Genomic DNA, 71,541 nt, shown 5'->3' with positions numbered 1-71,541 from the left:
GTTGACCAGTTTTCCCAGCACCACTTGTTAAAGAGGTTGTCTTTTTTCCCTTGTATATCCTTGCCTCCTTTGTCAAAGATAAGGTGTCCATAGGTTCGTGGATTTATCTCTGGGCTTTCTATTCTGTTCCATTGATCTATACTTCTGTCTTTGTGCCAGTACCATACTGTCTTGATGACTGTGGCTTTGTAGTAGAGTCTGAAGTCAGGCAGGTTGATTCCTCCAGTTCCATTCTTCTTTCTCAAGATTACCTTGGCTATTTGAGGTTTTTTGTATTTCCATACAAATTGTGAAATTATTTGGTCTAGTTCTGTGAAAAATACCGTTGGTAGCTTGATAGGGATTGCATTGAATCTATAGACTGCTTTGGGTAGAATAGCCATTTTGACAATATTGATTCTTCCAATCCATGAACACGGTATGTTTCTCCATCTCTTTGTGTCCTCTTTGATTTCTTTCACCAGTGTTTTATAGTTTTCTATGTATAGGTCTTTTGTTTCTTTAGGTAGATATACTCCTAAGTATTTTATTCTTTTTGTTGCAATGGTGAATGGTATTGTTTCCTTAATTTCTCTTTCTGTTTTTTCATTGTTAGTATATAGGAATGCAACGGATTTCTGTGTGTTAATTTTATATCCTGCAACTTTACTATATTCATTGATTAGCTCTAGTAATTTTCTGGTAGAGCCTTTAGGGTTTTCTATGTAGAGGATCATGTCATCTGCAAACAGTGAGAGTTTCACTTCTTCTTTTCCTATCTGGATTCCTTTTACTTCTTTTTCTGCTCTGATTGCTGTGGCCAGAACTTCCAACACTATGTTGAATAGTAGTGGTGAGAGTGGGCACCCTTGTCTTGTTCCTGATTTCAGGGGAAATGCTTTCAATGTTTCACCATTGAGGGTGATGCTTGCTGTGGGTTTGTCATATATAGCTTTTATTATGTTGAGGTATGTTCCTTCTATTCCTGCTTTTTGGAGAGTTTTAATCATAAATGAGTGTTGAATTTTGTCAAAGGCTTTTTCTGCATCTATTGAGATAATCATATGGTTTTAATCTTTCAATTTGTTAATGTGGTGTATTACATTGATTGATTTGTGGATATTAAAGAATCCTTGCATTCCTGGGATAAAGCCCACTTGGTCATGGTGTATGATTTTTTTAATATCTTGTTGGATTCTGTTTGCTAGAATTTTGTTAAGGATTTTTGCATCTATGTTCATCAGTGACATTGGCCTGTAGTTTTCTTTTTTTGTGGCATCTTTGTCTGGTTTTGGAATTACGGTGATGGTGGCCTCAAAGAATGAGTTTGGAAGCTTACCTTCATCTGCAATTTTCTGGAAGAGTTTGAGTAAGATAGTTGTTAGCTCTTCTCTAAATTTTTGGTAAAATTCAGCGAATTGATGCTTTTAAAAATGTGGTGTTGGAGAAGACTCTTGAGTGTCCCTTGGACTGCAACGATATCCAACCAGTCTATCTTAAAGGAGATCAGTCCCGGGTGTTCATTGGAAGGACTGATGCTGAAGTTGAAGTTCCAATATTTGGCCACCTCATGGGATGAGTTGTCTCATTGGAAAAGACCCTGATCATGGGAAAGATTGGGGGCAGGAGGAGAAGGAAACGACAGAGGATGAGATGGCTGGATGTCATCACTGACTCAATGGACATGAGTTTGAGTAAACTCCGCAGATTGTTGATGGACAGGGAGACCTGGCGTGCAGCGATACATGGGATCGCAAAGAAGTGGACCTGATTGAGAGACTGAACTGAACTATAGACACAGACCATCACTATCACCAAGGAGGAGGGTAGTGTTTCTGTATTGTAGGTTAACACGCATACATTTAGAGTTTGCAACTACAAGGATGCAGTTCTAACACAGAACAGGAATTGAACAGGCTTTTTTCTAAATTCATAAGATTTCCATATCTTTATACAGGATTATTCTTTCTGAATATTTCAAAAGACAAGGGAGTCTGCGTGCTGCAGTTTGTAGAGATGCAAATAGTTGGACACGATTTAGGACTGAAGAACAGCAACTCTAAATATTCTACTGTGCGATTACAATGCAGCTGTATCTTACTTAGGAATTAAATAAGTGGGGGAAATTTGTATGGAGAAAAACTTACTCTTGAACATTCTTGAATTACCCACAAAGAATGGTTCATATCAGTTCAGTCACTCAGTCATGTCCAAATCTTTGCAACCCCATGAATCGCAGCACACCAGGCCTACCTATCCATCACCAACTCCCAGAGTCTACACAAACCCTTGTCCATTGAGTCGGTGATGCCATCTAGCCATCTCATCCTCTATCATCTCCTTGTCCTCCTGCCCCCAATCCTTCCCAGCATAAGGTTCTTTTCCAATGAGTCAATTCTTCGCATGAGGTGGCCAAAGTATTGGAGTTTCAGCTTCAGCATCAGTCTTTCCAATGAACACCCAGGACTGATCATCTTTAGGATGGACAGATTCGATCTCCTTACAGTCCAAAGGACTCTCAAGAGTGTTCTTCAACAACACAGTTCAAAAGCATCAATTCTTTGGCACTCAGCTTTCTTCACCATCATGGTATATGTTGTTTTATACATCCTTTGTGGTCTTGCAATAAGCCTAACATGGTCAGGCTTTCTCAAGCATTTAGACAAATTCCTACCTTGTTAGAGGAGAAACCAGATGAAACACTAGGCCTCCATTTAGTGGTTAGTTTTTAAAAATAAATGTTAGTCTGTTTTCTGTTTTATTTAAAAATATACACAATGTTTAGAGGTTGCTTTCTATTTATAATTACTACAAAACATTGGCTACATTAACCATGTTGTACAAAACATCCTTCAGCCTAACTTATATCCAATAGATAGTACACTCACTGTCACTAAATAACCCCCAACCCACTACTAACCACTAATTTGTTCTACACATCTGTAAGTTTACTTTTCTGATTTTTTTAAAACACATTTAGATGAGTAAGTTAAAGCTATTCAACTCTACTGCAAAGAAAAGCACTTTTCTAAATCTATATTCAAAATCAGTACTCAAAGTCCTATTCTAATTTTTAAAAACAATGTTCAAGAAAAATTTGAATGAATTTATTTTCCTATTTAACTAGTAAATTTCCTAACTCTTTTGACTGTCACGTGAAATAGTAAAACACCATTGGCCTAATAAGTCATGCTTTCAATGAACTGGGGTATTAAATGTGCAGAAAAGACGGGCAGTAATGTAAGATTTCCCTACTCTTTGCTCACTCACAGGTGTACATTAATACAAATGAATCCCAATGTTATGTCATTCTAAACTTTTATTCATCCTCATTTTATTTTAGAACTGAAAGACAAGTCTAAGATTATCTGCCATGCCAGATACCTTCTCTTTGCCCTTCTGGATATACTTTCTTCCTTCTCCACCATGTTTATGGCCTCTGTGGGATGGCCTAGGGACCACATCAACAGGCTGCCTTACTTTCTGTCTTCCTGTAGGAATCAACAAATGGGAAGCCATGGCAGGAGATGGATGGAAGGAAACAAAATGAGATCAGTGAACATATTCCCCTGGCCCCTCCTCTTAAATTGTCCCAGATACAATCACAGTTCTTCAAGGTGTCCTCCCCTGCAAAACTCTGCTTAAGTTCCACAGATGCCCCCTTCTTTGGATCTAGACTGATAAGAACTCATTTAATATCACCCAACTCCCATAACTTGATAACACTCCTGAAATATTTTCATTCTATATACTGTTTGTTTGATTTCTAGATACTACAATTTAATAATTTAATTTTACACATGAAAACACTGAACGTGAGGAAACATGACTGTCAAATTCAAGGTCACACAACCACTAGCCAGCCAGTGAATGGTGGTGGGAAGAAACCAGAACATTCCATTGCCAGGAACAGAAGCTTCCGTGAAGCAAATTAAACAGACAAAAACATGGAGATGTTCTTTGGACCACAGAGCAGGGAAGTTCAGTGGGACTGAGTTGGAGAATGGGAGGAGGCAGAGTCTAACCTTTACTATCAGGAATGTGTCTCTTTTGTCCATCCCTCTCCTTAGCTCCAGGTTGACAGGAGGCTGTCCCCACAGAACAGAAAATGTGACTATTAGAAGCTGTAGCCTTACTCATCCCAAAAGTTCTAGCAAAGTCCCAGAGGCAAGTACCGTTAAGTTAGCAATACTCACAAGCCCGCCATGAACAAATTAGGTGAATCCTGAGTTGTCAGATTAAGACAGCGGGCCATCCCTAGAGTGAGGAAATAGGGTCAGCCTCATTCTCAAATTGCAGACTCAAGTGGAGAATAGATGATTTCTAAGAAAAAGAGACAGAGATAAAGCAGAAGAAAGTAACATTCCCTACAAATAGGGGTAGAAGGGGCCTAGAACCAACAGAAAACTGGTATAACAAAGCAAGAACAGAATCATTGATCTGAACCTAATTCAATTTATGTTTCACTGTGACACATACAGAAACCAAATATATGGCCTAATCTAAATCTTATTTCATTAAACCTAAAGAAAATAATCAAACTGTACATACCAATGATCAACATTAGTCTTGTAGTTACAAGTCACAGAGAATTATCACATACATTATCTCATTTAATTCAGTTTTTCCAGATTTGACATTCCATATACTCTACCTGTGGCTTTTCTCAAAGTCAGACAAATGTTTGTGAACTTTGAGAATCCAAAGATTATTTATAAATGCCTCAATGGTGTTCACATGTGGTTAAGAAACTACAGTGTAAACATTTCCGAAAAACTCATGGTTGTCAGTTTTATTGCGCTAAGAATCACTGTGGAAATTCAGCCAGAGACCCATTAGGATATATTTCTGGGTCAAAGGCCAAAGTTCTTGGAATGGTCATGTCTTCTTTTCTGCAATCTGCATTTTACCCAGGCCCCAGGGTAACTCTAGTACTAAAAATAGAGCTTCCCCACTCCCTGTGAATCCCACTGACCAAGGCTTTCGCTATAATATTGCAGAAAAGCATGGATATGTGTGCGTACATACCCAGAAATGCATCGTTAGTATAAAAATCTCAAACAAATGATCAAGAGGCCAAGGCTGGCAGACTCTCATGAGGTTTTGAGGCAAACTGTGGGTTTGCTCTGGTGAAATTTAGAGGTCAGAAAATACATGAAGATGACCCCTTGACGAAGTATTTAATAAGCTTGGGGAGAAAACAAACTTGGTGTGGATTCCACTCAATTTAGAGTGAAAACTAGAACCTGATTGAGAAGGTTAAGAGGAAAGATAAAACACAATAACATGAAAGCCTGAATTTGTTTTTCCCTTTCTTGATAAAGGTAAAAAGTATTTAATACAAATAATCTTTGCTAGCTATATATATATATATATATATATATATATATATATATATATATATATATATATATAAACACACACACACACACACAAACACATATTTAAGTTGATATATATATATATATAAACTATATCTAATGTAAAACAGGATATAAAATTCCATATATAAAGTTTCAGACATTTTCTAAATTTCTCAGTTATGACAACAGATGGATTGAAGTTTCCCAATATTTGCAACTGAATCACACATCATGTGATATTTTCATATTTACTTTTCTAAATTGTGATGGCAACCATGGATCAATCCCAGTTGGTAGACAGGAAGTCAGTAATCCCCATGTCAGAATTCATTTGGTGCTCATACTTAGAAAAACTGAAGTTGATATGTCTGTCAAAGGTCAAAACTATTTTTAGTGCATTTCACATCAGAGGCAGGTGGAAACGCCCACTCTCTGGAGGAATCATCTGAGAAATCTAGTGGCAGATGAGAAATGAGGAAAGGAAAGGAGAAGTGAGTAAGCAAAAGGTGACTCTTAAGTCTTGAGACTCTAGCTCTGTATTCACTCAAATATCGCCAGGTTGGATGCATGAGACAAGTGCTCGAGGCTGGTGCACTGGGATGAGCCAGAGGGATGGGATGGGGAGGGAGGAGGAAGGGGGTTTCAGGATGGGGAACACATGTAAATCCATGGCTGCTTCATGTCAATGTATGGCAAAAACCACTACAATATTGTAAAGTAATTAGCCTCCAACTAATAAAAAGAAATGGAAAAAAAATATATATGCTTCAGTTCAGTTCAGTTCAGTCACTCAGTCATGTCCAACTCTCTGTGACCCCATGAACCACAGCACGCCAGGCCTCGCTGTCCATCACAAACTCCCGGAGTCTACCCAAAATGATGTGCATTGAGTTGGAGATGCCATCCAATCATCTCATCCACGGTCGCCCCTTCTCCTCCTGCCTTCACCTTTCCCGCATCATGGTCTTTTCAAATGAGTCAGCTCTTCACATGAGATGGTCAAAGTATTGGAATTTCAGTTTCAACATCAGTCCTTCCAAAGAACACCCAGGATTGATCTCCTTTAGGATGGACTGGTTGGATCTCCTTGCAGTCCAAGGGACTCTCAAGAGTCTTCTCCAACACCACAGTTCAAAAGCATCAATCCTTCAGCACTCAGCTTTCTTTATTGTCCAACTCTCACATCTATACATGACCACTGGAAAAACCATAGCCTTGACTAGATGGACCTTTGTTGGCAAACTAATGCTTCAGCTTTTTAATATCCTGTCTAGATTGGTCATAACTTTCCTTCCAAGGAGTAAGTGTCTTTTAATTTCATGGCTGCAATCACCATCTGCAGCAATCTTGGAGCCCAGGAAAATATATTCACCCACTGTTTCTAGTGTTTCCCCATTTTTTGCCATGAGGAAATGGGACCAGATGCCATGATCTTAGTTTTCTGAATGTTGCACTTTAGGCCAACATTTTCACTCTCCTCTTTCATTTTCATCAAGAGGCTCTTTAGTTCTTCTTCACCTTCTGCCATAAGGATGGTGTCATCTCCATATCTGAGGTTATTCATTTTTCTCTTGGCAATCTTGATTCCAGCTTGTGCTTCTTCCAGCCCAGAGTTTCTCATGATATACTCTGCATATAACCTAAATAAGCAGGGTGACAATATACAGCCTTGACATATTGCTTTTCCCATTTGGAACCAGTCTGTTGTTCCATGTCCAGTTCTAACTGTTGCTTCCTGACCTGCATACAGGTTTCTCAAGAGGTAGCTCAGGTGGTCTGGTATTCCCATCTCTTTCAGAATTTTCTGTAGTTTATTGTGATCCATAAGTCAAAGGCTTTGGCATAGCCAATAAAGCAGAAATAGATGTTTTTCTGGAACTCTCTTGCTTTTTCAATGATCCAGCAGATGTCAGCAATTTGATCTCTGGTTCCTCTGCCTTCCCTAAAACCAGCTTTAACATCTGGAAGTTCACTTTTCAAGTACTGCTGAAGCCTGACTTAGAGAATTTTAAGCATTACTTTACTAGAGTGTGAGATGAGTGCAATTGTGTGGTAGTTTGAGCATTCTTTGACATTACCTTTCTTTGGGACTGAAATAAAAACTGACCTTTTATAGTCCTTTGGCCACTGCTGAGTTTTCCAAATTTGCTGGCATATTGAGTGCATCACTTTCACAGAGTCATCTTTTAGGATTTGAAATAGTTCAACTGGAATTCCATCACCTCCACTAGCTTTGTTCATAGTGATGCTTCCTAAGGCTCACTGGCTTCACATTCAGGCCTCCTCAGACAGCCATTTTGCTTTTTTCTGTTACTTTTTCTTGGTGATGGTCTTTATCCCTGTCTCCTGTACAATGTCACGTACCTTCATTCATAGTTCATGAGGCTCTCTGTCTATCAGATCTAGTCCCTTAAATCTATTTCTCACTTCCACTGTATTCTCATAAGGGATTTGATTTAGGTCATACCTGAATGGTCTAGTGCTTTTCCTTACTTTCTTCAATTTAAGAATGAATTTGGCCATAAGGAGTTCATGATCTGAGCCATAGTCAGCTCCGGGCTTGTTTTTGCTGACTGTATAGAGCTTTTCCATCCTTGGCCTCAAAGAACATAATCAATCTGATTTCGGTCTCAACCATCTGGTGATGTCCATGTGTAGAGTCTTCTCTTGTGTTGTTGGAAGAGGGTGTTTGCTATGACCAGTGTGTTCTCTTGGAAGAACTCTATTAGCCTTTGCCCTGCTTCATTCTGTACTCCAAGGCCAAATTTGCCTGTTACTCCAGGTGTCTCTTGACTTCCTATTTTTGCAGTCCAGTCCCCTATAATGAAAAGGACATCTTTTTTAGGTTAGGTGCTCAGTGCCTTTTACTTTTCTACTGACTACAAAACAGTAGGCAAGAAAAGAGCCCAAGTCAGCGTGTTTTCTTGCACCACTCAGTCACTGAGCAATACAAGAGGTAGCCATTTTAGGGGTTGCAATTTCATTCTGCAAAGTGTTGGGAGGTTCCCCTAGGTTTATAAACTGAGTCCAAGGGGATTGCTGCTGCTGTTGCTAACTCCTTTCAATCGTGTCCAACTCTGTGCATCCCTATAGATGGCAGCCCACCAGGCTCCACTGTCCCTTGGATTCTCCAGGCAAGAACACTAGAGTGGGCTGTCATTTCCTTCTCCAATGCGTGAAAGTGAAATGTGAAAGTGAAGTTGCTCAGTCCTGTCCGACTCTTTGCAACCCCATGGACTGCAGCCCACCAGGCTCCTCTCCCTGTGGGATTTTCCAGGCAAGAGTACTGGAGTGAGTTGCCATTGTCTTCTCTGCTAAGGGGATTAACTAAAAGTAAATTCAAAAGAACCTGATCAAAATCTCTGAAGCACTTTCGGAGTTTAAGTAGAAATGAAACTCAGGTCTGGTAACAAAGATTCAGTCACAGATGAGTCAGATCCAGAATCAGTTTAGACAAATATCTGTGTATCATATCTTTTCAATCAGGAGTCTCCCCGTTTTCCAAACAAATGATTCTGTAGTATCATCTAAGATCCAGCATTCAGTTTTCCTCTCAGTCTACATATGAATTTTGACATGTTAGCACTGTGTTGAAAAGAGGATGCAAACAAGTAGATGTATCAGAGGTTGAGAAGCAAAATAAGAGCTACTGTTGTGGAAGGAAAAATATCACCTTGCCTAACTGCTGACATAATGTCTGATGGGCTAAGGCAAAGTTAAGGAACAGATCAGACCTCAAGATTCAATCTCTGAGTCTCATGTTTTGACATTCTGAACCTAGAGTTCCACAACATTATAGTTCACCATCATCATTTCAGGAAAGAATATGGGGAAAGAAAGAGTTGTCAGGAGAATTCATTTTCATCACAATATGGTTAATATTTAGTTTCTGGCAAATCAGATAATGTATGCAAGGTACGTATGTCAAGTAAGTATCAATATAATATTCTAAAACTTTTGGTGGCATAGATGCACACAGAAGACTCTTTCTAATGTCATCATAAAGTATGTTGAACATGCAAAGAAAAAAATAAAGAGCCCTATGCCTAAAATGTTGTGTAATCTAAAGATACAATTACACTCTACTTAGGAGAATGGCAGTCACCCATAAGATGGGTACTCAACAAATACTATAACAACAACAGAAACAGATCCTATGAACACAACTGATTTCCTGGGAAGAAAGGTATCTAAGGGGCTAATCCACATTATCTCTGTTTCTCATTTTAAATTCTTCCCTAAAATGCTATTCTTTCAATAAAGTGCAACTAATCTGCATTCAAAAAGAGTGAGGTAGATAAAAGTTTGTCACCCTTGTAAATTAAGTGTACAAGATTATCACAGGTACAGGCAATTAATAAGCAGATTGCCCTACACCCAGAGTCCTTGGGGACCCGTCACTAGCAGTAAAGGGATAGTCGAGATTTCATCTCAGTTACAAACAGAATTAGGCAGAGAAAACTTATACACCTTGTTCTCATGTTTTCCATTTTCATTTGAAATTGAGAATACACTTGAGATACTTTGAAGTGATATTATTGACTTGCATAACATTTTGTTGTTGTTGTTCTCCAATGTAATGTGCATTTTTCAAATAGCAAGCCTTTGATCTGAGTTGCTCCACCAGAACACTCTATAGAGACTGGAAACCATTTCTATATAAGGGTTTGCTATGCTGAGAGGAAGACTACTCTAGCTTGGAAGAGGTTGGAAATACCCCATCTTGAACCTTCTTTCAGTCCTCCTCAGCCTAAACACGTTACTGAGAGGGGTCAAAATCACCAACTGCTCAAACAAAACCCAAATTATGCAGTGCTTCCATCAGGAAGCTAAGCAAGTGGAAACTCAGAGGTCACCAACTGGACTCCTAAATGCAGCAAGGGACAAACAGTAAAAATGCCCTTAAAAAGCAACAGATACATTCTTCTAAATTCTACTGATTTTTACAAGTTGTCCAGTAAGTTTAAACGACTAGCCTCTTAGGTATCAATGTAGAAACTAAAGTGAACTATTAAAGAACGAGGAGGGAGTGGTAGCAGTAGTGGTGTGGTCAGTCCAAACTGTGAACTCTCAAAGCAACCAGCCTGCCAACTATGAAGTGCCAGATGGTTTTATAAACCAGAATGTCCATAAATCTTCCCTTAAATTTTCCAAAAAAAAAAAAAAAAAGGTTGTTTTGTTTGTGGGATTGGGGAAAATTTTTGCCATTGGGTATCTGAGCCCCCCAAATTCTAATAGCTTTTTAAGTTTTCCTGCTCCACATGCAGATGACAAGGAGGACAGAGGCCAAGAGAACAAGCTCCGAGCACAGCATCATCTGGCAACTGTCTTGCTGGGGAGAGAAGGCTGAGCTTCTATTTCTCAACCTTGACTGTCTCACTGTAGTCATCGCAAATCAATGAAGTTCTAAGATTTTAAGCATTCATGGACTGAGTATACAGATTCCTCCCTCAATTGGAAAAGTAATATATATTTCTGATTTTCAATTACAACTCCAAATCTCCAGCTTTTAAATCTTATTCATCAGTGGCCAGAAAGAGGAAATGATGGGGGAAAGACTTCCCTGATTTTGTTATTTAGTCACTGGTTTGTGCCTGATTCTCTTTGAAACCTCATGGACTGTCACCAACCAGGCTCCTCTGTCCGTGGGATTTTCCTGGCATGAATACTGTAATCGCTGGCATTTCCTTGTCCAGGGGTCTTCACCACTCAGGAAATCGACCCTGGGTCTCCTGCATTGGCAGCTGGGTTCTTTACTGCTGAGCCAGCAGTGTACCTTTAATTTGTAACGGAGTCAACTTTATCCCTACAACTTTTAATGTGTGTGTTTGAGCTACCCATTTCCCACATCCTACCAGGAAGAACATGCAGGAAGAGTAGAGAAAATTGGAGGGAAAGAGGGGCAGACCAAAGAGCGATTGGTGGCCACAATGCAAATCGGCTCATTTCACTTGTCAAGGTCTGTGTACACACCTGTGTGCGGAGCATCTGTGTGCCAACTTTGTCAGGATGGGAATCAATCAGGCAAGAGTCTGCAAAAATGTGAGGCTTTGATTTTGCTTCAAAAATTAGTGAATCAGAAAAGGCCAAATGTTCTTGGCAGACACATCTATCTTACATAGCTTGGCCAATGAAATACATAAGCATCCCATTATTTCATGTTCTTACATCCATTTCCTGCTCTATTCAACCCTTCATTACACATCACCTTATCTTCCTTCCTTTCTTCCCAGATTTCTTTCTTCCCTAAGTGCATGAAACCCTTGTCTCCTTGTTTATCACAATGAGACTAAGACCAGCATGGATATAAAAATTGCTTTGTAAATAATGAAGTTTTGAAACAATCTCAATCATGATTATTTATTCATATGTCCCAATATACAAAAGATAGAGTGCAAAGGAAGACATCAGAAATGCTAAATGCTTAAGATGGCTTACCTTTAGAAAATTATGTTCAAGATCATGTAATAATCACATCAAAGTGTATTAGGAATTGTTAGACTAGAGACGTTTCAATTTCCATAGAAAATGGAAAACAAAACATGGAATGACTTCGAGCTTTAAGGTATATATAACAAGAAATTTCAACAATCTGAGCTGTTGAGTCCTGGGGTGGATGGATCATTAAAGGAGACTGTGGACTGACTTCCCAGGAATTGTATAAGGAGCAGAATGGTCACCATCTGATGTGGGTCCCACTCTGTAACCAAAAGGGCTGAGAGAAATCAGGTCACCCTGATCCTATTTTCTAGTTCCAAAATTTGATGAAAGCACTAAGTTTTAAAGACTGTTATGCAAAGTTCCTATAACTTTAACACAAACACTCAGATTTAAAAATGGAAAACTTCCTACAGAATGGAAAAGTAGTCAAAAATCCAATGTTATGGTAATAAATAATAAAAATTTTATTTTCAAATGCAACACATCGACATTTTAACAGAAGCCATTTCAGATGAGACTTCTGTTTATAAGACACCCCCAGAAGTTAAAAAATCTGAGGTGGTGATAGGAAAACAAGAGCAAGATTCTCAGATTTGCATGTAGCCCCACAAAGGCTGTATCATCTGAAGTGTCCAGAAAAAAATATATATTTCAGCCACATGAAAAATGTCAAACATTTCAGGGACTGGTCATCATAAACACTGTCACAGAACTTCCACACCAAAGTTAATGACATCCTTGTTAGAAGATCTTTCAGCTACCCTTTATGTATATCTATATGAATATATTGATGTCTATGCATTTGTATTTATTTGAATACTTTTATTTTAAGAAAATGAAGGAGGAATGTTAAAATTCTCTTCTGGTTTGAAGGTTTTGTGTGGGATTTTCACTTTTTTCATTCACATATTACTCTGAAGAGAAGAGAATTACGGCAGCAAGATAAGGCTAAATTTTTTATCTTCAGTCACTCGGAAATGGGAACATGACTTTCTTTGCATGCCGGTCATTTATTATGTGGGGAGTGTCTGTGTGTGTGTGTGTGTGTGTGTGTGTGTGTGTGTGATGGGTATATGTATACAAGCATAAGACAGCCAAGGCTGCTCAAGCAGCCTGAAAATTTTCATACACCACCAACCTAATCCTGACAAGAGGAGTCCAGCCTGGAAAACAAAACCTCTCCCACAGCCTACCCTCAGCCTTTTGGATCTACTTTAAAAACACAAATGATACAGGGGGAGGCTTTTATTTCACACAAGAAGCATCAAGTGATAAGGGACTTTGTCACCTCTGGGGACTAAGCACCCAGTTATAACATTTGTATGGAAGCTGACTTGTTAAATTTGGCCTCAAAGATAAGGATCCTACCAAAGCACTAGAAAGAGGAGAAGCAGGGTCGAGTTAAAAGTGAGGCCAGAGGCTGAGGGCTATTCATCCACTGATAACTACTTAATTATTAATCCTTTTCCTTAAGTGATATTTAAGCATCGAAAAAGTCTCCATTTTGCCTTTCTCAGTAGATAGTGAAAGTTCTTTGTTTTTCTTTGTAGACACCAACATGTATAAATCATGTCATGAATAGTGATTAGCAAGCAGAGTATTGTTTGAGACAGATTTGGCAAATAAAACTGTAAGATATTTAAATATATAACATGAGAATTTGATAGATGTATATATTATTTTTTGAATTTACTTTTAACTGGAGTATAATTTCTTTACAATGTGTTGGTTTCTGCTTTACAGCGATGTGAATCAGCCATAAGTGTACATATACCCCCTCCCCCTTGAGTCCCCCACTCGCACCCCGTCCCGCTTCTCCAGTGGTGACACAGACGGGGTGAGCTTCCTGTGTCATACAGACACTGCCCACCAGCTGTCTGTTAACATTTTACAGATGATAATGGACTGCGTTTCAATGTTACTCTCTCAATTCAACTTGCCCTCTCCTTCCCGCATTATATCCACAAACCTGTTCTCTGTCTGTGTCTCTCTTTCTGCCCTGAAAACAGGTTAATCAGTGCCATTTTCTAGATTCCATATATACTCATTAATATACAACATTTGGTTTTCTCTTTCTGACCTACTTCACTCTCCACAATAGGCTGTAGGTTCATCCACCTCAGCTCAAGTGACCCAAATTCACTTCTCTTTATGGTTAACTAAAATTCCCTTGTATAGATGCACCACAACTTCTTTATCCATTCCTCTCTCAGTGCACATCTAGATTGCTTCCATGCCCTGGCTATTGTAAACACTGTTGTAATGAATTTTGGGGTACACGTGTCTGTTTGAATTATGGTTTTCTCAGGGTATATGTCCAATAGTAGAATTTCTAGGACATATGGTAGTTTTCTTAGGACTTCCCTGATGACTCAGCAGCTAAAGAATCTGCCTGCGATGCAGGAGACACAGGCGATGGTTCAATCTCTAAGTCGAGAAGCTTTGCTGAAGGAGGAAATGCAACCCACTCCAATATACTTGCCATTTCCACCTAACCCTCTGCCATAGTGCTGACCCTCATTTACATATGTATTAGAAAAGACTTTCCCTTTCTATTAATTTAAGTAACATACCTATCATTTGACATGATTACCTTTGCTTTTTGAAGAGAACACAGGCAAGTTCCACTCTCTTAGACAGCATCAATTATACAACACAATTTTATCAGTTATTGCCATCATGCTATACATTAGATCCTCAGACCTTATAATTATAATATGTTAAAATGTATAACTTTTTACAAACCCGTCCCTATTTCCCCCACCCTCCAGACCTTGGCAATCACTTTCCTACTCTGTTTCTGAGTTCCATTTTTTTTTTTAATTCCTTACAATTGAGATCATACAGTATCTGTCTTTCACTAACTTTACTTAGCATGCTGCTGCTAAGTCAGTTCAGTCATGTCCGACTCTGTATGGGGTTGTGTCCGACCCCATAGATGGCAGTCCACCAGGCTGTCCCGTCCCTGGGATTCTGCAGGCAAAACACTGGAGTGGGTTGCCATTTCCTTCTCCAATGCAGGAAAGTGAAAAGTGAGCATGAAGTCACTCAGTCGTGTCCGACTCTTCACGACCCCATGGACTGCAGCCTACCAGGCTCCTCTGTCCATGGATTTTCCAGGCAAGAGTTAGCATAAAGCCCTCCAATTTCATGCATGCTGCCAAATATGGAAGAATTTCTTTCTTCCTTAATGGTCAAATAAAATTCACATATATATATATCACATCACATTGTTTTAATCTCTTCACCAGCTGACAGATACTTAGATTGTTCCTGTAATAGTTTGTTTCTAGGCTACTGTGAATATAGATGCAATGAATATGGGAGTACAGATTTCTCTTTGAGATAATTATTTCATTTCCTTTCAATATATATTCAGAAGTGAATATATATCCAGAAGTGGAATTAATGGCCACATAACAGTTCTTTTTGAAATTTCATGAGAAACTTCCAGAAGGTTTTCCATGGAAGTTGCACCAATATACATGCCTACCAATAATGCATTAAGACCCCCATTTTCTACACATCGTCAATCACACTTATTTCTTACTTTTTGGTGAAAACCATTTAAACAGGAATGATCTGGTATATGTTGTACTTTTGATTGGCACTTCCCTGATACTGATGTTGAGCATCTTGTCATATAATTCTTGGGCATTCTGTATGTCTTATTGGGGGGGGGGGGGGCGAATTGTCTGCTCTGTAAAAAATAGCATGCATTTTGTATACTGTATTTGAATATATAAAACTCAGTTACCTATCCATACACAAAAACAAATTACATAAATACATATAATCCCATTTACAATTGATTCAAAAAAATACATAGAAATAAATTTAAGCAAGGTGTTGAAAGATCTATGTATGAAAACCTTTAAGAGATGCATGAAAGAAATATTTATAAGACACAAAAGGAAATATATTTCATATTTATTGACTGGAAGAATTAATATTGTGAATACATCCATACTACCCAAATCTATATACATATTCACTGCAGTCTCTTTCAAAATTCCAAGGCAATTTTCACAAAACAGAAAATAAAATTCTACAACATGCATAAAAATGTTGTTGTTGCTGTTCAATTGCCAGGTCATGTCTGACTCTTTGTGACTCCAGGGACTGCAGTATGCCAGACTTCCCGGTCCCTTACCTTCTCTTAGAATTTGCCCAAGTTGATGCCCATTGAATTGGTGATGCCAGCCAACCATCTCATCCTCTGTCAGCCTCTTTTTCTTCTGCCTTCAAACTTTCCCAGCATCAGGGTCTTTTCCAGTGAGTCAGCTATTCACATCAGGTGGTCAAAATATTGGAGCTTCAGCTTCAGCATCAGTCCTTCCGAAGAGTATTCAGGGCTGATTTCCTTTAAGGTTGACTGGTTTGATCTTGCTATCCAAGGGACTCTCAAGAGTCTTCTACAGAACCACAGTGCATAAACATAAGTTCTTCAGTACTCTTCCTTCTTTATTGTCTGTCCAGCTCTTACATGCATACACGACTACTGGAAAGAGTATAGCCTTGATTGTACAGACTTCTGTCGGCAATGTGCTGTTTTTGCTTTTAACACACTGTCTAGGTTTCTCATAGCTTTCCTGCCAAAAAAGAATCGTCTTCTAATTTCATGGCTGCAGTCATAATCCACGATGATTTTAGAGGCCAAGAAGAGGAAATCTGTCACTGCTTCCATCTTTTCCCCTTCAATTTGCCATGGAAGTGATGGGACCAGATGCCACGATCTTAGCTTTTTTGAGATCAAGCTTTAAGCCGGCTTTTTCACTCTCCGTTTTCACCCCATCAAGAGGCTTTATAGTTCCTCTTCCCTTTCTGCCATTAGAGTGGTATCATTCACATATCTGAGGTTGTTGATATTTCTCCCAGCAATCTTGATTCCAGCCTTTAGGACTCATCTAGTCCAGCATTTCGCATATGCTCTGCGTATAAGCTAAATCAGCAGGGTGACAATATACCGCGTTGACGGACTCCTTCACCAATTTAGAACCAATTTATTATTCCTTGCCTGCTTCTAACTGTTACTTTTTGAACTGCATACAGGTTTCTCAGAAGACAGGTAAGTTTGGTCTGGTATTCCCATCTCCTTAAGAGTTTTCCACTTTGTTGTGATCCACACACTTTGGTGAGGTCAATGAAGCAGATGCTTTTCTGGATCCCTTGCTTACTCTATGTTCCAGCAAATGTTGGCAATTTGATCTCTGGTTCCTCTGCCTTTGCTAAACTGAACTTGAACATCTGGAATTTCTATGTTCACATAATACTGAAGCCTAGCCTGGAGGAATTGAGCATAACCTTACTAGCATGGGAGATGAGTACAACTGTTCAGTGGCTTGAACATTCTTTAGTACTGCCCTTCTTGGGAACTAGGATGAGGATGGACCTCTTCCTGTCCTCTGGTCCCTACTGGCTTTTCCAAATTTTCTGACATATTGAGCAGAGCATTTACTAGCATCATCTTTTAGGATTTTAAGTAGCTTTGCTGGCATTCTATCACCTCCACTAGCTTTATGGGCAGCAGTGCTTCTTAAGACCCACTTGACTTCACATTGCAGAATATCTGGCTCTGAGTGAGAAAATACACCATTGTGATGATCTGGGTCATTAAGTTCTTTTTTTTTTTTTTTTTTTTTGTATAGTTCTTCTGTGTACTTTTTCCATCTCTTCTTGGTCTATTCTGCTATATTAACTCACAAAATACCAAAGAGTCAAAGTGATCTTGGGAAAGAAGAACAACGTTCGAGACTACGGTTGCTGATTTCAAATTGTATTAGAAAGCTATAGTAATCAAAACAGAATGATTTGCTTCTGGTACGAAAGCAGACACATAGATCAACAGAGCAGAACAGAGAAGCAAGAAAGAAACACAGACACATATATTGTTGGTTAGTTTATGAGAAAGGAGCCAAGACTATCAAGTGGGAAAAGGAGAAGCTTTTCAAATATTGCACTGGGAAAAGTGGATAATGTTATGGAAAAATGAAACTGTACCCCTGTCTTTTACCATACACAAATATCAACTAAAGAGGAATTAAAAAGTTGAACATCCGACTTGAAGTGATTAAACCCCTAGAAGAGAACATTGAGGCAATCTTATTGCCTTCTGTCTTTTAAATGAGATTTTGGGTTTCACACCAAAAGCCAAGGCAACAAGGCAACAACTGCAAAAACAAACAAGTGACACCATATCAAACTCCAAACAAAGGAACGTCAACAAAATCAAATGGCAATTTATAGATTGACAGAAGGTATTTCCAAATCATATATTTAAGTTCAGTTCAGTTCAGTCGTTCAGTCGTTTCCGACTCTTTGCGACCCCATGAATCGCAGCATGCCAGGCCTCCCTGTCCATCACCAGCTCTCGGAGTTTACTCAAACTCATGTCCATCAAGTCAGTGATGCCATCCAGCCATCTCATCCTCTGTTGTCCCCTTCTCCTCCTGCCCCCATATATTTGATAAGAGCTTAACATCCAAAAATACATGAGACATACAACTCAAGGGCAACAAAGACCAAATAATCCACATTTTTAAAGGCGCTTAAGAAAATTAAGAGTTTCAATAAACCTGAAGATTAGACTGCAGATGAGAGACACTGCAAGGTTTTCCATCTAGAACAACAAAAGCTTGTGCCTTCTTGGTATTACTTCATTCATCTCCACTCATTTGTTTGACAATTACAGTTCAAAGTGTACATTCTTCAGTGAATAGAATTCACCCCACACTGAGCTATAATATGTACTAAGAACAGCCACACTGGGGAAACAAACAAACTATTATTTGTATATCTCTATGAGACCTATAAAAGGCAAGGTAATCTCCAGAGTTTACCACTCCATTGTTTTCTATATTTCATTTCAAAATTGAGCCACTAAGTAAGGAAAATGAGTTAAGAGACCTCAATGATATATATAGAGAGAATCAGTTTCAAATGGGAGCATTAATGGATTATAATTTGGAGGTAATTTATTACTAGTGTTGTAACTGTAGTCCTATTGATTCTCTAATGCATCAGGGTAATACTTCATTATAAATATTAATACCAACATAGGGACACATACCACTAAAGTGATAGTGAATAGAGAAAGACATAGAATATAGTAGGCAAGAAGTGAAAGTATGGGAAGTCAGCAATGGTAGTAATGTAAAGGGCAGTATTGCCTTGAGAGGAAGGAAGGTTCTCAGAGTTTCTTGAAACACCAAGAATGAGCCAGATGTGAGGAATTAGCTTAATTTGTAAACCAGAAACTCTGCCAGAAGAAATTTCAGTTCATAAAAATATTACAATGTTATAACCCACAATTTAGACAGATAATAGGGTAGGGTAGGGTATATAGACATTTAAATTCTCCATTGCTTAGTGCATCAGGCACTCAAGGACCACCCTCACTGACGTCTGTATCTATTGCTCAACCTACAGGTACCACCATGGAGAAAGCTATAGCTCTACTCCACTGGTAGTTGAACCCTACTTTTATGGCCTCATGGCTTTCCTTAAGAAGCATTCAATGCAGCAGATTTCCTCCATCCCATCGAATCTGGCTGACTCCCCACGGTCAACAGGAGTGCTCGTCCTGGGATCATTCCGCAATCCCCATGGCCTCAGCTCCCAGCTTCCATGGACATCAGTGGACTTACAATCCTGTCCGAGGTATGAAAGGCAGCAGCATGGCTTGTCTATGTTGTTCTCACTCTGTTCAGACGGTCACAGGTTAGTTAGTTCACTCCCCAACACTTCAAATGACTTCCCCATTCCAGTGGATGGCCATGGATGCGGGGATCTCTCCCCTGCCCTTCAGCTCCCTCAGCCCCAGGTGCAGGCTGGTCCCACTTGCTCTCCTCCTTCTTTCCCCTTCATCCTTGTCCCTTCTCTCCTTTGTCCTACCGAGTTCTGTGTGGCTCCTGATATTCCTCCTCTGGAGTCAGGGCAACCCGCCAGTATTCACCTGGTCTTCTGAGAGAACTGCTGCGTCTTTAGACATTCTTGATGCATCAGTGGAGAGAGGTGTACCCCACTCCCAACTACCGCTCCGTCATCTTGTCCACCCCCATTTGTGAATGTATTAGAAATGAGTTTCCCTTTCTTTTAAGTATCATTGCCATCACCACACATGTTTAACTTTTGCTTTTTGAGGAAAACACATGTAAGTTCCACTCTCTTCAGTTGAGTCAGTCATTCAGTTGTGTCCGACTCTTTTGACCCCATGGACTACGGCAACACAGGCTTCCCTGTCCATAACCAACATCCAGAGCTTGATCAATCTCATTATTAGATCTCATGATTAGATCATGACTCTCAAATATTATAATCTCAGATCAGTTCAGTTCAGTAACTCTTTCGGGTCTGAGTCTTTGCGACCCCATGAATCGTAGCATGCCAGGCCTCCCTGTCCATCACAAATTCACGGAGTTTACTCAAACTAATGTTGATCCAGTCAGTGATGCCATCCAGCCATCTCATCCTCTGTCGTCCCCTTCTCCTCCTGCCCCCCATCCCTCCCATCATCAGAGTCTTTTTCAATGAGTCAACTTTTTGTGTGAGGTGGCCAAAGTATTGGAGTTTCAGCTTTAGCATCAGTCCTTCCAATGAGCACACAGGACTGAGCTCCTTTAGGATGGTCTTGTTGGATCTCTTTGCAGTCCAAGGGACTCTAAAGAGTCGTTGCCAACGCCACAGTTCAAAAGCATAAATTTTTTAGGGCTCAGCTTTCTTTACCGTCCAACTCTCACATCCATACACGACCACTGGAAAAACCATAGCCGTTGGCAAAGTAATGTCTCTGCTCTTAAACATGCTATCTAATTTGGTAATAACTTTCCTTCCAAGGAGTAAGCATCTTTTAATTTCATGGCTGCAATCTGCATCTGTAGTGATTTTGGAGCCCCAGGAACAAACTCTGACACTGTTTCCACTGTTTTCCCCATCTATTTCCAATGAAGTGATGGAACCAGATACCGTGATCTTAGTTTTCTGAATGTTGAACTTAAAGCCCACTTTTTCACTCTCCTCTTTCACTTTCATCAAGAGGCTTTTTAGTTCCTCTACACTTTCTGCAACAAGGGTGGTGTCATCTGCATATCAGAGGTTACTTATATTTCTCCTGGCAATCTTGATTCCAGGTTGTGCTTCTCCAGCCCAGCGTTTTTCATGATATACTCTGCATATAAGTTAAATAAGCAGGGTGACAATATACAGCCTTGATGTACTCCTTTTCCCATCTGGAACCAGTCTGTTGGTCCATGTCCAATTCTAACTGTTGCGTCCTGACCTGCATACGGATTTCTCAGGAAGCAAGTCTGGTGGTCTGGTATTCCCATCTCTTTCAGAATTTTCCACAGTTTATTGTGATCCACACAGTCAACAGGTTTGGCATAGTCAATAAAGCAGAAGTAGACGTTTTTCTGGAACTCTCTTGCTTTTTCGATGTTCCAGCAGATGTTGGCAATTTGATCTCTGGTTCCTCTGCCTTTTCTAAAACCAGCTTGAACATCTGGAAGTTCATGGTTCACGTATTGCTGAAGCCTGGATTTCAGAATTTTGAGCATTACTTTCCTAGCGTGTGAGCTGAGTGCAATTATGCCATAGTTTGAGCAGTCTTTGGGATTGCCTTTCCTTGGGAATTGCACTGAAAATTTACTTTTTCAAGTCCTGTGGCCACTGCTGATTTTTCCAAATTTGCTGGCATATTGAGTGCAGTACTTTCACAGTATCATCTTTCAGGATTTGAAATAGCTCAACTGGAATTCCATCACATCCACTAACTTTGTTCCTAGTGATGCTTCCTAAGGCCCACTTGACTTCACATTTCAGGATGTCGGGATCTACGTGAATGACCACACCATTGTGATTATCTGGGTCATGAAGATCTTTTTTGTACAGTTCTTCTGTGTATTCTTGCCACCTCTTCTCTGCATCTTCTGCTTCTTTTAGGTCTATACCATTTCTCTGCTTTATTGAACCCATCTTTGCCTGAAATGTTCCCTTGGTATCTCTCATTTTCTTGAAGTGATCTCTTGTCTTTCCCATTCTGTTTTCCTCTATTTCTTTGCATTGATCGCTACAGAAGGCTTTCTTATCTCTCCTTGCTATTCTTTGGAACTCTGCATTGAAATGGGAATATCTTTCCATTTCTCCTTTGCTTTTCACTTCTCTTCTTTTCACAGCTATTTGTAAGGTCTCCTCAAACAACTATTTTGCCTTTTGCTTTTCTTTTCCATGAGGATGGTCTTGATCCCTGTCTCTTTTACAATGTCATGAACCTCCGTCCATAGTTTATCAGCACTCTATCAGATCTAGTTCCTTAAATCTATTTCTCACTTCTCCTGTATAGTCATAAGGGACTTGATTTAGGTCATACCTGAATGGTCTAGTGATTTTCCCTACTTTCTTCAATTTAAGTCTGAATTTGGCCATAAGGAGTTCATTATTGTTCTGCCCGTATTCCGAGTCCCTGGTCGGGAAAGAAGACTCCTAGAAACAATGCAACTTGCAATAGGGGAATTTATTACTGACTCGAGCCAGGGCCCCCCTACCCTCACCAAGTGTGTGAGGACAAAAAGGCCCCGAGCCCCAGTTCCTTCGGGTATTTATTAGGTCAAAAAAAGCAGCAGGTAGTTGGCGCAAGCGGATTGGTTACACAGTAGGTAGTTGGCGCAAGCGGATTGGTTACACAGTTGCAAGGTAATTTTTGTTGGCCCAACGTGGGACTTTCAGCTTTCCCCTGATAGGTTCCCTTTTTTCTGGCTAGGCATATGTTGATTGGCTGGCTCCAGGAGGCCTGATAATTATGTTACCCCGGGAAACCAGGCCTAGTCCTAATCTAGGCTGCCTGTCATGGCGTTAGCCATGACAGCCTCACATTTCCCCCCTGTCTTTGTACTTTTGTAGAGGAATCTTTCTCTTCACCCTGTGAAATTGACTGATATTGTTGTCTCAATACCATAGTTTGGATGGTATTTAGGCGCTCCCTAATAAATGAGACCAGACGGTTTAAAATGCATGGACCAAAGGTCAGTAACAATATTAATATTATGAGTGGACCCAGGAGGGTGGAAATCAAAGTGGTCAAGCAGGGGGAGCGCTGAAACCAAGATTCAAACCAGCCTTGTTGGGCTTCTCGTTTTCTCTTCTGCTGAGCTACTCCTTCTCTTACTTTCTGGAGAGATTTTTGTACCACACCTGAATGGTTAGTATAGAAACAGCATTCTTCTCCCAGTGCTGCACATAATCCCCCTTGTTGCAGAAACAACAAATCTAAACCTCTCCTATTCTGTAACACTACTTCAGCCAAGGAGCTCAAGGATTCTTGGAGGTGTGAAATGGACTTCTTGAATTGCTCAATATCTTCATCTATTGCAGCCCTTAGTTCATTATACTGTTTATCTTGCAATGTTAAGGCTGCAATCCCACTTCCCATTCCTATAGCACCCAATAGGGCTGCTAAAGTCAGGGCAGTGACTGGTTCTCGTTTTACCCTATATTGACCCGATGGGTCTAACCTTGGTTGCAGCTCTTCCTTTGAGTAATAGTTTAGCTGGGGGATCAGGTGGACTAGGACACAGAAATCTTGGGAGGCATTAAGTGCTGCCTTATGGACACACGGGGTTATTCCGGCAGAGCAAGCCCACCACCCGTTTTCTTGCGGAAGTACCCACTGGTGAGTAGAATTGGGGTGGCTAGTCCTAGGGACTGAATTATTATTACATATTTGTTGATAAGTCTTAGGGATAGTTCCTATACAGGTGCCTATGCCCGTAATGGAGCCTACTGTCAACCGGCCTGACCCAGGTTGTTGCTGCCATCTGCAGGCCGAGACATCAGAGGTCACATTGAATCTTGAAGAAAAGGCAACCGCCTCATAATAGGGAGGCCTAATATTATAGCAAAGCCGTCAACCATTTGTTAAGTCTGTATGAGAGGCATTTAGGGTGAGATAAGCTGAGGAGATCATTTTCATAAGGGGTTCTGTTGGTGGGGACATGTTAACCTTGGGGGGTCCCATGGTGCGTGAAGTCGATCTATTAGCCTGACTTTGGTTCTGGGAGGGAGGCTTTGGGGTTGTTCCCTCGTTTGGTCCTAAGGCTACTTTGGGTGCCAAATAGAGTGGTCCCAGTTTTAATTTAAGCTCGAACCGGAATCCTGTGTCATAGCCAGTCTTGTAAAGACGGAGGCCCCAAGCTCGACCAATATCCCACCTGGTAAGTTTCTTTCCTTTGTCTGTGAATTTGATCTGTAATGGGAAACATTGCCTGGGTTTGGATGATACTCCCTTAGTTGGACATTTCTGGGAATTCGGGGGTGATTTTACCTGAATGAGGTCCTTGTCGGAGTTAGTGAGCCAATGGACTGTTCCCATGGTTTCGCAACCCCAAGCGGCACAATAAAAAGAGTCAACTCCCCCACATTTTTCAATTTGGTTCCAAACCCTTCCTCCCTCCGAGCAGACATAGACAGGCACCTGTTCGTAGTACTATGGGCCTTTTCACTCACAGTTACGGGTGAACAGACCGAAAGAGCCATGGGCAAAGAACTTGGTCAGTTGGTGGGGACCAAACCCATTACCGTCAGCCGCCAGCACGCACAAATCAAAGGTCAGTATTGGCCACCATGTCCCTTTGGGGGCCACGTTGGAGCTCGAATTAAGCACTTTTCCAGTCTCAGGATTGTAGATCACCCAAGTCAGATTAGCTGGCTGATGGAGGTTGTGGCTGGTTGCTCCTGGGCCGATGAAAACTGTTATCAACAGGAGGGTTAAGAGGGCTCTCGTCGTATGAGTTTCAGTTTCAAAGGGTTTGATGGGTGAGGTCTTGTCGATCATTTTGCTTGCGCCTTCTCCTGTTCTTCCGGGGTGGTTTGCCACACGTGACTGCAGTGAACCCAGGGCCCGATCCCGTCGACCTTAACAGCAGTAGGAGTGGTAAGGAGAACAGCATAAGGGCCTTTCTATTTAGGTTCTAATGCTTTAGATTGGTGTCATTTTACCCAAACCGAATCACCTGGGCCAATATTATGTGAGGGGATGGTTCCCTTGCTTGTTCCCTCATGTACCTCTCGAATTAATTTCCAAACATGGCTATGCATCTTACTTAATGCCATCAGTGATTGCTGGAATTGTCCCCAGGTAGGGCTTGGTAGGCATTTTCTCTTGAATATAGGACACACAGGAGGGGGGTCTTCCATACAGAATCTCAAAAGGGGTAAGATTCAGCTTATAAGGGGTGTTACGCGCTCAAAAGAGCATGAAGGGAAGGAGGGTCACCAAGTCCCTGCCAGTCTCTATTGCCAACTTTCTCAAAGTTTCTTTTAGGGTCCAATTCATTCTTTCAACCTGTCCTGAGCTCTGGGGATTATATTCACAATGTAACTTCCATTTTGTCCCCAGAGCTTGGGCCAGCCCTTGTACAATCTGACTCACAAAGGCAGGTCCGTTATCAGAGCCCATAGTCACTGGCAGCCTGTACCTAGCCACTATCGCCTCTAAGATCTTTTTAGCAACCACTGAACCACTGTTGCTGTCTCTCCCTTAGTGGGGAAGGCTTCTACCCATCCCAAGAAGGTATCTACCAGAACCAACAGATAGCGATACCCGTACTTGCCTGGTCTTACCTCAGTGAAATCTATCTCCCAGTGTTGCCCTGGCTCTTTTCCTCGGTACCTCGTTCCAGTGTGCTGCCTTTTTCCTGTCTTCATCAGCTGGCACACTTTGCAAGCCTGGATTATCTCTCGCACAGTTGCATTTTGTCAAGGGAACCTCAGGCAGGCTCTCTGGAGAAGTGTCAAGATCTTTTTCTCCCCCAAGTGTGTAGTTGTGTGCAGGTGTTCACATAGGTGACGACCCAGGATGGCAGGCAATATCAGGTTGTTGTTTTGATCTCGGTACCATCTATTTTTGTCATCCTTCTGGAGGGTGGTATCATCGTTGATCCAAACGAGGTCAGGGAGGGACTAGTCGGGGACTGGCGGCAGAGCCCCATACCAGGGGGTGGAAGTCCCACGGCTAATATGGGGGCGGCGTAGTCCCGGCTGGCCGCTTCTCGAGCAGCCGCATCAGCAGCCCGATTGCCCCGTGCCCTAGGGTCTTCTCCTTTCTGGTGACCGTGGACATGTACAATTGCTACTGCCCGGGGCAGTTGAACAGCTTTCAGGATCCTGCGGATCTCGGGCAAATTCTTGACTTTTTTTCCCTCTGCTGTTCTAAATCCCCTTTCCTGGTATATCGGACCTTGAATATGGACAGTGCTAAAAGCATATCGGCTGTCCATAAAAATGGCGACTCTCTTCCCTTTTGCTTGTTCCAGAGCCTGTATTAGGGCAATCAACTCTGCTTTTTGTGCAGACGTGTTTGGGGGAAGTGTCTCAGCCCATATTGTCTGTCCTGAATCATCAACTATATCGGCTCCCACCTTCCTTTGTCCATCTTTTACATAGCTGCTCCCATCAGTGAACCATACTAGCTCACTGTTGTTTAGCGGCACATCAGTTAAGTCTTTTCGAGCCGCCAGGGCCTCAGCCAGTATCTCACTGCAATCATGGAGAGGGTGGTCCTTCTCTGGGTTAGGTAGAAGCGTGGCTGGATTCAGGAAGCAAGGGGTCTGAAAACGCACCCGTGGGGCATCAAGCAGCAGGGCCTGGTAATGTGTCAAACGGGCATTGGAGATCCACTTACCCGGCGGCTGCTTTAGAACCCCTTCGATGTCGTGGGGGGTGTAAACCCAGAGTTGCTGTCCATACGTCAACTTGTCGGCGTTGCGGACAAGGAGGGCAGTGGCTGCAATAATGTGGAGGCAAGGGGGCCATCCAGAGGCCACCGGGTTTAATTGCTTTGAAAGGTATGCTACCGGCCACCTCCATGGTCCCCATTGTTGCATCAAGACCCCCTTTCCTATTCCTTGCTATTCATCTACAAACAGCTGGAATGGCTTATTTGGGTTAGGCAGGGCAAGGGCTGGGGCTTCTAGTAGGGCCCGTCTGAGTGTCTGGAAAGCCTGTTTCATTGGCTCAGTTCAAGTCCAGTTTGGGGTCTCTTTACTTCCCTCATACAAGGGCCAGGCCTTCTCAGCAAATCCCATGATCCACAGCCTACAATATCCAACAGTCCCCCAAAACTCTCTTACCTGGTGGGGGGTCTTGGGCTCTGGTATCTGCAATATTGTTTCCTTCATGGCCTGAGTTAGCCACCTTTGCCCCTGCCTGATCTTATACCCCAAATAGGTGACCTCTTGCCGGGATATTTGCTCCTTCTTTGCACTAGCATGATACCCCAAGGTGCCTAGAGTCTATAAGAGGTCACCGGTGGCATGGCTGCATGCCTCCTCTGTGGTTCCAGCCAACATAAGGTCATCTACATATTGCAGCAGGATGACCTCTGGGTGGCGAGTCTGATATTCATAGAGGTCTTTACTCAAAGCCTCATTAAACAAGGTACGGGAGTTTTTGAACCCTTGTGGGAGGCGGGTCCAAGTTAGTTGTACTGCTGGTTGGCCTTTCCCCTCAGTCCACTCAAAGGCAAATATTTCCTGGCTCTGGGCCACCAGGGGTAGGCTGAAAAAAGCATCTTTCAAGTCCAACACAGTGTACCAAGTGTACTCAGGCAGCAGACTGCTCAGGAAGGTATACGGGTTGGGGACAGTAGGGTGTATGTCACTCACCCGCTTGTTGACTTCTCGTAGGTCCTGGGCAGGTCTGTAATCCGTACTCCCTGGCTTCTTCACCGGTAGTAACGGGGTGCTCCAAGGGGATTGGCACCGCTTGAGAATTCTGGCATCCATGAGCCGTCGAATGTGGGGAGTGATCCCCCATAGAGCCTCCTGGCTCATAGGGTATTGCCTCACCCTCACAGGAGTCACCTCGGCTTTTAGTTCGATGACGACTGGATGTCTCTGTTTAGCCAGTCCCATTCCTGCTGTTTCTGCCCATGCCAACGGGTATTTATGGACCCACGTTGCATATCTGGTGCTATAACCTCTGAGGGCTTAGGCACAAAAAGTCTGTATTCATCTCTTAAAGCTAGAGACAAGACACGTATCGGCTGTCCAAGTCCATCCGTGACTGACATTCCCCCAGGGTCAAAATGGATCTGAGCATTAACTTTAGTCAACAAGTCCCATCCAAGTAGAGGGGCTGGGCATTCTGGTATCACCAAAAACGAGTGGGACACCTGGTGGGTCTCCAGGTTTACTTTCTGTTCCGTGGTCCAACAATATCTTTTTGTCCCCATGGCTCCCTGCACCAAGCTGGTTTTTTTAGACATTGGTCCCAGTTTTTGATTTAAAACAGAGTGTTGGGCGCCAGTGTCCACCATGAAGCCAACGGGTTTCCCCTCCACATGTATGGTTACCCAGGACTCGGGGAGGGGTGCCGAGTCTTGACTCCCCTAGTCACTGTCTTCCCCCGCATATAGAACTCGAGTTCCAGGGGAAATTCTCTCTCTCTGGGTTGTTCCTCTCTTCGGGTCTCTCTTAGGGCACTCATTTTTACAGTGCCCCCGTTCTTTGCAGTAAGCACACTGATCTTTCTTTAGGGCCTGCCTTTTTGGTCTCTCTGTTTCTCCCATCTGGGTGCCTCGAGGCTCCCTCAATTCTCTTCCGGCCTTCATCCCCGCAAAAAGAATCTTGGCTAGCTCTCTCTGGTTCTTCCGGGTTTCCTTCACCCTATGTTCCCTATCTTCTTTCCTGATCTTCTCAGCTAGTTCCTTTTCCTCCCAACAAAGTCTTTCCTCCCTTTCTTCTGGGGTCTCCCTATTATTAAATACCTTTTCAGCTACTTTCAGTAAGTCTTGTATTGTCTGTTCTCCTAACCCCTCTATATTTTATAATTTCCTCTTAATATCTGGGGCTGCTTGATTCACAAACGCTAGTAGAACTGCAGCGCGTGATTCCTCAGCCTGGGGGTCCATGGGTGTATATTGCCTAAAGGCTGCCATTAGCCTCTCTAGGAAGGCTGACGGGCTCTCAGTGGGCTCTTGCCTTATTAAATTTACCTTCGCCAAATTTGTTGGCTTCCTAGCTGTGGCCCGCAGGCCAGCCATTAGAGTCTGGCGGTACACTGGGAGATGCTCCCTACCTTCCACTCGCTCAAAATCCCAGCTAGGCCGCAACAGAGGAAACCCTTCGTCCACAAGATGAGGCTGGGTGGTTGGTCTCCCGTCGACCCCCAGGACCAGTTTCCGCGCCTCTGCCAGGATTCACTCCCCTTCTTCTGTGGTGAAGAGCACCTGCAACAGCTGCTGACAATCATCCCAGGTGGGGTTATGAGTGAACAAAATGAAACCTAAGAGGTTAATGAGGCCTTGGGGTTTCTCCGAAAAAGGAGGATTTTGGGTTTTCCAATTATACAGATCACTCGTGGAAAAGGGCCAATACTGATAGGTTCGCTCTCCGTCCGGGTTAGCTGGTCCCACCCGGACGGGGAGTGCCTGTATAGTAGGTGAAGGTAACTCTGGGTCCCCATGATCCTGCTCACCCCTATTTCCTCTATTCCTTCTCTGGGTTCGGGATTCCCTTATCCCTTCTGATTCATCGGGGTGGGGGGGGGGCTCTTTCCCCCGGGGAAACCTGCAATGGAGAAGGGACATATGGCGGGGGCCTAATTTCCTTCTCCAAGTTAATCAGGTTCCGGTCCGAGGATTCCTGCAAGACCGGTTTTGGGCCCTTATTCTTCTTGGCTTCCTCTGGGGGAGTGGGAGTTTCCATAACCAGGGCCTGTACATTAGGAGAATCAGGGAGTTTGTGAACAAAAGGTTTTAACCATTTGGGCGGATCTTCTACTAGATCTTGCCAGACTATAACATATGGGACTTGGCTCGGGTGGCCCCAGGGATCAGGAGCCATAACTTTCTCTTTCACCACCCAAATAATAGAAGGTTGAAAAGTTCCCTCTGGAGGCCATCCAACTTGGAAGGCGGGCCACTCTGCAGAGCAAAAGGTTATTAATTTACTCTTTGTAGCCAGTAGCAACAGATCATATGCTCTAGCCCTGACATCCGAGAAATGATCAGTCATGAGAGAGAGTGGGGTGGATTCTCCTTGCCCCATAACGAGAGTCAGAAGAAAGTCACCGAGAATTACCACCAAAAAAATCCTATCGGGAGTGGTGGCGGCCAGGAGGTTGGGCTTGTGGTATGCTTCGTGGAACTATTTGAGTGCCTTAGTCGTTTCATGGAAGATTTCTTGCTGGGGGCGGGCACCCTAAATATTTCTAGCCCGTTCCATGACCCCCTTATCCTTTCATGGGAGTCTTCCAGTGGCAGGCACCCTATCATCTCTTAAGCTCCTGTCCCGTGCCCACACAGATGGGTTTTTATTTGGCAAGATTCTCGGTTTGGAATACAAGAAAAAAGAAAAGAGTTTCACCCTCTCAGGCTCCCGTTACTGGGGCTGACTTGTTGGGAGGCCTTCAGAATCCGCCAGGGAATAGCCCTGGCCGGGACTCGTCAGTTGCTCCGACAACTGTCTGCCCATTTACTGAAACTCTCAGAGACAGAAATGAGGAAGTAGACAATGAAACAACGAGACAGGAGACAATGCCGGCAGTTATACAGAAAAACACACAGACAGACACACATCGGCTGACAACACAGATCCTCTGGAACCAGGGTCACCTTACCGAATGGCATCCACTGTTCCCCAGATTCAGGCTTAGGAGAGGAGGTCTCCTTCCTGCGGAGCTGGCTGCCTTCCAGTGCACTCACTGGCCTCGGCCTCATGCCAGCCGGAACGGCGAATCTGTTCCCTCATGGAAAGTTTTCCCTCACGCCAGACACCTTCCTGCCTTTTAGCAGGGCCTCAGATTTACTCTGGTCTTTTTGCGCCAGACACCTTCCTGCTTCACAGCAGGGCCCCGGATTTACTCTGGTCTTTCTGCACCAGACACCTTCCTGCTTCACAGCAGGGCCCAGATTTACTATGGGCTTTTCTAGACCTGCCTGAGCACCGGTGCTATTACCTGTCCTTTTTCCCCTTTGTTCCAAAGAGCGTTCTTCCCTGGTCAAGGGATCCCAGACGAGCCCCCAAATGTTCTGCCCGTAGTCCGAGTCCCCGGTCGGGAAAGAAGACTCCTAGAAACAATGCAACTTGCAATAGGGGAATTTATTACTGACTCGAGCCAGGGCCCCCCCGCCCTCCCCAAGTGTGTGAGGACAAAAAGGCCCTGAGCTCCAGTTCTCTCAGGTATTTATTAGGTCAAAAAAAGCAGCAGGTAGTTGGCGCAAGCGGATTGGTTACACAGTAGGTAGTTGGCGCAAGCGGATTGGTTACACAGTTGCAAGGTAATTTTTGTTGGTCCAACGTGGGGCTTTCAGCTTTCCCCTGATAGGTTCCCTTTTTTCTGGCTAGGCATATGTTGATTGGCTGGCTCCAGGAGGCCTGATAATTATGTTACCCTGGGAAACCAGGCCTAGTCCTAATCTAGGCTGCCTGTCATGGTGTTAGCCATGACAGCCTCACAATTATCTGAGTCTCAGTCAGCTCCTGGTCTTGTTTTTGCTGACTGTACAGAGCTTCTCCATCTTTGGCCGCAAAGAATATAATCAATCTGAATTCAGTTTCAACCATCTGGTGTTGTCCATGTGTAGAGTCTTCTCTTGTGTTGCTGGAAGAAGGTGTTTGCTATGACCAGTGGTTTCTCTAGGGAAAACTCTATTAGCCTTTGCCCTGCTTCATTCATACTCCAAGGCCAAATGTGTCTGTTACTCCAGGTGTTTTTTGACTTCCTACTTTTGCTTTCCAGTCCCCTAGAATGAAAAAGACATCTTTCTCTGGGTGTTAGTCCTAAAAGGTCTTGTAGGTCTTCATAGCACTGTTCAACTTCAGCTTCTTCAGGGTTACTGGTTGGGGAATAGTCTTGAATTATCATGATTTTGAATGGATTGCCTTGGAAATAAAAGAGATCATACTGTCATTTTTTAGTTTGCCACCAAGTAGTGCATTTTGAACTCTTTTGTTGACCAAGACGGCTACTGCATTTCTTCTAAGGGATTTCTGCCCACAGTAGTAGATATAATGGTCATCTGAGTTAATTTTGCCCATTCCAGTCCATTTTAGTTCACTGATTCCTAGAATGTCGACATTCACCTTTGCCATCTCCTGTTTGACCACTTCCAATTTGCCTTGGTTCATGGACCTTACATTCCAGGTTCCTATGCAATATTGCTCTTTATAGCATCAGACCTTGCTTCTATCACTAGTCCCATCCTCAAATGGGTATTGTTTTTTCTTTGGCTCCATCCTTTCATTCTTTCTGGAGTTATTTCTCCACTGATCTCCAGTAGCATATTGGGCACCTTCTGACCTGCAGAGATCCTCTTTCAGTATCCTATCATTTTTCCTTTTCATACTGTTCATGAGGTTCTCAAGGCAAGAATACTGAAGTGGATTGCCATTCCCTTCTCTAGTGGACCACATTCTGTCAGACCTCTCCACCATGACCCATCAGTCTTCAGTGGCCCCACACTGCATGGCTTAGTTTCATTAAGTTAGAGAAGAGTGTGGACCGTGTGATCAGATTGTCTAATTTTCTGTGATTATGGTTTCAGTGTGTCTGCCCTTTGATGCTCACTCGCAACACCTACCGTCTTACTTGGGTTTCTCTTACCTTGGATGTGGGATATCTCTTTATGGCTGCTCTAGCAAAGCACAGCCACTGCTCCTTATCTTGGACCAGGGGAATCTCCTCATGGCCGCCCCTTCTGACCTTGAACGTGGAGTACCTCCTCTTGGGCCAGCCGCCACTCCTTGGCCGTGGGATTGGTCCTCTTGGCTGCAGCCCATGACTTTGGCGTAGGGTAGCTCCTCTCTGCTGCCGTCCCTGACCTCGGAAGTGGAATAGCTCCCCTCAGCCACCGCCTCTGACCTCAGACCTGAGGTAGATCCTCTCGGCCGCTCCTATACCATTGCAGCCTGGTGCTCTCGGTCACCACTCCTGGCCTTGGGCGAGGGGCTGCTCCTCACGGCCACGCTTCTGCACAGTCCATCATGCAAAATCCAGAGTCAGGGTTGGGACATTCTAGGGACTGAGGAAGCATTGGTTTCTAGAGGTTTGCTCAGCACACTTCCTTCTGCATCCTCTTCTGATGACAGAGCCTGTTGTTGATGGGTCTAAATTAGAATCTCAGAACGTATTAATTTTTTATACATGAGAATATGTAACCTTTAAAAATCTCTCCCTATTTCTCCTACCCTCGAGTCTTTGGCAATCATTTTTCTACTCTGAGTTCCATCTGTTTTTTTTTTTAATACCTTATAATTGCAATCATATAGTATTTTTCTTCCTCTGACTTAGTTAACTTAGCATAATGCCCTCCAGTTTCATCCAAGCAGTCACAAATGGAAGGACTTCTTTCTTTTTCTAATGGCTAAATAATATTTACCTATATATGTCACATCACATTGTTTTAATCCACTCACCTGTTGAAAGATACTCAGTTTGTTCCTATACCAAGGCTACTGTGAATAATGCTGCAATGAACTTGGGAATACAGATTTCTCTTTGAGACAATGATTTATTTTCCCTTGACTATATATCCAGTAGTGGGATAATGGTTCACATAACAGTTCTCTTTTAACTTTCTTGAGGAACCACCAGAACATTTTTCCATGACGGTTGCACTGGTACACATCCCTACAAACAGTGTATCAGTTCAGTTCAGTTCAGTCACTCAGTCGTGTCCGAGTCTTTGTGACCCCATGCATCGCAACACGCCAGGCCTCCCTGGCCATCAAGACCTCCCGGAGTTTACTCAGACTCATGCCCATCGAGTCGGTGATGCCATCCAAGCATCTCATCCTCTGTCATCCCCTTCTCCTCCTGCCCCCTATCCTTCCCAGCATTAGGTTCTTTTCCAATGAGTCAACTCTTCGCATGAGGTGGCCAAAGTATTGGAGTTTCAGCTTCAACATCAGTCCTTCCAAGAACACCCAGGACGGATCTCCTTTAGGATGGACTGGTTGGATCTCCTTGCAATCCAAGGGAGTCTCAAGAATCTTCTGCAACACCACAGTTCAAAAGCATCAATTCTTTGGTGCTCAGCTTTCTTCACAGTCCAACCCTCACATCCCTACATGACCACTGCAAAAACCATAGCCTTGACCAGACGGACCTTTGTTGGCAAAGTAGTGTCTCTGCTTTTTAATATGCTATCTAGGTTGGTCATGACTTTCCTTCCAAGGAGTAAGCATCTTTTAATTTCATAGCTGCAATCACCATCTGCAGTGATTTTGGAGCCCCCAAAAATAAAGTCTGACACGGTTTCCACTGTCTGCCCTTCTATTTCCCATGAGGTGACGGGACCAGATGTCATAATCTTAGTTTTCTGAATGTTAAGCTTTAAGCCAACTTTTTCACTCTCCTCTTTCACTTTCATCAAGAGGCTTTTTAGTTCCTCTTCACTTTCTGCCATAAGGGTCCCTTTTTCTCTATATCCTCAATAACATTTGTCATTTCTTACTTTTTTGGCACTAGCCATTCACACAGTTATGTGGTGATAACTCTTGTGCTTTTGATCTGCATTTCCTTTGATTATTAGTGATGCTGAACATCTTGTCATATACCTCTTGATCATCTATATGTCGTATTTGTGGGAAAATGTCTAGTCTTTAAAGATGTAGCATACATAATGTTTACTATATTCCGATATACGAAACTCAGTTGCCTACCTGTATATCAACAACGAACTCTCAGAAAGTGGAATAAAGAAAACAATCTCATTTACTATTGCATCACAAAAAGATAAAACACTTAGAAATAAACTTAAGCAAGGTATTGAAAGATTTTATGCAAAACCTTTAAGACATTGATAAGAGAAATTTAAAAAGCATTAAAAATATGTAAAGTTAGGTGGTCATTTCAATGTGTTTCTTGAGGTAGGATTTGTATTACTTTAAACTTCCCTCTTAGAAGTGCTTATGTTGAATCATATAGGTTTTAGATCACCATGTTTTCATTGTTCTTTCTTTCTAGGGCTGTTTCAATTTCCTTTATTTCTTCACTAACATGTTCATTATTTAGAAATGGTTTGTTTAATCTCCATGTGTTTTTGGTCTTTAAATTTGTTTTTTTTTGTTTGTTTGTTTGTTTGTTTGTTTTTAATTCCTATAGTCGTTATCTAGTCTCACAATGTTGTGTTCAGAGAAAATGCTTGATAAAATTTCAATTTCCTTAAATTTACTGAGGTTTGAAGATGAGAAAAATGTTCCACGTTCACCTGAGAAGAAAGTGTATTCTGCATTTGGATGGAATGTGCTGAAGATATCTATTAGGTCTGTTTGCTCTAATAGTTCCCTTTAGGCTTATGTTTCCTTATTTATTTTCTGTTTTGATGATCTATCCATTGGTAGAGGTGGGGTGTTAACACGCCCTACTATTACTGTGTTACTCTCAATTTCCCGTTTTATGTCAGTTAGTGTTCACCTTATGTATGGAAGTGCTCCTATGTTGGGTACATAAATATTTAAAATTGTTTTGTCTTTTTCTTGGACTGATCCCTTAATCATTTTGCAGTGTCCTTCTTTATCCCTTGTAATAGATTTTATTTTAAGGTCTATTTTTTCTGACATGAAAATTGCCAATCTGGTTTTCTTTGGATTTCCATTTGCATGGAATATCTTTTACCGTCCTCTCACTTACAGTCTGTATGAGTCTCTAGGACTGAAGTGGGCCTCTTGTAGACAGCATATATAAGGGTCTTATTTTTGTATCCATTCAGCCACTTTGTGTCTTTTGGTAAGAATGGGAGAAGATAATACCAAATAAAACAACTGATAAAGGACTGCTTTCCGGAATACAAGTAGCTCAAACAAGTCAGTCATCAAAAGAAAAGGCAAGAGCTGAAAAAATAAACTAGTGAGACCACATCAAACTCAAAATCTTCTGCATAGTAAAAGAAGCCTTCAAGAAAATGAAATGGCAAACTATGGAATGAAAAAAAAATTGCAAATCACATATTTTGTAAGGGCTTCATATCCAGGTATATATAAGAGACTCATGCAACTCAGTAGTAGAAGAAATCAAACAACCCAAATTATTAAATGGGCAAGGAAGAATAAAATTTTTGAAAATTTTTAAGATTAGACAATAGATGACAGACACTGTAAGTTTTTCCTTCCAAAACAGAAGCCTGTGTCTTCCTGACAGTGCTTTCTTTATTTCCAGTCTCCTGTTTGGTGACTGCACTTCACAGTATGCATCCTTTACTCAATAGCAATTACAAAGTGCTAAGAATAGCCCCACTAACTATAAAAAACTAATAATTACATACTTAACCTCTGGGCATCAAAAATCCAAGGTGATTTTCAGAATTTTCCACTCCATTGTTTTCTACTTTCTGTTTCAAAATTGAAACACCTAGTAAGGTCAAGTGAGTAGGGGACTTCAAAAATACATGGATAGTAAGTCATTTAAAACTGGGAGCATTACTGGATTAAAATGTTGGGGGAATGTATTATTACTAATACTATTGTAATTTTATTCCCTTTAATTCTCTGGTATACTAGGTTGATATTTATTTAAAATAATAATACAGCCACTATGGAGAACAGGGTGGAGATTCCTTCAAACACTGGAAATAGAAGTGCCATATGACTGAGCAATCCCACTACTATGCATACACACCGAGGAAAACAGAACTGAATGAGACACGTGTACCCCAATGTTCATCACAGCACTGTTTATAATAGCCAGCACATGGAAGCAGCGTAGATGTCCATCAGCAGACAAATGTCTAAGAAAGCTGTGGTACATATACACAATACACATATACTCATACTCAGCCATGGAAAATAATACTTTTGAATCAGTTCTAATGAAGTAGATGAAATGGAACCTATTATACAGAGTGAAGTAAGCCAGAAAGAAAAACACCAATACAGTATACTAATGCATATATATGGATTTTAGAAAGATGTTATCACATGTGACATGAATGGCCAGTCCAGTTTCGATGCATGATACAGGATGCTCGGGGCTGGTCCACTGGGATAAGCCAGAGGGATGGGATGGGGAGGGAGGTGGGGGGGGGGGTCAGGAAGGGGAACACATGTACACCCATGGCGGATTCCTGTCAATGTATGGCAAATCCACTAAAATAATGTAAAGTAATTAGCCTCCAATTAAAATTAACAAAATGAAATAAACAAGTAATACCAACATAGAGACACTTAGTACTCGAGTTACAGTAGATTGAGAAAGACAAAGCTTATGAGGCAGATTAGCAATGGCATCAAAAGAAGGGTCAGTATTGCCTAGAAAGAAAGCAAATTCTCTAATTTTTTGGAGACAACACAAACAAGCCAGGTGGGAGCCAACCAGCTTAAGCTGTATACCAGAAACATCACCAGAAGGAAAATGAAGTTCATAAAAGTATGCTGATGCTAAACACCAAAATCCAGACAGTAAGGAAATACGGTAGGGTATACGTAGATACTGAAAACTACTCAGAGAGGTAGACATGGAAGGAGATACACTAATGAGCACCAGAAAAATCAAAGCACAATAGGGTCTGAAAAGTCAATCGTAAAGAGACTTGGCACTCTGATCAAAAGAATAAGAGAATCAAATTAGAAAAAACCAAAATAGAAAGACTTGTGCACATGATAGAACCAGAGAATGCTCAGGAGAGAAAGTTTCGGACCTAGTGGACCAGCGAACAGAAGCCTCCAGCATCAGGAACAGAAACCCTGGGCAGGACTCATGACTGTGCGCTCTGGGAACGGCCTCAGTTTCCAAGTTGGGGCACTATACCGCCTAAAGGTGAACGCAGACAAGGACTATAGCTTGCTGTGACACTGAGTCACAGACGATAGTGTTTGTTAGCTTACTTTTCTCATTCAACTACAAAGTTAATGAATCAGTAATCAATGATAACTGACACCATCAGTTTCCAGTCAGAGTATACATCTGAACCTGATATATGATCCCAAAAAACATTTTTATACTTAAATTTATTGATGTTTAATTGAAGGGTAATTGCTTTACAATACTGTACTGCTTTCGGCTCCTTTTCACCACCCCAACTACTACAGCACCAACTCCTGCTCAGACCAACAGGGAAAGAGAAGGCTTCCCTCCACAGGACGGATTTGATAACCTCAGGTGACTAGATCATCTCAGCGTGGCTCATGTTTTTATTTAAGGAGGGTCCTGCCTGCTCCTGCTGCTGGTCATGTCAAATCTGCTCCTGTGCCAAGGCAACTTATGCCCTTCCTGCAGTCCTGACACCCCCCTGAGTTCCCTTACAGACCTGCTTATCGATTCTGCCTGGCTGACCCACAACTTCCATAACCTTTCCACAATAATGTTCAAAGAGTTTGTAAGTACTGTGGTGGTGGTGGTTCAGTAGCTAAATCATGTCCGTCACTTGCGACCCCATGGACTGTAGCCCGCCAGGCTCTCGAAAGGAAATTTCACATAAGTGACTGGCCTATACTATCCTTTAAACAAGAAGGCTGCAATAACATACTCTCTAGGTACAAGATGTCATCAGTTCATAAGATGGTGAAATCGAAAAAAGGATGAGTTTTGTGAAATCTCAAAGATTCCTAAGAAGTGCGATGATTTTTTCAATTTCCTTTCATTCATTTTCTTTTTTCAACATTTCCAAAATAAATGAATTTGTATTTGTCAGCCAGGAATGCCATAAGAGAATACAATAGACTCAGTGGAATAAACATCAGAAATTTATTTCCTCACAGTTCTGGGGGCTTGAAGTCCCAGATCAGGGGACCAGCAAGGTGAGGTTCTGGTAGGAATTTTTTCTTCCCAGGATGGCTTCTCCGTGCATCCTCACAGAGGGTGGTGGGTGGGGAAGAGAGACAGAGGAAAGGACACACAAACACAGAGACAGAAGAGAAAATTCTCTGGTGTTTCACTTCATGGAGACACTAAACCTATTGGATGAGTGTTCCATCCTAAGAGCTCATTTAACATTAATATCTCCTGCATTAGCAGGAATGTTCTTTATTACTACCGTCTCTGGGAAGCACCAACTATTGGTACATATGTACTATATTTGGTACAAACATTAAAAAAAAAAAAAGGATAATAATAAACAGAGAAGAGAAAAGGTTAAACTTAGAAGAGTTAGATATAAAATCATTTTTATAGAGACAATGTATAGAAAAAGTAGGAACAGAATGAATTTGAAATTTTGGGAAACCCCACTGTTAAAAAAATTACACATCTATCAAGCATATAAATGTTCTTATAATGGTTTCATTTTAAGAACTGAATGCCCAACAACCCTAACTAATTGCCTGATCATTTTTAGGATGAAAAATATGCCCAGGGCAAACAGTACCATATCAATGCCACCAACAGCTGCCACACTGATCCCCTCCAGGCTCCTGAAGAAAGAGAAGAAGCCCAACAGATGAACGTGAGTCTTTCACCTGGGTTTTTCACCAAATCAATGAGACAGTACGTAGGTTACCAGGCTTCAGACTATTAGAGGTCATGGTACCTGTACATGCAGAAAAAGGTGGAGGAACTGTAAGCCATTGAAGAGAAATTATATTATGCAGTTGATGAAGCCTAAGGGATAACTGAAGATCTGTAGTAGCAAAACCAAGAACAGATTTATAAATTGTCCATGCACACAACTTTAGTTCAACCAATGCATTCGACACAGGATAGCAGCTATTATTCTGTATGAAAACAGGAAATGAATGGGAACTTCCATGTGTAAAATATAAGACTGCAAAATTCATGAATATGGAAGAAACACACCCCAGTCTTGAGTACTCCCTGACACTAGTGACGCCTACTTGGGAGTCCTATACCACACCCCTCGAGTATCACGTCTGCCTTTCTAGGTTCTCCTGATTCTGCTTCTACTTCTCTGATACCTCCCTCATTCATCATTCTCAATCATTCCTCCGTCACCTTTCATTCTTAATTTGCAAGTCTCCCCCACAATGGCCCATAAAACATTGCTTTGCTTTTCATGGCCACAACAATTGCCTCTGTTCTGAGGGCAAAACTGTTTACATATCAAGCCTCAATCATTTATGGCAGCTCTAAATGTTGACCATTATAATCTCTCCTTTCTGATTTCCTGCATTATCCCTCGTCCTAACATTATTTAATATATTTTCACATGCATCCCCCCTTAAAATTCTATCCTCTCTCTCTACAACCTTCTTAGTGATATCAGCATTCTTTTGCTCTGTTAAGCTCATTAATAATGAGGATGATCAAGTAAAGGAAAAAGGTCAAAGAGCAAGAAGATGAGGGATTTTTCAATAACCTTGAATTTATAGTTTATTCAGAGTTACTACAGGGCCATACATTTTACTAAGCACTTTATGTGCATTATTATATTTAGTCCTATTCAGTTCTATGTTCTTTACCACTAAAACAGTTCATGGATGTAAAGAAATCAAGCATATTAAATAGAGATATTCAGCCCCCAGGATTTTCATGCTCAATTCTACTAGTAGTAGTGAACAAGGGGGAAAACCCTCCATTGTGAATCCCACTGATGCTGTTACTAAAGACAACACTGTGCCTTTCTGTCCGGACACCTGTCAACAAGACAGACTCTTCTGATACCAGCATGGGGGCTGGTGTTGCGATCAACTGAGGAAAGAAAGCCTGTTTAGGAATGTCACATCTTCCTCCTTGTCTCTTTGTTGTAATATCATAAAACATATTACCAATCAAAAATCAATATGAATGACTCATCTGATTCATTAATACGAAAGAATCACTTGGTGACAATGATGTGGGTACAGGTAGAATGCCTCTTTCCTGGGTCAGGTAATGCAGGTACATACTGACTTGTCAAAAAAATACTTAGATTTCTCTCACACAAATGTACAAACATAAAAGAACTCACTGAGTGGTGGTCGAATTTCAGAGGAAAAAAGAAAATTCTTCATGTTATAAATTAGAACACATCAGAATTAGTTTCTAAAATAACCTAGATTTTTAATAATTCAGTGAAGTGTGAACTAATAACTTATACTTTTGCAACTTTTACTTCCTTCAAAAATCTCTGCATTCACATAGAAATAACCAGAAGTTTTTTCTAAGTCAGCTGCTCTGAGCGAAGATCATATGTTACCAATACCACTGAATTATGATTATTTTAATGAGACCGTTTCTTATTGCTTAGAATGAAGACCTTAGTACGTTGATACTCAGCTTACTGTACACCTGGAATAAACCTCTGCATCATCTAGTCACCGAGCTGCAGAGGTTGAAAGAAGTCTCACAGGCTATCCTATCAAGCGCCATAGAGAATAAGAAAATGTCAGAGAAACTTCAAGCATTCATAGCACGTCAATTCAGACAGGTGAGCATCCTGCAGAGGGCTTTCTTGCTTTGTTCATGAATAAAAGAGGTGACCTCTGTAATGCATAAGGAGTTTTGAAATATCTCAGTTTGTAAGAAAAAGATTCATGTCTTCTATATGCTAGACTGCTACTACATAAAGCAGGAGCCTAGTCATTCATAGAGATAGAGTCTACTGTAAAGGAATCAGAATTTCACTGCAATTTTTGATATGTGCAGCCTTCCCTGTATTGCACATAATTCCACCAAAAGCTTGCCTCTTCCTGGGCACAGGTGGTTGAAATATTATCAAGATTCAGAGAACTAGAGAACAGAATTTGCAAGCTCAGCATTTTCCTCAAAGTATTCCAGGACATCTGCTCTTGAAGTCCACTTGTCTTCTTTCTCTGTTCTCCTCAAATCAAAGATGAGAGTGGGAAGGAAGAAAAGAGAAAGTTAAAGCTAATCTTGAATTATGTTTCTACTTTTTAGATTCCTAATTGTTTTCTCATAGGCTAGCTCCAAAATTCAAATCTAGAATGTTTTATACTTGTATGTGTTCCCCAAATCTTAATTTGATAATTAGAAGCAAAAAAGATAAGTAAGTACTAATAAAACGCAATGACTAAGAAGTCATTATCTTTTCGGTATTCAGATTATTGTTCCAACCTATCTGAAGATACTCAAGAGTCGCATTGTCTGGTCATTCTCATCCCTGGCATCCCGCAATGAAGAGAGGCGTCTTTCTGAATTTTATAAACTGTTCAAGTGCCTAAGCAGGGATTCACGTAAAGTTGACATTTACACCAAGATCCTGGCATGCCGAATTCGCAAAACTTGCTAAATCCACATCCATCCCATCCAGCTCTGAGATGGTCATAATGATCTATCCCATAGCAAGCTCCTGTGAAATTTACAGCTTTTTAATGCATGCTCTGTGAAATGGTCTTCTCTTAAAAAAATAAACACAGACTCTTTAGAGATGTCAAAATCTAAAAGGGCAATTTGTTAACATTTCTTATATTCATTTAATAGAAAATCAAAAGAAAATCCATGCCTACAATTGAAAGAATGAAGCTCCTATTAAATTTAGTCACAAATAGAAGCTAGCATTATGAAGAAGGCCATTAAGAGATTATTTAAGAATCACAGCCAATTATTCTGTGTCAAGTTATTAGAATCAAAGAATTAGACAATTGTTCATGGTTCTGGTCATGCTACCAAAAAGACTGAATTCTCAGGTTACTGAATGGAAACAAACAAATGAAGAACCTTTGAAGTTCACTGACCTTATAGATTAGTAAATCACATGTCATGGATACAATGAGGACTTAAACTGAGGTTTAAAAAAATCTCTATTTTCCAGAAGCAGGCCTTCAAGTTGTGGAGAGAGAGAGGGTGATATAAACACACAAATTGCTATATTACATGATAGCATGAAGAAGAATAAGATATGATGTCAACACAGTGCTACAGTAGATTGAAGTAAAGCTAGGAGCCATCTGAGGGTGTCATAGGAGTCACGAAAATGGTATGGCTTTATGATGGAGTTTTGAAAGGTTGATGGGATATTGATGCACAAAAATAGGAAAACAGTATATCTTCATTTCATTTAGGATCGTCTTATGAAGTAAGGATCTCCGACATCCTAGATCCAGGCAACTGAGATAGTAATACGTATAGCATTATAAGGTATCAGTGAATAATTAAGTTTGACAAAAACACAAGAAATGTTCATTGTTTACCATACATGCTGTATCTCTCATGATTATGCTCCCATGATATGCTGTATATATTATTGTAGGGTTAGAATGGAGAAATGCTTGTATGGATTTTCATGCATTAGGGAGAAACATATATGCCAAAATAGAGAGTTTGTCTTTATTCTACAAAGCAACAGGAAACCAAGACCATTTAGTCCAAGAGAGCAGTATGTCCAGAATTAGAAAAGAGAAACTTTAATGTGGATTGAGAAGTTGGGGCAGTTGGGGCTGGTAGAGGGAAAGAAAGAGACCAGAAAAAGCTGGGAATATTATGACATGAAAAATCAAAGAGGGCTCTGCCAGGTGATAAGACACAAAGGATGTGAGAGATACAGGAAATGAAATAGACCTTGACCACATGCAAGGAATGAGGCAGACATAAGAGTCAAAAAAGGCATCCAACAATATGGGAGTGGTTGAGTCAATAAATGACTGAAAAGTAGAAAGAAGGGAGGAGAAAAATTAAGATTTTATCCAAAAGCACCTGAGCTCTATTTTCCTGTATTTCATCAACTTAGTATCAAAAATCAACAAAACATGTTAAGCTTCTGCAGCAAATGATAGAAATAAGTACTCTACAGAACCTCTGCTAGACCCTGTGGAATACCAGAACCAAATCTCGAACCACCCAGTGATAACAAGCAGTAGTCACTAGTCATTTTTAACACTTAAATAAGACATAGATTGTAAAGCATAGATGATGAATGGAAATAAATTGGAAACAACACATTTCTTTACAGAGCCAGCCTAAACAAAACCTAAAACTTAACCAAAATAGAGGTGATGGTCCCCTTATTCATGTGTCCATTTTCTCCAAGAGTTCCTCATTCCTTTTTGCCTGAATCCTCCATTGTTTACTAACCCTTCATTGCCTTACTCTCAGCAGATGGTCAGCTAATCACTAATCAAATAAATAATTAAACAGTGTTCATGCTTCAGATATATTTGTATTGATGGACTCTTCAAACTGAAAAGCTTTCTAATGCCCTGAAACTAAAATACTAATACTGGAAAGAATCCTTCCTAGCCTCTTTCCAAAATGCCTTCAGTTCAATTCAATTCAGTCGGTCAGTCATATCTGACTCATTGCAACCCCATGAATCACAGCATGCCAGGCCTCCCTTTCCATCAGCAACTCCCAGAGTTTACTCAAACTCATGCCCATCGAGTCAGTGATGCCATCCATCCATCTCATCCTCTGTCATCCCCTTCTCCTCCTGCCCCCAATCCCTCCCAGCATCAGGGTCTTTTCCAATGAGTCAACTCTTTGCATGAGATGGCCAAAGCATTGGAGTTTCAGCTTTAGCTTTAGCCCTTCCAAAATGCCTAGTGGGCAGCAATTTCAAGTCTAGCTACTTAGACATCTTCTGCTCTAATTATTATCTGTTTGGATAGAGAAGACAGGAGGCAGATGAAGCACTGAAAGATGTCGAGAAAGAAATGCATGGACAAGTGGAAAAGATAGTGTAAGCCTTAAACACGGATCTATGCCTGCACACCATACTATGTGTGATGGGAGCCAGGTTGGCCTAATGAGGGATGGATCTTTCAAGAAAGATCCATATGAGTTGGCACTGAGAAGTTTGATTCAACTCAAATGTTTGAAGATGATTCTTTGATTCTAAGACTCAAAGCCACTTGTCTCATGTAAGTGCACTTAGTCTAAAAGGGAATATACTTATTGCCTATTTGAACACTGACAGTTCAGTTCAGTTCAGTCACTCAGTCATGTCTGACTCTTTGCGACCTCACGAATTGCAGCACACCAGGCCTCCCAGTCCATCACAAACTCCCAGAGTTTATTCAAACTTTGTCCATCGAGTCGCTGATGCCATCCAGCCAACTCATCCTGTGTCATCCCCTTCTTCTCCTGCCCCCAATCCCTATGAGCATCAGGGTCTTTTCCAATGAGTAAACTCTTTGCATGAGGTGACCAAAGAACTGGAGTTTCAGCTTCAGCATCAGTCCTTCCAATGAACACCCAGGACTGATGTCTTTTAGGATGAACTGGTTGGATCTCCTTGCAGTCCAAGGGCCTCTCAAGAGTCTTCTCCAACACCACAGTTCAAAAGCATCAATTTTGTGGCACTCAGCTTTCTTCCAGATCAACTCTTACATCCATACATGACCACTGGAAAAACCATAGCCTTGACCAGACGGACCTTTGTTGGCAAAATAATGTCTCTGCTTTTTAATATGCTGTCCCTGTTGGTCATAACTTTCCTTCCAAGGAGTAAGCATCTTTTAATTTCATGGCTGCAATCACCATCTGCAGTGATTTTGGAGCCCAAGAAAATATAGTTTGACACTGCTTCCACTGTTTCCCCATCTATTTCCAATAATGTACTCTGCATATAAGTTAAACAAGCAGGGTGATAATATACAGCCTGGACATACTTTTCCTACTTTCCTATTCACACGTACTCGTTTTCCTATTTGGTACCAGTCTGTTGTTCCATGTCCAGTTCTCACTGTTGCTTCCTGACCTACATGTAGGTTTCTCAAACGGCAGGTCAGGTGGTCTGGTATTCCCATCTCTTTCAGAATTTTCCTCTGTTTATTGTGATCTACACAGCCAAAGCCTTTGGCATAGTCAATCAAGCAGAAATAGATGTTTTTCTGGAACTCTCTGGCTTTTTTGATGATCCAGCGGATGTTGGCAATTTGATCTCTGGTTCCTCTGCCTTTCCTAAAACCAGCTTGGACATCTGGAAGTTCACGGTTCATGTATTGCTGAAGCTTGGCTTGGAGAATTTTGAGCATTACTTTACCAGCGTGTGAGATGAGTGCAATAGTGCAGTGGTTTGAGCATTTTTTTGGGAATGCCTTTCTTTGGGATTGCAATGAAAACTGACCTTTTCCAGTCCTTTGGCCACTGCTGAGTTTTCCAAATTTGCTGGTATATTGCATGCGGCACTTTCACAGCATCATCTTTCAGGATTTGAAAGAGCTCAACTGGAATTCCATCACATTCACTAGCTTTCTTCCTAGTGATGCCTTGTAGGGCCCACTTGAGTTCACATTCAGGATGTCTGGCTCTAGGGGAGTGATCACACCATTGTGATTACCTGGGCCATGAAAATCTTCTTTGTACAGTTCTTCTGTGTATTCTTGCCACCTCTTCTTAATATCTTCTCCTTCTATTAGGTCCATACAATTTCTGTCCTTTATCGATCTTATCTTCGCATGAAATATTCCCTTGGTATCTGCAATTTTCTTGAAGAGATCTCTATTCTTTACAATTCTGTTGTTTTCCTTGATTTCTTTGCACTGATCACTGAGGAAGGCTTTCTTATCTCTTCTTGCTATTCTTTGGAACTCTGCATCCAAATGGGAATATCTTTCCTTTTCTCCTTTGCTTTTTGCTTCTCTTCTTATCCCAGCTATTTGTAAGGCCTCCTCAGACAACCATTTTGCCTTTTTGCATTTGTTTTCCATGGGGATGATTATGAACCCTGTCTCCTGTACAATGTCATGAAACTCCATCCATAGTTCATCAGGCACTCTGTCTATCAGTTCTAGTCCCTTAAATCTATTTCTCATTTCCACTGTATAATCATAAGGGATTTGATTTAGGTCATACCTGAATGGTCTAGTGGTTTTTCCTACTTTTTTCAGTTTAATTCTGAATTTGACAATAAAGAGTTCATGATCTGAGTCACAGTCAGCTCCTGATCTTGTTTTTGCTGACTGAGTAGAGCTTCTCCATCTTTGGCTGCAAAGAATATAATCAATCTGATTTCGGTCTCTACCATCTGGTGATGTCCATGTGTAGAGTCTGTTCTTGTGTTATTGGAAGAGGGTGTTTGCTATGACCAGCACGTTCTCTTGCAAAAACTTGATTAGCCTTTGCCCTGCTTCATTTGTACTCCAAGGCCAAATTTTCCTGTCACTACAGGTGTTTTTTTGACTTCCTACTTTTGCATTCCAGTCCCCTAGAATAAAAAGGATATCTTTTTGGGTATTAGTTCTAAAAGGTCTTGTAGGTCTTCATAGAACTGTTCAACTTCAGCTTCTTCAGCATTACTGGTTGGGGCATAGGCTTGGATTACCGTGATATTGAATGGTTTGCCTTGGAAATGCACAGAGATCATTCTGGTGTTTAAGAGATTGCCTCCAAGTACTGCATTTCAGACACTTTTGTTGACCAAGATGGCTACTGCATTTCTTCTAAGGGATTTCTGCCCACAGTAGTAGATATAATGGTCATCTCAGTTAATTTCACCCATTCCAATCCATTTTAGTTCCCTGATTCCTAGAATGTCGACATTCACTCTTGCCATCACCTATTTGACCACTTCCAATTTGCCTTGATTCATGGACCTAACATTCCAGGTTCCTATGCATTATTGCCCTTTACAGCATCAGACCTTGCTTCTATCACTAGTCACATCCACAGCTGGGTATTGGTTTTGCTGTTGTTCCTTCCCTTCATTCTTTCTGGAGTTTTTTCTCCACTGATCTCCAGTAGCATATTGGGCTTCTACCATCCTGGGGAATTCCTCTTTCAGTTACCTGTCATTTTGCCTTTTCATACTGTTCATGGGATTCTCAAAGCAAGAATACTGAAGTGGTTGCCATTCCCTTCTTCAGTGGACCACATTCTGTCAGACCTCTTCATCATGACCCAGCTGTCTTGGGTGGCACCACATGGCATGGCTTAGTTTAATTGAGTTAGACAAGGCTGTGGTCCTGTGATCAGATTGGCTAGATTTCTGTGATTATGGCTTCAGTATGTTTCCCCTTTGATGCCCACTCGCAACACCTACGTCTTACTTGGGTTTCTCTTACCTTGGACGTGGGATATCTCTTCACGGCTGCTCCAGCAAAGCACAGCCACTGCTCCTTACCTTGGACCAGGGGTATCTCCTCACAGCTGCCCCTCCTGACCTTGAACGTGGAGTGGCTCCTCTCGGCCCTCCTCTGCCCTGCTCAGCCACCGCCCCTAACCTCGGACATTGGGTAGCTCCGCTTGGCTGCTCCGGTGCTTGGCACTCACGGTCGCCGCCCCTGACCTTTGCGAGGTGTAGCTACTCACCTCCACACTTCTGTGCGGTCCTTTGCAGCCAGCGTACTTCTGCTTGGTCCATTGCAGCGACCGCGCTTCTGCCAAGAGATACTAAAAATTTACATCACAATAAAATAATTGTAACTATTTCTAATGATGGATGTTCACCAGACTTATTGCAGTGATCATTTTGCAATATATATCAAATAGTTATGTTGTACACCTGAAACCAAAATAACATTATATGTCAATATTATCTATGTATAATGTTACCTGAAACTAAAATAGCATATTTGTCAATATGACCTAGGTATAATGATCATATAATCATTATGTTACATACATAACACATATGCATACCTTCAGTTAAGTTCAATCAGTCATATCCAACTCTTTGAGACCCCATGGACTGACTACAGCACATTAGGCTCCCCTGTCTTCCACCATCACCTGGGACATGCTCAAACTCATGTCCATCAATAAGGTGATACCATCCAACCATCTCATCCTTTGTCATCTCCTTCACCTCCTGCCATCAGTATTTTCCAGCATCAGGGTCTTTTCCAATGAGTCAATTCTTTCCATCAGGTGGCCAAAGTATTGGAACTTCAGCTTAACTATCAATCCTTTCAATGAATATTCAGGGCTGATTTCCTTTAGTATTGACTGGTCTGATCTCCTTGCAGTCCAAGGGACTCTCAGGAGTCTTCTCCAACACTGCAATTCAGAAGCATCAATTACTCTGTGCTCAGTTTCCTTTGGTCCAGCTCTGACATCCATTCTGACTACTGGAAAAACCATAGCTTTGACTAGATGGAAATTTATTTATATATATGTACACACACATATGTAAGTAAAAGTTTTTGAAAAGGAATATGTCTATTTTGGATAAAAAAAGCAAATAAACTAATATAATTTTTTTTCAAATGTGCATTTTACTATCTTGTTTCATCTAAAACCTTATTTTCAAATGTAGTTTATTCTTATGCTCATAAAAGAAACAGAAACATGTCTTAATCTTGTAACATTAACTGTAAAAGCTTATTTACAATAGCAAATCAAAATCACAAAAGTTTGAAACAGATAGGCCTGCCCAGTACTCTGCTCTTGGTCATTTAACCAAGTGATCATTGACTTAATTCCTCCTTGACTCAGAATATCTTGCAGGTGCTTAGTTTACATCAATAAACAAAGGCAGACACGTATCCTCATGGAACAGGTTTTCCAGCTGGGGGAAGACAGATAATCTGCAATAAACATGAATCCAAGTACATTATATGGTATATTAACAGGTGATCTGTACCATGGGAAAAGAAATAGTAAAGCAGAGGATAGGGTTTCGGGAATAATGGTGAAGAAAAGGAGGTGATTTAAAGAAAAAATCTTAGACCACACTAAGGGAATCAAACATGCTTTTTTTTTTTTTTTTTTTCTTGCATTCAAGGTCAAGTTTTCCCCTGTCCAGTCCGGTCATCTTCAAAAATGTTTCCGTCTCTGAGGCTCTATGCAAACTCATGAAAACATGGATGATCTTTATTTTTGTTTCCTCTCGTTTATTTTTATTAGTTGGAGGCTAATTACTTTACAATATTGTAGTGGTTTTTGTCATATATTGACATGAATTAGCCATGGATTTACATGTATTCCCCATCCCGCTCCCCCCCCCCCCCACCTCCCTCTCTACCCGATCCCTCTGGGTCTTCCCAGTGCAGCAAGTCCGAGCACTTGTCTCATGCATCCCACCTGGGCTGGTGATCTGTTTCACCCTAGATAATATACATGTTTCGATGCTGTTCTCTTGAAACATCCCGCCCTCGCCTTCTCCCACAGAGTCCAAAAGTCTGTTCTGTACATCTGTGTCTCTTTTTCTGTTTTGCATATAGGGTTATCATTACCATCTTTCTAAATCCCATATATATGTGTAGTATGGTGTAATGGTCTTTATCGTTCTGGCTAACTTCACTCTGTATAATGGGCTCCAGTTTCACCCATCTCATTAGAACTGATTCAAATTAATTCTTTTTAATGGCTGAGTAATATTCCATGGTGTATATGTACCACAGCTTTCTTATCCATTCATCTGCTGATGGGCATCTAGGTTGCTTCCATGTCCTGGCTATTATAAACAGTGCTGCGATGAACATTGGGGTGCATGTGTCTCTTTCAGATCTGGTTTCCTCAATGTGTATGCCCAGAAGTGGGATTGCTGGGTCATATGCAGTTCTATTTCCAGTTTTTAAGAAATCTCCACACTGTTCTCCATAGCGGCTGTAGTAGTTTGCATTCCCACCAACAGTGTAAGAGGGTTCCCTTTTCTCCACACCCTCTCCAGCATTTATTGCCTGTAGACTTTTGGATAGCAGCCATCCTGACTGGCGTGTAATGGCACCTCATTGTGGTTTTGATTTGCATTTCTCTGATAATGAGTGATGTTGAGCATCTTTTCATGTGTTTGTTAGCCATCTGTATGTCTTCTTTGGAGAAATGTCTGTTTAGTTCTTTGGCCCATTTTTTGATTGGGTCATTTATTTTTCTGGAGTTGAGCTGCAGGGGTTGCTAGTATATTTTTGAGATTAATCCTTTGCTGCTTCATTTGCTATTATCTTCTCCCAATCTGAGGGCTGTCTTTTCACCTTGCTTATAGTTTCCTTTGTTGTGCAAAAGCTTTTAAGTTTCATTAGGTCCCATTTGTTTAGTTTTGCTTTTATTTCCAATATTCTGGGATGTGGGTCATAAAGGATCCTGCTGTGATTTATGTCGGAGAGAGTTTTGCCTATGTTCTCCTCTAGGAGTTTTATAGTTTCTGGTCTTACATTTAGATCTTTAATCCATTTTGAGTTTATTTTTGTGTATGATGTTAGAAAGTGTTCTAGTTTCATTCTTTTACAAGTGGTTGACCAGTTTTCCCAGCACCACTTGTTAAAGAGGTTGTCTTTTTTCCATTGTACATCCTTGCCTCCTTTGTTGAAGATAAGGTGTCCATAGGTTTGTGGATTTATCTCTGGGCTTTCTATTCTGTTCCATTGATCTATATTTCTGTCTTTGTGTCAGTACCATACTGTCTTGATGACTGTGGCTTTGTAGTAGAGTCTGAAGTCAGGCAGGTTGATTCCTCCGGTTCCATTCTTCTTTCTCAAGATTACTTTGGTTATTCGAGGTTTTTTATATTTCCATACAAATTGTGAAATTATTTGTTCTAGTTCTGTGAAAAATACCGTTGGTAGCTTGATAGGGATTGCATTGAATCTATAGATTGCTTTGGGTAGTATAGCCATTTTGACTATATTGATTCTTCCAATCCATGAACACGGTATATTTCTCCATCTGTTTGTGTCCTCTTTGATTTCTTTCACCAGTATTTTATAGTTTTCTATGTATAGGTCTTTTGTTTCTTTAGGTAGATATACTCCTAAGTATTTTTTTCTTTTTGTTGCAATGGTGAATGGTATTGTTTCCTTAATTTCTCTTTCTGTTTTCTCATTGTTAGTGTATAGGAATGCAAGTGATTTCTGTGTGTTAATTTTATATCCTGCAACTTTACTATATTCATTGATTAGCTCTAGTAATTTTCTGGTAGAGTCTTTAGGGTTTTCTATGTAGAGGATCATGTCATCTGCAAACAGCGAGATTTTAACTTCTTGTTTTCGTACCTGGATTCCTATTACTTCTTTTTCTGCTCTGATTGCTGTGGCCAAAACTTCCAAAACTATGTTGAATAGTAGTGTTGAGAGTGGGCACCCTTGTCTTCTTCCTGATTTCAGGGGAAATGCTTTCAATTTTTCACCATTGAGGGTGATGCTTGCTGTGGGTTCGTCATATATAGCTTTTATTATGTTGAGGTATGTTCCTTCTATTCCTGCTTTCTGGAGAGTTTTAATCATAAAAGGATGTTGAATTTTGTCAAAGAGTTTTTCTGCATCTATTGAGATAATCATACGGTTTTTATCTTTCAATTTGTTAATGTGGTGTATTACATTGATTGATTTTCAGATATTAAAGAATCCTTGCATTTCTGGGATAAAGCCCACTTGGTCATGGTGTATGATTTTTTTAATATGTTGTTGGATTCTGTTTGCTAGAATTTTGTTAAGGATTTTTGCATCCATGTTCATCAGTGATATTGGCCTGTAGTTTTCTTTTTTTGTGGCATCTTTGTCTGGTTTTGGAATTAGGATGATGGTGGCCTCAAAGAATGTGTTTGGAAGCTTACCTTCATCTGCAATTTTCTGGAAGAGTTTGAGTAAGATAGTTGTTAGCTCTTCTCTAAATTTTTGGTAGAATTCAGCTGTGAAGCCATCTGGTCCTGGGCTTTTGTTTGCTGGAAGATTTCTGATTACAGTTTCGATTTCCTTGCTTGTGATGGATCTGTTAAGATCTTCTATTTCTTCCTGGTTCAGTTTTGGAAAGTTATACTTTTCTAAGAACTTGTCCATTTCTTCCAAGTTTTCCATTTTATTGGCATAGAGCTGCTGGTAGTAGTCTGTTATGATCCTTTGTAATTCAGTGTTGTCTGTTGTGATCTCTCCATTTTCATTTCTAATTTTGTTAATTTGGTTCTTCTCCCTTTGTTTCTTAATAAGTCTTGCTAATGCTTTGTCAATTTTATTTTTTTCAAAAACCAGCTTTTAGCTTTGTTGACTTTTGCTATGGTCTCTTTAGTTTCTTTTGCATTTATTTCTACCATGCTTTTTAAGATTTCTTTCCTTCTACTAACCCTGGGGTTCTTCATTTCTTCCTTCTCTGGTTGCTTTAGGTGTAGAGTTAGGTTATTTATTGACTTTTTTCTTGTTTCTTGAGGTAGGCCTGTAATGCTATGAATCTTCCCCTTAGCACTGCTTTTACAGTATCCCATAGGTTTTGGGTTTTTGTGTTTTCATTTTCATTTATTTCTATGCATATTTTGATTTCTTTTTTGATTTCTTCTATGATTTGTTGCTTATTCAGAAGCGTGTTGTTTAGCCTCCATATGTTTGAATTTTTAATAATTTTTTCCTGTAATTGAGATCTAATCTTACTGCACTGTGGTCAGAAAAGATGACTGGAATGAATTCAATTTTTTTGAATTTACCAAGACTAGATTTATGGCCCAGGATGTGATCTATTCTGGAGAAGGTTCCGTGTGCACTTGAGAAAAAGGTGAAGTTGACTGTTTTGGGGTGAAACGTCCTATAGATGTCAATTAGGTCTAGCTGGTCCATTGTGTCACTTAAGTTTATATTTCCTTGTTAATTTTCTGTTTAGTTGGTCTATCCATAGTTGTGAGTGGGGTATTAAAGTCTCCCACTATTTATGTGTTACTATTAATTTCCTCTTTCATACTCGTTAGCATTTGCCTTACGTATTGCGGTGCTCCTATGTTGGGTGCATATATATTTATAATTGTTATATCTTCTTCAGGATTGATCCTTTGATCATTATGTAGTGTCCTTCTTTGTCTCTTTTCACAGCCTTTATTTGAAAGTCTATTTTATCTGATGTGAGTATTGCAACTCCTGCTTTCTTTTGGCCTCTGTTTGCGTGAAATATTTTTTACAGCCCTTCACTTTTAGTCTGTATGTGTCCCTTGTTTTGAGGTGGGTCTCTTGTAGACAGCATATATAGGGGTCTTGTTTTTATATCCATTCAGCCAGTCTTTGTCTTTTCATTGGGTGGGGCATTCAACCCATTTACATTTAAGGTAATTATTGATAAGTATGGTCCTGTTGTCATTTACTTTGTTGTTTTGGGTTCGCGTATATACACCGTTTCTGTGTTTCCTGTCTAGAGAAAATCCTTTAAACATGGATGTATTGAACATTCTGCCTCTCTTCAGTTGAACTGGTTTCATAAAAAATTTTTGGTAAACTACCCCAAATTAAGTAACATTTTATGCAGCAAATTTTGATAATTTTCTGTTTCCTGAAGAACTAACCTCCAAATTATTTTCCATTTTTTCAAAACACTGTCAGTGACCTAATTTTATTATGTAAAAATATTCTATATGCATTGCTATTCTAATATATTTGTGACATTTTAAAAATATACACAAAATATAAACTAAATGACAGTGAGATAAAAATAAATAGACATGGAATTGCTAACATTTTCTTCCCCAGGGGATGAGGCCACTCATTTTTATGGCCACTGGGTTAATGGATTCTAAATGTACAGACACAATGATATGAGTTGTTTAACTATCATAATAAAGTAATTTCTTTACATATAGCTTCAATCAACGTTCTCAGAATACCACAAGGAGCCAAGAATAAAATTATATGTGAATAACTCTCTTCATATGCATATGTCAAATTTTGGGAGCTCAATTAAGTAATCATCTTTAGTTCTTTTGTTATTCCATCAATTCATCTACTGGTAAATAATCCAAACTCTACAATAGATATCTTTGTTCAGGGTTTAAATCTCATGTCATAATAAAAGTGGAGCAATGGCCTAGAAGAATGAATAAAATGTCATATGGATATCATTATATATATATGCATTTGTAAAGAGAATTAATGAAAAAATACAGAAGACTTACAGTTTGCTGAAACAGAAAGCGAACTCACTCAGAGCTGTATATATACATCACCTAGAAGAAATACTTTCTCAGCTTCTGATGACTTCTAAAGAAACGGACTCCATGACTTTCATCTCCAGCCTACTGTGGACTCCTTTCCTTTTTCTTCCTCAACTTCCCTACATGAAATCTCTTCCCTAGGTTATAAAACACTTCTTGGGCTTCTGGTTCAGACAAGATGGCCTTGATCTCTTTGTGCCCACTCCTTTGTTTGTTCTGGACAAAAGAAGAGACCACTAAAGGAGACCTTGTATATTTGGCAAGAAGAAGGGGAACTAGTTTAGGGCCTGAAGAATGAAAGAGCAACAGAGCAGCACCTAAGAGAAGACAACCCAGGCCCAGCATTCCTGAACTCCAACCTAGCATCAGAAGGCAGCCTGAGAAGGGCTGTTCCTCCCAAAGAATAAATGTGAAGGAACAGCAGGTAGTGGTTTAGTTGCCAAGTTATGTCTGACTCTTTGTGACCCCATGGACTGTAACCCCCTGGGGTTCTCTGTCCATGGAATTCTCCAGGCCAGAATCCAGATTCCCATGTCTTCCCCCAGGGGATCTTCCCAACCCAAGGACTGAATCCAAGTCTTCAAAAGGCAAGTGGATTCCTTACTGCCTGAGCCACCAGGAAAGCCCAAGAAACTCAATAATGGCATGGCTATTTGGAAAATAAAAGGATAAAAATATATGTTAATATTAGATAAAGTCGATTTGAGAGCAAAGAAAATTTCCATAGACAAAGGAATACAAGGACATTACATAAAGGAAAAAAGAGTGGAATCCCTGGGTCAGGAAGATCCCCTGGAGGAGGGCATGGTAACCCACCTTAACATTCTTTCCTGGAGAATCCCTATGGACAGAGGAGTCTGGCAGGCTATATAGTCCATGGGGTCACAAAGAGTTGGACATGACTGGTCACTTAGCACACATGTAAGAGAGGAAAAGTTAAATGTCCTCACCAAAATGATCTTGAAAAGTAAATATGTGAGGAGATATTAATAGATATTTTAAATAAATCAATGAGGAAATCCATTAATAATGTATACCTATTTAAATTGTCCTGTATACTTTAAATATCTGGCTCTTTATCAGCAAAATATATTTTAAAAATACTGAAAAGAGAAAAATAGCAATAATTTCAATGCTTTTTATATAATTTTGTAGGTATTTCAGACATTACACTTGAAATGTAAAAGGGTTTCTTTTCTTTTTCTTTATTCCAGATAATAACCAGTGGGATTCACTGGATATTCATAAAAAGAAGAAACCTTGGAAATTATCTAGGCAATCCTCCCATATTAAGGATATATAAGTAAATCCAGGAATGATTAAGTCACTTATTTAAACTAACAAAACTGAGTGCAAAAGTAGAAATAGAAACCAGGTTTCCTAGGTTTAAGTGAATCTTTACCGAATTACCCAGCAAATGGAAATATCTCCTGTGCTCTGCAAAACTTGATCTTATCTCTTTCACAGAAATGATCATATTCCACCTTGTATTCACTGTCCAGTTAGCATAAGTTTTACCAAGTAAATTATATTCATTGAAGTTTCAATCCTGGCATTTTTGTTCTTCTCATTCATATTCTCACACATGGCTAAAGCTCTTTATAAATGTGTTCTCCCTGGAATACCCTCTCTGTCTTACCTGATTACCTCCTCAACATCTTTCAGATCTCAGTAAAAACCACTTCCTCAAAACAGCATTTCCTGACTCTGACACAGCTCAGGTCTCCTTGTCATGTGGACATATGGAATTCCTGTGCTATTGCCTCTCAAACATGCCCCAGTTGTGGTGCAACATTTAACTATCAAATTCATTTCATTTCTGCTTTTCTATTAAAATTTAAGTACTAATTTACAAAGTCCACATGTATGCTCTTCACTATAGTCCATTCTTTGCATCCAACAGGATTTGTTAGGTGTTTGTTCAGTGAAACACTTCTATTCATGCAGAATAGACATACAGATGGCTAACACATGAAAAGATGCTCAAAATGTCAATGAAGTCTTGATGCTCACAGCATACAGTGAATTAAAACCATTGAGGTCTTTTCTTCCCATCCAAACCTCATACATGATTTTTGGAAATAATTACAGAAATAGAACTGTGGGGGCTTCCCTTGTGGCTCAGCTGGTAAAAAAAAATCTGCCTGCAATTTGGGAGGCCTAGGTTTGATCCCTGGGTTGGGAGGGTTCCCTGGAGAAGGGAAAGGCTACCCACTCCAGTATTCTGGCCTGGAGAATTCCATGGACTACATAGTCCATGGGTTAACAAAGAGTCGGACACGACTGAGTGATTTTCACTTTCACAGAACTGTGGATGCATTTGCTTTTAATTATTACCCTATTAGATGGAAAGCAATGGATATTCAGCCTTTTATTTCACATACACTAGCCCTCACAGTTTCCTGTCCTAAGATAATGTGATAATCGTGTCACTGACCAAAAGGCTGAATAGGACAGAACTAGACACAGTGTTGTGAAAGTGCTGCATGCAATATGTCATCAAATTTGGAAAACTCATCAGTGGCCACAGGACTGGAAAAGGTCAATTTTCATTCCAATCCCAAAGAAAGGCAATCCCAAACAATGCTCACACTACCACACAATTGTGCTCATCTCACATGCTAGTAAAGTAATGCTCAAAATTCTCTAAACTTGGCTTTATCAATATATGAACTGTGAACATCCAGATGTTCAAGCTGGTTTTAGAAAAGGCAGAGGAACAGAGATCAAATTGCCAATATCTGCTGGATCATTGAAAATGCAAGAGAGTTCCAGAAAAACATCTATTTCTGCTTTTTTACTATGCCAAAGCCGTTTACTGTGTGGATCACTATAAACTGAGGAAAATTCTGAAATAGATGGGATTACCAGACCACCTGACCTACCTCTTGAGAAACCTATATGCAGGTAAGGAAGCAACAGTTAGAACTGAACATGGACCAACAACTGGTTCCAAATAGGAAAAGGAGTATGTCAAGGCTGTATATTGACACCCTGCTTATTTAACTTATATGCAGAATACGTCATGAGAAACGCTGTGCTGGAAGAAGCACAAGCTGGAATCACGATTGCTGGGAGAAATATCGGTAACCTCAGATATGCAGATGACACCACCCTTATGGCAGAAAGTGAAGAGGAACTAAATAGCCTCTTGATAAAAGTGAAAGGGGAGAGTGAAAAAGTTGGCCTAAAGCTCAACATTCAGAAAACTAAGATCATGGCATCTGGTCCCATCACTTCATGGGAAATAGATGGGGAAACAGTGGAAGCAGTATCAGACTATATTTCTGGGGGCTCGAGAATCACTACAGATGGTGATTTTAGCCATGTAATTAAAAGACGCTTACTCCTTGGAAGCAAAATATGACCAACCTGCATAGCATATTAAAAAGCACAGACATTACTTTGCCAAAAAAGGTCCGTCTAGTCAAGTTTATGGTTTCCAGTGGTCATGTATGGTGGTGAGAGTCAGACTGTGAAGAAAGCAGAGCACCGAAAAATTGATGCTTTTGAACTGTGGTGTTGGAGAAGACTCTTGAGAGTCCCTTGGATGGCAAGGAGATCCCAGCAGTCCATCCTAAAGGAGATCAGTCCTGGGTTTTCATTGGATGGACTGATGCTGAAGCTGAAACTCCAATACTTTGGCTACCTCATGTGAAGAGTTGACTCATTAGAAAAGGCCCTGAGGCTGGGAGGGATTGGGGGCAGGAGAAGGGGATGACAGAGGATGAGATGGCTGGCTGGCATCACTGACTCGATGGGCACGAGCTTGAGTAAACTCCGGGAGTTGGTGATAGACAGGGAGGCCTGACGTGCTGCGATTCGTGTGGTCGCAAAGAGTCGGACACGACTGAGCGACTGAACTGACTGAGAGACAGTGCCCTGAACCTGCACCTGAGTCTCCTTTTGACCATAAGGTCTTAACTTCACTAGAGGAGTTCAGTTACTTAGCTGTACTCTCTGATCATGACAGATGAAAATACTTCAAGGAGTATCTACAAATCAAATATTCTTGCATTGTACACAAACACCTAATCTCTCTCTGAATGTACAAAAAAATTCACCTCTTTACTGAAGTGTTACCTTCTTTTCCTAGATGAAAGTACCATCTTTCTCCTTATTGCTTCCTAATTTCATTCTCACCATTTTTATCTCACTGACCACACTCTGTCTTATAGTTACTTATCTGAACAACACCAATTCCCACTGCTTTAATTCAGTTTCCTTGGATCTATAAAGGCTGCACTAACTACCCTGAAGTTACCATTTACTGAATATAAACCATGGCAGAAACTCGTATTTTTCACAGACCAGCTTATTTGTTCCTTTTGAGGTAAATATAACAATTAAAAGCAAAGTACTCAGCCTCTGGTATTTTGGATACACTGACAACTGGACAAAATATTAACTGCTATTACAGATAAAAGTTCTTTTTGTGTCTCTCTTTTTTTTTCCCTTTGAGGAAAAACTTGTATTAAGATAGCTTTCAGGTGAATAAAAACAGGACCAGTATATTAACTGGAAAAAAAAACACTGTTGCAGGAAACAAAAGTAAACAAATAATGCATCTTCTGTATACGTGAAGACTCATTTTATTGGGAGCTGTTGGCTCAGAGAGTAAAGAGTCCTCCTGCACTATAGGAAACCTGCATTCCATCCCTGGTCAGGGAGATCCCTGGAAGAGGACATGTCAAACCACTCTAGTATTCTTGCCTAGAGAATCCCCATGGACAGAGGATCCTGGTGGGTTGCAGCCATGGGATCATCAGACCATGGGGTCATTAAGCGTTGGACACAACTGAGAAATTACACATAGCAAAATTCCTCAAGGTGACATACTGACATTTAGAAACAGTTTCTCTCACTAGTATGTTTAACTACAACTCCTGCTTTTCCAACGCAAGACCGAAGATAAATGTAGCATTCCAAAACAATCAACTAATGATTTCTATCAAGGAATTTTTCTTAAAGCTAAGTTAGAGAAATACATTGTGAGATAGAGCACATAATGAGAAGAAGAAGAGAGCCAAACATGGAAGCTGCATAACAAATCGATAATATTCTTTTCAAGAAAAAGAATAAAACCTCAGTTTGGGATCATGCTTGATACTGAGATTTGCATAATCTTTGGAAATGTAAAGGATTTTCTACTCTAATTTCCTTGTTTAGTTGAGAAAACCAAGGCCTAGAGAAGTGAAGATAAGTTTTCTAAGCCAAAGAGCAGTTATGTTAGGATTCTGATGAGAGCCCAGTGACAGGCCTTAGGGTCCAATTGCTTCACCTTTAGGCTGACAGGCTGGTGATTGGGGTTCCAGTAATGGTCTTGTTTTCAGGCTGAATTGCTTTTACTTTGGGAAACCTCTGTCTTTGCTCTTAACACCTTCAACTGATCCCATAAAATCCACAATCTATTTGTTTACATGATAATTACATCCAAGGAAATATCTTCCCAGGTGAGCATGTCAAAGAACTACAATTTGAAAGAAATGTTAAGTTCTATGGAGTATGTTACCTCATGCCACAAGAATTGAATATCCATGCTACCTGTTCCAAATTCATGATCTTGGAAGGGAAAACATGACTGAGAGATTTCTTTTTTCCCATTTAATAATGTTCAGTGTTTTAGTGCATGCAGGCTGCTGTTACAAAATGCCAGAGGCAGGGTGGTTTATAAACCACGTTATCTATCACTGGTCTGGAGGCTAGAAGTCCAAGATCAGGGTGCCAGCATGGTTGAGTGAGTGAGGGCCTCTTCCAGGACATATCCCTAAATAGAAGGGATGAGCAAGTATTTCAGGCCTCTTTCACAAGAGCCCTAATCCCATTCATGTGGGTGCTGCACTCATGACCTAATTATTTTCAAATGGTCCCATCATCTAAAATCGTCACTTTGGGGAATAGGTTTTCAAAATTGGAATTTTGGGAGAACACAACCATTAGGCCATTGTCCCCAATGAGGAGACTGACTTGTCTAAGGTAACCCTGTGCCTCGTGCTACTGAATGCTCTGTGGTACTGATAGGAAGCCAAGGACTAAGGAATTATAGATTTCTCCTGGCATATACCCAGGGTATTGCAGAGTTTTGAAAGGTACAGATAAAAACTGCCCAGGGAAAAAAGCATATAGGGCAGAGTCAAAGACAGTGTGAGCATGGAACTTTTGGTTTCCTCTTCCCAGGGTGTCATGGGCAGCTTTGTGTTCCCAGCACCGATGTGCCAACAGTGAGCACTTGCAGACACGGGAGCTCACTCCAGGCTCTGTGTCCAGTGGTTTAACTGGGGCTCCACCTCGTAGGCATGATTAACTGTCCATACAGCTGATCTCAGCTTCAAACCCCTCTAGAGGTGCAACTGATACTGCATGACCAAAACCCCCATCCTGAATCACATTGTTCAGGTGGCCCAAAATTTTTACTCTAAATCAGATAGTTTGCATCCGTATCAGGCTGTCCCAAGACCCTCACAAAAAGCACTTTTCTCAGTGTCAATCTTTGACACATTTAGTCACCCTTTCTCAGAGAAAACAACCGTAGGGTTTAGAGAGGAGCTACCAGGAAACAAGTACAAAGTCCAGACTTCCCTTTGGATGAGGCTGAGCCCTTCACTACAGAGCTGCGTGGCTGGTTTTGCCTGAGGAGACTCCCCTGTTGTAACATCACATTAGGAAAATGTGAAGCGACAAACATTGGTCAGGCATTTATCTTCTTCTGGTCTTTCTCTGAAATGCTTTTCCTGCATTATCTTCATTAATTCTTTTGCAACTCCATGAGGTGGACACTAGTTTGAATGGAATTATGGAGAGAAGTAAAATAAGGCTTGCTTAAAGATTCAGAGCTAGTGAGTGTTGGAGTGGGAGTATGTACAAAGGCTACAGGACTCCAAGGTTCATACTTAAAGTCACTATGTTGCAAAGATACCCACATTTCTTTTTTTAGCATTTTTATTTACTTGCTTGCCTTGTGCCTTAGTTGTAGCACAGCCGGATCTTCCACCTCTCTTGTGGAATATGGAATCTAGATCTGTGAGCGAGATTGAACCCATGTCCCCCTTCATTGGGAGCACAGATTCTTAAGCACTGGACATTTGGGAAAGTTCCAACACCGTTTCCATTTGGAGTAAATGTTCACATGCAAGTGCATACCCAAAGAAGATTGTTGAATCAATATTGTCCAGTCCTGTCTTTCTGTTCCACAGTATATATGAAATGAGGAAGTTGCAATATTAACTCTTCTTGCTATCCATTTAACAGGAAAAAAAAATAAAAGACAGAAAGACATGAAGACTTACCATAAACTCACGATGCCATGATCAAAGAAGGCTTAGGTGACAAGAGCATTTCATATGGTCTTTTTGCCTGGCATCCCAGAAATCTGTACCCCCTGGGGCATCACACAGTAATAAGATTCCAGATAGTGAAAAGCATGTCTTTCTTTATAAAACCGGATCAGGGCAATTCTGAAATGGGAGGAGGAATGAAGATCAGAATTTAAGCCTTCACATACTAATGCTTTCTCAGAGAGAAAAATTTAGAAAAGAATTCATATGAATGTTGAGAGTCTGAAAATTGTTTCCATTAAAACTCTCCCCATGAGCATATGACATGTAAAACTTCAAGTACCCCAGAATACCCTGGTTTCTTACCACATTCTGAGTGAACATGTATTTTAATGATTTTCTTAATTTCAGGTGAAGCTTTCATTAACTTCCCATGTGACCATGGTGTTGATAATTGATGGATCAATTGGAATGGGGTTCCTGAAAATGGAGTGGACAGATGAGAAATGTAATCCAAAGTCTAAGTGAAGGGAGTTCGATACACAGAGGGAGAAAGGAATTTTAACTTTTCTGAGGAATGCTGGTTGGTGAGATGTGGTCCTCAAAGTTCAGTGTGAAAGAGCCCACTCCCTGCATCAACTGAGGACAGGGAAAAGGATGGAGTCTAAGATCTGTTGGCAAGACAGAAGTGTTTCAGCCCACAGACCTTCATTATAGAAAGAGTGAGCTCTCTGAAGGCAACGGTATCCAAAATAGGATACCAGCAACAGCAATACACATGACCAAGTGATGGAGGAGCAACACAGACCTGTTCTAATCAACCCAAGGTGTTCTTAGTGTGAAAATATTAACAGCTCCTGGCCACTTACTGTTTAGTTCTACTTTTGTCTGAGAGAAAAGTTCCTCCAAAAAGGATAGTTCACACTCCTTCCAGGAAGCCAACTGGGGACTCTAAGCCATGGAATTACCATTTGCCTCTAGAGTCACTTTCATAACAATACTGTCTCCCACCATTCAAGTGGGTGGCCTTGGAAACAGCAGTTACAATCGTGATTTTAAAGAAATATTAAATACAGATGTTCTTCTCTTGTACTGCCTGAAAACTTTAGAAACAGGTACTTGTGAAATTGTTTTTCAAAGATGGGACAGCTGCCTGCTTTTTAATTACCTTGATTACTGTAGAATATGCCCCAAGTTTAAAATTTCTTTTGCTGAGAAAAGTGACTTTTTTCCTACCACACCCAATCTGTCATCTTCTTCACTAAAATTCTCATAACAATGTAAGCTCTAATATTAATCTGTTAATACCCACAGGCCCCAGGAAGCATAGCAAAGAGTCGGACATGACTAAGTGACTGAACTGAACTGAACTGAATACCCACTGTCCACAGGAAGCAGAAGCTTTATGGACAAATGAGTACCCTGTCTTAATATAAAGTGTCCCCATATGGCTACTGTTCTTAAAGACCCAGATGGCCATTCTTTCCTACCACCCACAACTTTATTCAGTGCACATTTTTTACATATATTTGTGGTTCTCTTCTTTTTCTCCAATTTCAAATTTAAGCACCTAATTTTTGTTTTAATTTTATTCTCCTATTATGTCACTAGCCACAGGATTTCTTAGTGAACATAGTAGATTCAGTGTAAATTTGAGTCATGCTCTGTGATAAAGAATACAACTTTGAGATATAGATCAGAATCATTAAAGAAACATGGTTCAGTTCAGTTAAGTTTAGTCACTCAGTCATGTCTGACTCTTTGAGACCCCATGAATCACAGCATGCCAGGCCTCCTTGTCTATCACCAACTCCCAGCGTTTACTCAAACCCATGTCCATCAAGTCAGTGATGCCATCCAGCCATGTCATTCTCTGTCATCCCCTTCTCTTCCTACCCCCAATCCGTCCCAGCATCAGGGTCTATTCCAATGAGTCAACTCTTCGCATGAGGTGGCCAAAGTATTAGAGTTTCAGCTTCAACATCAGTCCTTCCAATGAACACTCAGGACTGATCTCCTTTAGGATGGACTGGCTAGATCTCCTTTCAGGCCAAGGGACTCTCAAGAGTCTTCGCCAACACCACAGTCCAAAGCATTAATTTTTCAGCACTCAGGTTTCTTTACAGTCCATATCTCACATTCATGCATGACCACAGGAAAAACCAGTAGCCTTGACTAGATGGGCTTTTGTTGGCAAAGTAATGTCTCTGCTTTTTAATATGCTATCTAATTTGGTCATAACTTTCACTCCAAGGAGGAAGGGTCTTTTAATTTCATGGCTGCAGTCACCATCTGCAGTGATTTTGGATCCCAAGAGATAAAGTCTGACACTTTTCCCACTGTTTCCCCATCTATTTCCCATGAAGTGATGGGACCAGATGCCATGATCTTAGTTTTCTGAATGTTGAGCTTTAACCCAACTTTTTCACACTCCTCTTTCACTTTCATCAAGAGGCTTTTTAGTTCCTCTACACGTTCTGCCATAAGAGTGATGTCACCTCCATATCTGAAATTATTGATATTTCTCCTGGCAATCTTGATTCCAGCTTGTGCTTCTTCCAGCCCAGCGTTTCTCCTGATGTACTCTACATATAAGTTAAATAAGCAGGGTGACAATATACAGCCTTGACATACTCCTTTTCCTATTTGGAACCAGTCTGTTTTTCCATGTCCAGTTCTAACTCTTGCTTCCTGACCTGCATATAGGTTTCTCAAGAGGCAGGTCAGGTGGTCTGGTATTCCCATCTCTTTTAGAATTTTCCACAGTTTATTGTGATCCACACAGTCAAAGGCTTTGGCATAGTCAATAAAGCAGAGTTAGATGTTTTTGTGAAACTCTCTTGCTTTTTCAATGATCCAGTGGATATTGGCAATTTGATCTGTGGTTCCTCTGCCTTTTCTAAAACCAGTTTGAACATCTTTAAGTTCACGGTTCACGTATTGCTGAAGCCTGGCTTGAAGAATTTTGAGCATTACTTTACTAGCGTGTGAGATGAGTGCATTTGTGCGGTAGTTTTAGCATTCTTTGGGATTGCCTTTCTTTCAGATTGGAATAAAATTTCAATTTTTTTTAATACCATCCCCAAAGAAAGGGAATCACAGAGAAACATAGTAATTGTTTAAAAAAGCCAAACTGTGGTTATCCTAAGGCTATATAATTCTATAACCACATTTATCTTGATGAAAAGTTTGAGTTAGGTATTTGATAGGCCTCACATATTTTATTTTCTTGGGCTCCATAATCAGTGTAGGTGATGACTGAATTAAAAGATGCTTTCTCTTTGAAAGAAAAGCTATGAAAAAAAGTAGACAGCATACTAAAAAGCAGAGTGATCACTTTGTCAGACAATGACTATATATTCCAAGTTATGGTTTTTCTAGTTTCATGCAACGATATGAGTGTTGTACCATAAAGAAGTCTGAGCACTAAAGAACTGATGTTTTCGAACAGGGGTGCTGGAAGTACTCTTGAGAGTCCTTGGATTAAAGGAGATGAAACCAGTCAATTCTAAAGGAACTCAACCTTGAATATTCAAAGTACTAAAGTCAAAGGTCTAATATTTTGGCCACCCGATTCGAAGAGCTGACTCATTGTAAAAGACCCTAATGCTGGGAAAGATTGAGGGCCAGAGGAGAAGGGGTGACAGATGATGAAATGGTTGGATGTTATCACCGACATGATGGACATGAGTTTGAGCAAACTCCAGGAGATAATGAAGGACAGGAAAGCCTGGTGTGCTGCAGTCCATGGGGTCATAACAAGAAGAACAAGGCCTCACGTATGGTTATGAAGTTTAATATTTATGAAATATAGGCAGTCTTACATTACATATATAGAATAATTTCAGTAATGTGAGTTGTAATAAAGGCTAATCACAGCACAAATAAAAGGCCCAATGTCATCACAATTCTTTGATTTGTTCTTACTACCAGTTTCTAAAATGCTGTGGCTGTTTAGTTGATAAGTATGTCTGAAACTTTTGGGACCTCCTGGACTGTAGTCCACCAGGCTCCTCTGTCCATGGGATTTTCCAGAAAAAGTATTGGATTAGGTTGCCATTTCCTTCTACAGGGATCTTACCTATAGAACCCAGTGCTCTCTCCCGAGGTCATGTGAGGAGGCGTGTCTCCAGGACTGACAGGACTGGAGGGTTCGCTCCTAGGCTTATGTGTCCATGTGTCTGCCCAGAAGTCCACTCATAGGAAGGACACAACTTCAGGGAGCAAGTGAGATGTGTGAGTCACAGGCTAGGGATCTTTTGCTGTTTCTGTCTGGCCTTCCCAAAAGTAGAAGAGAGTCGATAGAATTCATAATCTTTCCCCACACCTGTGGTGCTCTTTGGATCTTAAAATGTTTCTTTATATAAGCACTTCTCCGACCTGGAGTCCCATCCCCAAATACTACTGGGGAGCTCCTACATATGCTATTTCACTTTCTTTATGAAAACTCTTGTAACTTTTCCAGACAAATCAGCTCTTCTTTCTTTTGGGTTACTTTGTTAAGTTTTATTTACATTCACCAAAGAAATGAATAAACTGGACTGATTAATTGTTCACATATTTACCTCTTCCTCATGAAAAATTTGGGACCAGCAACATTAAATTCAAACAATAACCCTTCATAATATTTAATAAATGTATTTTGAACTAATTCTCAAAATACATTATTTATTTATAAGTTGGTTATTTATGAGTTAGTATGTTCATTTCTCATGCCAAAATGCATTAGGCTATGTTTCAGGATAGTATTAAATTTTTATAAATGTAAAGGAGTAAAGTAGTAAACTCAAAATCAGTTAAATATTTTGCAAATGTGAATAATTTCAAAAACTCACCTATAAATACAAATTCTTAAGTGAAAGGGATCCTTGAGAACTATTGAGTTTTTACACTTAACATTCAAAGTATCTTTTTACTCCTGATCCCCAGTGTGGCAAAAGGCAGAGCGTTTATCAGGAAAGTCTGGGGAATCTTATTTTCTGATCCAGGGTCAAATGCCTATCGAGTAAGTATTACAACCTAGGCTCTCTTTCTTTCCCCTCCTATGTCAGGACAATTTCAAAAGTCATCAAGTTAATAAAGGAGAAATAGGAATATGAAGGACCATAGAAAAACACATGGTCAAAGTCTAACTCTACTTTTTCCCCAAGATGGTGGTTATTTTTTAATTGACATATAACACCACACACATTTTAGATATGCAACACAATGGTTTGATATTTGTATAGATTGCAAAATTATGACCACAGTAATTCTAGTGTTGATTTACTAGTGTGATCCATCATCACACACTGCTTCAAATTTTTCTTGTGGTACTTTGAGATCAACTCTCTTAGCAACTTTCAAGTATACAACACACTGTTATTAACCATAGTCACCACACTCTGTATTATATCCCCATGACTTGTTTATAATGGGAAATCTGTATCCACTTCACCCATTCAGGCTCCCCCACCCAAACCCTGCCTCTGGAAACCACCAAACTGTTCTCTGGATTTATATTTTGTTCTTTGTGGTTATTGGTTTTTGATTCCTCATTTAAGGGAGCTCATATAGCATTTGTCTTTATCCGAATTACTTTGCATAGCATAATTCCCTCAAGGTTCCTTCATGCTATCACAGAGAGCAAGATTTCTTCATGGTAAGTCCATAACTAATACATTAAGAGTACTTGCATAATCCTGAGGATAATGTTGATTAACTCCACACCCTACTCACCCCTCATGGTGAACAAACAGTTGATAGTGGTATAATTCATGTAATTTAGTCTTTAATTGTTCCCTGTCTGTTTGCCTGACACCACTTTGCTACCCGCCCCCCTGGACCTGAGTCCCAATGTCCAGTGCAATAGCAAGCATCATTTGCACCTGGCCTGAGATGTGAACATGGGACAGTTGTCATTCTATGGCAAAATCCATTACGATTATATAAAAATAGAACTGGCATAAAGCAAATACAATTTTTATTGGCGAAACTGTATAATATTTTGGATTTTAAATTCAAAAAAAATAATGCAGTGACTAAATTTCAGGGATTTTAATGCTTCAAAATTGCTTACTATTTCTTTCCTTGGCCATTTCAGTTGATGTGGAAAAAATTATTTTAAGAAATGAATACATACCACTGTTTATAAAAATACAATGCAAATCTATCCAAGATGCTATCCAACATGGGCAAAAAAAAAAAAAAAAAAAAGAATGAGACCCTAATAAAACATAATTAAATCATTCAATTTTGAAATGATTTCTAACTCTAACTTATTTACTGGTTCCCTTTTATGTAGTTGAAGCCCTATTAGGAAGTCTATAAATAAAGAAAATTCAGAAGTAAAACCAATATATTTAATGTATTCCTATCAATCAAAAATTCCATTTCCTTTATCCCTCGTAAATTTAAATCACCTCAGAACACTACATCTCTATTTATATTTTGCTTATATCAGAAAACACATATTAAAATAGGGCTACAAGTGCATCACTTGTAAAGTAGTTGCATCTTTAAATATAACTCATTCATTTCACATGTTTCATTTCATTTCACTAATAATGTATAATGATATTGTCCAATTTAGAATGATAGTCAAATACAACATAGATGAGATAATGGATATTTACAAACTCCATTTTTAATATCACTCACAACCAACTATATAGATATATATGTCTTCAATATCCTTCAGAAATTATTTCTTACAGTGAGACATAGGAATTTTACTTTGTATGAAAGGCAGAATTCGGAAATAATTATCTTCTTTGGTAAAAATGCAACATATTACCATATTACTACATGGATTTGTGCACATCTATAAGGTAACCACATCTCATATTATACCACATATATTAAAATGCAAAAAAATTAATAAATAATATAAGTAAGGAAACACATCACAGAATACACAAGCATATTCCTAGGTTGCTTTACCCTGGCTAAATAAGAGTGGAAAACTAAGCATTTCCTCCTTGCTTGGCATATTCCCTTGTGGCTCAGCCGGTAAAGTATCCGCCAGCAATGCGGGGTCCTGGGTTAGATCCCTGGGTGGGGGAGATTCCCTGGAGAAGGGAACAGCTAGCCACTTCAGTATTCTGGCCTGGAGAATACAGCCCATGGAGTCAAAAAGAGTCAGAGATGACTGAGCAGCTTTCACTTTCACTTTTCACCACTGGGACAAAGGGCAGAGGATTTATCAGTAAAATCTGGGGAGTCTTATTTTCTTCTTTCTAAAGTCAAATGCCTGTTGCATGAATATTAAAACTTAGACTCTCTTTCTTTTCTCTCTTCTTGTCAGTAAAATTTCTCAAGTCATCATGTTCCTCAGGGCTACGTGGGCATAGATTCTTAGGCCAATTAATATAGGTGAAATAAGACCATAAGAAACATAGAAATGCATATGATCAAAGTCTCTCTCTCCTGTTTTTTCATGGTGTATTTTTTAGATTGGGATATTAATATAATTGACATACAGCATCATACAAGTTTTAGATGTACAACACAATGACTTGCTATTTGTATATATTGCAAATAGGGGCTTCCCTGGTGGTTCAGATGGAAAATAATCACCATAGTAAATCTAGTTAATATCCATCATCACACATAGTTATGATTTCTTTCTAGTGGTGAGAACTTTTAAGATCTACTCTCTTTGCAACTTTCAAGTGAGCGATACATTATTATTAACTAGAGTCATCATGCTCTGTTTTATACCCCCAGGATTTATATATGACTGTACATTTGTACCTTTTAACCCACCCAAACCACCAATCTGTTCTCCATATTTATGTTTTGTTCCTCGTGGTTGCTGTTTGATTCCACATTTAAGTGTGATCATACACCATTTAACTTTCTTGGACTTATTTCATATGGCATAATGAGCTCAGGAAATATCAATAACCTGCGATATGCAGATGACTCCACCCTTATGGGAGAAGGTGAAGAGGAACTAAAAAGCCTCTTGATAAAAGTGAAAGAAGAGAGTGAAAAAGTTGGCTTAAAGCTCAACATTCAGAAAACTAAGATCATGTTATTTGGTCCCATCACTTCATGGGAAATAGATGGGGAAACATTGGAAGCAGTGTCAGACTATATTTTGGGGGGCTCCTAAATCACTGCAGATGGTGATTGCAGCCATGAAATTAAAAGACCCTTACTCCTTGGAAGGAAAGTTATGACCAAACTAGATAGCATATTAAAAAGCAGAGACATTACTTTGCTAACAAAAGTCTGTCTAGTCAAGGCTATGGTTTTTCCAGTGGTTATGCATGGATGTGAGATTTGGACTGTGAAGAAAGCTGAGTGCCAAAAAATTGATACTTTTGAACTGTGGTGTTGGTGAAGACTCCTGAGAGTCCCTTGGAATGCAATGAGATCCAACCAGTCCATCCTAAAGGAGCTCAGTCCTGGATGTTCATTGGAAGGACTGATGCTGAAGCTGAAACTCCAATACTTTGGCTCCCTCATGCGAAGTGTTGATTCATTGGAAAACACCCTGATGCTGGGAGGGATTGGGGGTGGGAGAAGAAGGGGACGACAGAGGATGAGATGGCTGGATGGCATCACTGACTCGATGGGCATGAGTTTGAGTAAACTCCAGGAGTTGGTGATGGACAGAGGGGCCTGGCATGCTGCGATTCATGTGATTGCAAAGAGTCGGGCACGACTGAATGACTGAACTGAACTGAACTGAATGAGCTCAAGATTCATTCCTATTATCACAAATAGCAAGATTTCTTTATGGTTAGTCCAACACCAATACATTAAAAGTATCTGCATAATCCTGATGTATAAACTTGGGGTACCTCCACACCCTAGGCACCCTTATAGTGAATAAGTATTTGGTAGTGGTATGTGTCTCTTATTCACTCAGTCTTGTGTGACTCCTTGTGACTTCATGGCCTGTAGCCCATCAGGCTCCTCCATCCATGGAATTCTCCAAGAAAGAATACGGAACTGGGTTGCCATGCCCTCCTGAGGATATCTTCCCAATCCAGGGATCAAATTCAGGTCTTCTTCATTGCAAGTGGATTCTTTAACATCTGGGCCACCAGGGAAGCCCTTGGATGATGATAAAATAAAAAAATAAATAAAAACAAAGAAAAAAATACTTAGTTTAAATTTTAACATAAAATTCAAGATGAAAATTAAAAGTAGTTACTGATATTTTTCACATGAACTTTCTGGATTATATAACTTTCAGAAACATGTAGAAATATCACTAAGCAGGGACGTATAATTTTCAAAATACTCTTTTAAAGTATATGTTGTATTATCACAAAGATCTTAAAATTGTCCATTATAGAAAACTGGATCCAAAATACTATTCCAAGGGCAGAAAACAGCAAAAGTATCAATGAACCTTTCCAGTCACACCAGCCCTTCCCGAAAGTAGCAGTCAAATGGAGGGAAAGCTGGACACTCTTGATAAACACACGTGGGTTCTAATCCAGGTGTGGCCAGAGGTATAACTTGTATGAATCAGAGCAGGAGATTCAACCTCTCCAGTTCTCTGTTTTCGTTAAAATCTTTATGTATTTGACAATGGTTTACTGAATACCTCCCCAGCACCAGATTCTACATTACGGAAAGAAAATCCTTTGATAAATGGGACAGGTGAGGTCACTGATTTCATTAGGATTTATTCTAGTGGAAAAGATGGGTATTTGAACAAGTGATCACAAACACGATAAGCTATGGAAACAGGAAGGACTGGCACTGTGGGAGCAGACAGCAAGGGAACTTGGCTCCTAGTCAAAAGAGTTAGGAGTCACTGTCCAAGGACTTGGTGCAGAAGCTAAAAGTCTAAAAGATACATGGGAGGAAGCTGAACAAACTAAGGAAAAAATGTTCTAGGCAAAGCAAAGCAAGGAAGATAGTACAGGATCATGGTATGTTC

The 71,541-nt window shown here is 40.4% G+C and overlaps 1 protein-coding gene across 1 annotated transcript; it reads left to right on the top strand.

The window, feature by feature from the left end:
- The first annotated feature begins 19,267 nt into the window (after window positions 1–19,267).
- Window positions 19,268–41,898, top strand: LOC133059162 (chorionic somatomammotropin hormone 2-like). The gene is made up of 5 exons (XM_061146194.1): window positions 19,268–19,442; window positions 37,919–38,091; window positions 39,049–39,156; window positions 40,897–41,076; window positions 41,710–41,898. The coding sequence occupies exons 1-5, from the start codon at window positions 19,268–19,270 to the stop codon at window positions 41,896–41,898; spliced, it is 825 nt and encodes a 274-aa protein (XP_061002177.1).
- The last annotated feature ends 29,643 nt before the right edge of the window (window positions 41,899–71,541 follow it).

This window comes from Dama dama, chromosome 7 (assembly GCF_033118175.1).
Source record: "Dama dama isolate Ldn47 chromosome 7, ASM3311817v1, whole genome shotgun sequence".
Lineage (NCBI taxonomy): Eukaryota > Metazoa > Chordata > Mammalia > Artiodactyla > Cervidae > Dama > Dama dama.
This window is presented reverse-complemented; position numbering and strand designations above follow the sequence as displayed.

Excerpts from the sequence above, each read along its gene's own strand:
- LOC133059162 (XM_061146194.1), top strand. The coding sequence starts at position 19,268 with ATGGCCTCATGGCTTTCCTTAAGAAGCATTCAATGCAGCAGATTTCCT. Across the intron at positions 38,092-39,048 it reads CAATAATGTTCAAAGAGTTT|GATGAAAAATATGCCCAGGG; the intron begins GTAAGTACTGTG and ends GATCATTTTTAG. Across the intron at positions 39,157-40,896 it reads AAGAAGCCCAACAGATGAAC|AATGAAGACCTTAGTACGTT; the intron begins GTGAGTCTTTCA and ends CTTATTGCTTAG.